This window comes from Lepidochelys kempii, chromosome 11 (genome assembly GCF_965140265.1).
Source record: "Lepidochelys kempii isolate rLepKem1 chromosome 11, rLepKem1.hap2, whole genome shotgun sequence".
NCBI classification, from domain to species: domain Eukaryota; kingdom Metazoa; phylum Chordata; order Testudines; family Cheloniidae; genus Lepidochelys; species Lepidochelys kempii.
Window position 1 is genome coordinate 78,180,650 of NC_133266.1, and position 71,477 is coordinate 78,252,126.

The following is a 71,477-nucleotide window of genomic DNA, read 5'->3' on the forward strand; positions in this document are numbered from 1 at the left end:
CACTGCCCTCCTGTGTAAAGCATTTGGAGAGCGACTGAAGAACAGAGCTAGTCGTAGGATAGTACTTGGCCTCAGGCGGGGGAGATGGGGTTTGCAGAGCACCAGTGTGACCGCGGTACCTGCCTTTTCACGGGGAGACCAGCTGCACCCTGGGCCCCACGGCAGTGCGTGTGCACAAGGCCTTGCCAGGCTAGTTATACAGAGCTCGGGAACAGGCCCTGCAGCGCAGCCGGGGAGGCAGCTCCCAGCACCGAGCGACACTGACGCAGGCAACGAGGTGGAAATCGAGAGCACCCCAGGGAGGGAGAAGGAAGCCCCCTTTGCTAAGTGTCCCCTCTGATACGCTGGAGCTGGGGAGGGGCAATGCTGCAGGGGACAGCGAGGCCACGAGCTGGAGGAGACGCACCCGAGCTAGGGCCCCACAGCCGTGTGAACAGGGGGAAGGGCGGGCGCCTTGGGTACATTGCTACGGTCTCAGCAGGATTGTACTCAGAGCACCCAGCCCCTCCCGCTGCTCTCACCGGGGCAGATAAGCTCTGCCTCCAGCATAGGGGTTTCCACACTGTGGGCCACAGAACAGCTCCTAGCTATCCCCTCCCTGCACCCTGAGCTACCCCCGGCCTGCACACAGCCCCTAGCTACTCCCTTCCTGCGCCCTGAGCTACCCCCAGCCTGCACACAGCCCCTAGCTACTCCCTTCCTGCGCCCTGAGCTACCCCCGGCCTGCACACAGCCCCTAGCTACTCCCTTCCTGCGCCCTGAGCTACCCCCGGCCTGCACACAGCCCCTAGCTACTCCCTTCCTGCGCCCTGAGCTACCCCCGGCCTGCACACAGCCCCTAGCTACTCCCTCCCTGCACCCTGAGCTACCCCCGGCCTGCACACAGCCCCTAGCTACTCCCTCCCTGCACCGTAAGCTGGCTGAAAGGCTGAAAATTGAAGATGAAGGTTGAGTCTTGCTAACATATGTCCCCAGCTGGAAAAAAAGTGCAAGGAGAAGCAGGCACACCTGTGCCATTAGGAAGACTCCTGGTCTGTAAGTTATCTGATGAGGTTCAATAAGGATAAGTGCAGGGTCCTGCACTTAGGACGGAAGAACCCAATGCACAGCTACAGACTAGGGACCGAATGGCTAGGCAGCAGTTCTGCAGAGAAGGACTTAGAGGTGACAGTGGACGAGAAGCTGGATATGAGTCAACAGTGTGCCCTTGTTGCCAAGAAGGCCAATGGCATTTTGGGATGTATAAATAGGGGCATAGCCAGCAGATCAAGGGACGTGATCGTTCCCCTCTATTCGACATTGGTGAGGCCTCATCTGGAGTACTGTGTCCAGTTTTGGGACCACACTACAAGAAGGATGTGGATAAATTGGGGAGAATCCAGCGAAGGGCAACAAAAATTATTAGGGGTCTGGAACACATGAGTTATGAGGAGAGGCTGAGGGAACTGGGATTGTTTAGTCTGCAGAAGAGAAGAATGAGGGGGGATTTGATAGCTGCTTTCAACTACCTGAAAGGGGGTTCCAAAGAGGATGGTTCTAGACTATTCTCAGTGGTAGAAGAGGACAGAACAAGGAGTAATGGTCTCAAGTTGCAGCGGGGGAGGTTTAGGTTGGATATTAGGAAAAACTTTTTCACTAGGAGGGTGGTGAAACACTGGAATGCATTACCCAGGGAGGTGGTAGAATCTCCTTCCTTAGAAGTTTTTAAGGTCAGGCTTGACAAAGCCCTGGCTGGGATGATTTAATTGGGGATTGGTCCTGCTTTGAGCAGGGGGTAGGACTAGATGACCTCCTGAGGTCCTTTCCAACCTTGATATTCTATGATTTTATATTTTTATTTACAATATTTGACCTAATTGGTAGAGAGGTGAGCTGGGTCTTTACTTACACACCGTAACATTCAGATTTTACAGTAAAAAAAAATAGAAAACACAATATTGTGTGCTAAGTTGGCCAACTATTTTGTTTTAAAATCAAAAGAACACAATGTGTAATTATTCAACAGTTGTGTTACCATTGTTGTGTTGCTTATTGTTCCATTGTATACTGAAGTGCGTTTTCCTTGTGTGAACACCACATTTTACTCTCCACGGGGTTTAAAGCGTAGCTTTACTGAACCGGTTTGGTTTCCGAGACCCTGGGCCATTTCTTTGACTGAGTGCTGCTCGGGATGTCCAGCTGAGATCACAAGGGAAAGGAACCAAGCACATCGTTTCTAGTGTTATCGTTTATATGGATGCAGTAATTAAAATTAACGGGTCTCCTCAGGAAGCGTTTCTAGTGGGCGGCAGCACCCATGGCAGTTGCACAGGTGGGCCCCGGGGAAAGAGGTTTGGGAACCCCAGGGTCAGGGCACGATCTCCATCTCAGCAAGCGCTGGCATCTCCTCCAGCTTGAAGGGCAGACACCTGCTCGAGGTCACACGGGTAGGCCCCACCCCACAGCAGCCTGCCCTGCGCGACACAGCCTTGTGACACAAGGGAGCCGGGAAGAGGGGTCCCTTCAAGCCAGGCCCCAGCCGTACAGCATGTTTGACTATAAGCCAGCCAGTGCCCACACACTCGCTGCCCCTCCAAGCCCACACGTAGGCACGGAGCCAGAATCACTGTGCAGAGTCCTCATGGACCACGACACAGCGCCAGGGCCTGCCAGGCTCCCTTAAAGAGCCTTGTAGCCAAGCAAATCCTCACTGAGGCTGCAGGCCTGCCATGGGGCGTGGGCAGGGCCAAGGCTCAGAAAGAGGGGGACCCTGACAGAACCCCATCCCGCTTCCCTCCAGCCAGGATCTCCTCTTCGCTGTGCAAGGACCTGGGCTGCAGCTTGCCGGCAAGGCTGCTGCCGGGGTGCAGGCGTGCAAAGCGCCCCAGGGCCCAGATGGGGAAGACGTTGCGGTAGGAGGTGTAGCTGATTGCACAGGACTTGTTGAACACTCCAGAGATGTTCTCCTGCGAGAGGAGAGAGACAGAAAGAGGCAGGATTGGCAGGGTGCTCACGAGCAAGGGGAAGTCCCACAAGCCCTTTGCACTCTCACAGGGTCTGTCGCAGGTACTGTGCCATGTTATGACTGATGCACCCATGTTTCCCACATGTCCCGGCACACGGATACATTCCCTGCTTTCCTGCTCACTCCTGCGGAGGCAGGACTCACCGCACACACCCAGGGCCAGGCTCCCCACCCCACTCCGGTGGCCCCTAGGGGCCAGACACTGGCCAGCAGTGCCTAGGTGGGGATTGCCCTGCCTGGCACAGAGCCAGCATTAACAGGCTCTTGCAGCCTCCAGCATGTGGCGTGGTCGTGGCACGGATGGAGCGTGCTGCTGGATGGGATTGCGGCCAGCCCCATGTACTAAAACAGTCCTTGGGCTGCTCTAACGTGTGCTGGGGCCGGCCCCAGAATCAGGCAGTCAGACCTCCCCACCTCCCAGGGCTTCCCTGCAGCCCTTTGCCCATCCACTCCTACCCCCTTAGCACACGGTGCCCGCATCTCCCCATACACCTCCAGCCACTGAACAACAGGGGTCAGCAGATGAGCCGAGCAGCGCCCTGCCCTGTTCCTGGTTCCAGCTGGATCCAGGGCTCCGCTAATCGAGGGCACGGGGCCCTGGGAAGGGTCAGGTAGAGTCACACAAAGCCACGCGGCCTGAGCGAAGGGAGAATACCCCAGAGATATATAGAAGAAGCCTCGTCCTGCCCACAGTCCTTGCACCCAGGGTGCCCTGCGGTATGGTGAGCCACTGGGATGCAAAACGGATCCACATCCACGGATTTTACAGGCTACTTCCATGTGCACAAAGCAGCAAACCCCGCAATGGCCCCAGCTCCACATGACACGGAGGGCGAGTGCTGGCAGGGGAAGGCAGGGCACACAGGGTTGGCTTGGGGCGCTCCTTAGTTTGCCAGCGTGAACAGCGGGGAGATGACAGGCAGCTGGCAAAGCGGAGCCCAGGGGCAGCGTGGTAGGGAGAGGAGGGAGGTCAGCCAGAGACCCTGCCTCATCTGGGTCACTCCCACTGCCGAGGGCATCTGCTCCCACAGCATTTCGCTGCTTTGCAGCCTTGGGCTGCTTTGGGCTCTGTATGGTGCCTGGATCCCCAAGCAACCACGACAGCAAAAGCCCCCTCACCTCATGGCCTCAGCCCGAAGCCTGCACTGATCAGAAGCAGGGCCCACCCAGAGTGTATCCCGGCACCCCCACCTCTCTGTGAGATCTACGGCTCATTACTGCAGCTAGGGATGGACCAACATGCTCTAAACAGCTCCAGCTGGTTCATCATGCCGCAGCTCCCTGCTCTGCCCCACAGGTCACCCCAGTACCTGCTCCCTGCCCTGGCTCCCCTCTCACAGAGTCCAGGGCGAGGGCTCCAGCTGCTGTTTAAACCTACTCCACCAGGGAGATCGTCCCTTCTCCTGAGACCCATGACTTCTCCTGACAACTGCATTCCACCAGCTCACCCAGACAGGGAGGCTTTTCAATACATGAGACAGACCTCTCCCTGGAGCTGGCCTGGACTGTGGAACTCACTGCCACATGACAGAAGAGACCACAGGCCGGAACGAAATGCAAAGCTCAGCGATTCCACGGAGCCATCCTCAACCAGCGATTCCCCCTCACTGACAGCTCCCAGCAAAACCCTTTGAGTCGTCAGCCTGCTTCTCCCACAGCTGGGAGGGACGAGAGGGAGAAGGCTGGCTGGCTGAAATGTCTGCAGTGATAGGGGCTGGACACATTAGAGAAAGCAAAGAGGAGCTGCATACCTGAGGCCAGTCACCATTGGGCAGCTGCTTGTCAATCAAAACCTTGATCCCCTTCTCCAGCACCCCAACATCTGGGTATCTGCAAAGCGAAGGGGCCGAGGTCAGTGGGGCTGACTCCGAATAGCATGCTAGCCCCCGACCCCTAGCGCACGCGGCCACAGCCGGAGCTGTCCTCTCTCCCTCCCCAGCACCGCAGCGGGAACAGGAAAGCTCTTCTCCTCTCCCCACTAGCCCCCAGCACTCACACGATGGCCACACCCCCCACCTCTGTGTCATTCACAGGCCGGCAGGGTGGGCACCAAAGGCCCCAGACAACCAAGCAGGTGAGGAAGCACCAGGCATTAAAGCCAGGCCTGCGACAACAGCCACATCCGGCCGTGCCAAGGCTGGGGTGGCAGCTCTGGGCTGCGCTGCTGCCTGGCAGAGCCCGGACGCTTGCTGTGGGGAAGCCGGTGGCGTGACGACGGCACCAAGAGCCAGCCCGTGGATCGGAGCGGTCACTGGCTAACCCCTCTTGGCGCGGGCGCCTCCCGATCGCTCGGGCGTGTGTTCTGGGCTAGCCCAGGCCAGGACACCGCAGAGCACAGCAGAGGGCAGGCATGGCGCGAATGAAGGCTTCCACGCCAGCGCCCCGATGCCAAGGTCCTTGGCAGGGCCGTGCTCTGTGAATGCAGGTGAAGAGGACGATGTTCTGCCGTGAGAAGCGGCATCGGTGCTCCTACCTGACGGCCATGAGCCCCAGCAGGGCCCAGCAGGTGTTGTGGATCTGGGAGGTGGGGCTCTGCACGTATCTGCGCTGCTCGCAGGACTCAAAGTCCTCTCCCCAGCCACCGTCCTCCATCTGCTTGGAGACCAGGAACTGGCAGGCCTGGCTCACCTCCCTGCATGCGGCTCTGAAGGGACAAGGCAGAGCAGTGGGAGTCACTGGGGGCAAAGGGCCTAAGCCAGGGCGGCCTCGTGGGGCTTTGGGGGAAGGGGCTGGTGGGGCAGGAGACAGTGTGAAGCTGGGCCAGTCAGGCTCTAGCAGGAGCCTGGGGCTCAGAGATAAGCCCTGGCCCTGGCGGTGGGAGCAGCAGCCTAGGGCCAGGCGAGCTCCTCTGGCGAGTGCACAAAGCTGGCTGTGAACACCAGAGCCCCCAGCTGCGTGCGGCCAACAAGCTGGAGCGAGGGGACCACGGGCTGGGGACAAGGCCCCAAGGGGCTGTGACTGTCAGTGAGTGGGGGACAGGAGGGCTACAGGACAGGTCAGAGGAGCCCGGCAGGGAAGGCTGCTCTGGGTTTGAAAAAGCTCCTCTCCCAGCAGAGTGATGCAGCACCCCCCATGCTCCAGGCCGTGCCCTGCAGGCCCCGGGCAGCCAGGGAGCCACACTCAGAGCCGTGCCGGACTCCCACACTCACCCGTTCTCGTAGGTGTGCTGCAGACAGGCCAAGGCCTCCAGTCCGAACCAGGTGCCGTAGGTAAAGCACACGCCCCAGCTCCTGGCGGGAGGAGAGCGCCGGCGTCAGGCAGCGCAGAACACTCTGCGGCTCTGAACACCACCGGCCCCCCGCACCACAGACAGGCATGGGAAGTCCCCCTCCCTCCCTGCCACAGACCACGGGGAGGGCCCTGTCACCTCCGTCTGTCCCCTCAGGCTACACTAGAGCCGTCGTGCACACACGGGCCAGGAGTCGCAAGCCCATCCCACGTCGCCGCATGTCTGGCTTGTCTCTAGTCCGCAAGCGAAGGGGGCTAGTCGCTCACCGTACAGCACCCAGCGCCTCACGCTCCGGTCTGCGGCGGCACCCTAGACACGACCGTAACAGGCTGGACTGCCGTGGGCTCCCTGAGCCAGCCCCCCACACCCCGTCCCCCAGACCCTGCCACGCCCGGAGGGAAAGGGGAGAGAGGGCTGCCCAAGAGTGCGGACACCAGCCCCTCTCCCCTCACCCCAGCCGCCTCCTGCCCCAAGCAGCGGGGCGTTTGCTGCACCAGAGGTGCCCGTGGCCACTCACCCTTCCCACGAGCCGTCAGCTCTCTGCACCCTGCAGCAGTACGCCAGGCCCTCGCGCAGCGTCTCTCTAGACAGGGGGAGAGGGGGTTCCTTAGTGTGCACCGTCTGCCCCCCTGCCTGCCCGACCCAGGGGCTCCTTGGGAGCTCACATCCCCTCTGAGAAGCGGGGGCCTGGCTCCTATTAAAAGGATCACCCGAGGGCCTTAAGCTGCAAGCGGGACTGAGCTTCCAAAGCCCCTGGGGGCTCAGATGGAGACAGGCCCTCCACCCCGGGACGTTTGCTAGTGGCCTCCCAGCTGGTCTGCAGATGAAACACATCCTGGCCTCACACAGGAAGCAGACGTACTCAGGCGGGCTGTTCTGAAAGGGTAGCTAGGAAAGGAGGGTGCCCCCCGCTGCCCCAGGGCAGGGCTGTCCCAGGGGGTGCACCCAACCAGCAGCACCCGCTGGGACAGCAGCTGCCGTGTTCGGTTACCGGGTTCGTTCCCGGAGCCGTGTGCGGCAGGGTCTGCCCTGCGGGTCAGAGCACACAGGCAGAGCCCGCACCAGGTTCATCCCAGCAGGCCCCACTTACTGATCTCCCCAGGGTGCAAGCTTTGAACTGACACTTCGGTGCTCCCTCGCCCCGTTACCTGACCTCCTGGGCCCGGTGCTCAGGGAAGGCCCCGTGGAAGTGCTTCAGTGCCTGAATGACGGCCGACGTGCACTCCACGTAGCAGTAGTCTATCATGATATCACCTGCCGGACAGAAGAAGCAGCAGTGAGCATCCCCATCACACAGGGACTCGTGGCCAGCAAGCAGCTCGAGGACAATGCCAGGCGCTGACAGGGGCCCTGCCTCCCCGGTGCACTCCCATCCAAGGGGCTGTCTCTGGGGATGGGCACTGGCTGTGTGACTGGGCCGAGACCCCCCCCCGAGCCTGCCTTGGGCAGCACTCCCAGCAGACCTGCCACTGCCTCCCCTCACGGTGCGAGCAACAGTAGCTGGAGAGAGGCACATCGCGCCTACCCTTACCGAACACCTCCGAGGGGTTCAGGAGCTCCAGCAGCCGGCCCCCCCGCTTGGTTTCGTACGTCGCGAAGCCTCCATCAGGATTCCTCATGCTCAACAACTGCCCGGACATGGAAGGGAAGAGACTGACAATCCAAACCAGCCTTGGTCACTCCCTGCTACAAACCAACCCCCTCCCCACAACCCCCACAATCCCTCTCCAGAACCCTAGATCCCAAGGCCAGAAGGGCTGGCCTGACCTTCATAGCACAGGCCAGAGACCTGCCCCAAAGTAAGTCTTTTCCAATGACAGCAGATCCTCTAAAAACAGGCAATCTTGATTTTAAAATGGCCAGTGATGGCGAATTGACCACAACCCTGGAGTTGATCCAAATTTTAAATACCCTCTCTTTCCAGTCTCAATTTGTCTGGCTTCAGCTTCCAGCCATTGGATCATGATAGACCTTTCTGTGCTAGACCAAACAGCCCATTATTAAATATTTGTTTCCCATGTAGGTACTTCTAGACTGGACTCAAGTCACCCCTTAACCTTCACGTTGTGAAACTAAACAGTGATAGACTCAAGGAGGTCAATCAATGGGACAGGTCTTCTAATCCTTTAATAATTCTCGTGGCTCTTCTCTGACCCCCCCCAGTTTATCAACATCCTTCTTGGATTACGGACATCAGAACTGGGCACGGGATTCCAGCAATGGTCACACCGGTGCCAAATACAGAGATAAAATAACTTCTCTCCTCCTACTTGAGATTCCCCTGATTATGGATCCCAGGATCCCATTAGCTCTCTTGGCACTGGGAACTCCTGTTCAACTGATTCTTCAGCAGGCCCCCCAAATCTTTTTCAGAGTCCCTGCTTCCCAGGATACAGTCCCCCATCCTGTAAGTAGGGCCTGTACTCTTTGTTCCTAGATGTATACATTTACATTGAGCCATATTAAAATGCAGTTTGCTTCCACCCAGCTTACCAAGTGATCCATATCGCTCTGAATCAGTAACCTGTTCTCTTCATTATTCACCACTCCCCCAATCTATGTGTTATCTGCAAATTTTATCAGTGATGATTTTAATCCTCAAGCGATTAAAAAAATATTAATCACGATTAAACTGCACGATTAAAAAAGTTAATCATGTTTAATCGAGCAATTAATTGTGCTGTTATACAATAATAGAATAGAATTTATTTAAACATTTTTGATGTTTTCTACATTTTCAAATATGTTGATTTCAAGTACAACACAGAATACAAAGTGTACAGCGTTCACTTTATATTTCTTTTTTATTACAAATATTTGCACTGTAAAAAACGAGAGTATTTTTCAATTCACCTCATACAAGCACTGTAGTGCAATCTCTTTATCATGAAAGTGCAACTTACAAATGTAGAATTATGTACAAAAAAATTGATTTCAAAAATAAAAATGTAAAACTTTAGGGCCTACAAGTCCACTCAGTCCTATTTCTTATTCAGCCAATCGCTCTGACAAACAAGTTTGGTTACAATTTGCAAGAGATAATGTTGCCCGTTTCTTATTTTCGTCATCTGAAAGAAAGAACAGGCATTTGCATGGCACTGTTGTAGCTGGCATTGCAAGATATTTACATGCCAGATGCACTAAAGATACATATGTCCCTTCATGCTTCAACCACCATTCCAGAGGATATGTCCATGCTGACAACGGATTCTGCTCAATAACGATCCAAAGCAGAGCGGACCAACACATGTTCATTTTCATAATTGAGTCAGACGCCACCAGCAGAAGGTTGATTTCTCTTTTGGTGGTTTGGGTTCTGTAGTTTCCACATCAGAGTGTTGCTCTTTTAAGACTTCTGAAAGCATGCTCCACACCTCGTCCCTCTAAGATTTTGGAAGGCACTTCAGATTCTTAAACCTTGGGTGGAGTGCTGTAGCTATGTTTAGAAATCTCACACTGGTACCTTCTTTGCATTTTGTGAAATCTGCAGCGAGTGTTCTTAACATGAACATGTGCTGGATCGTCATCCAAGACTGCCATAACATGAACTATATGGCAGAATGGGGGTAAAACACAGAGCAGGAGACATACAACTCTCCCCCAAAGAGTTCAGTCACAAATTTAATTAACGCATTCTTTTTTTAATGAGCATCATCAGCATGGAAGAATGTCCTCTGGAATGGTGGCCGAAGCATGAAGCATATCTGGCACGTCATTATCTTGCAATGCCGGCTACAAAAGTGCCATGTGAACACTTTCAGGTGACATTGTAAATAAGAAGCAGGCAGCATTATCTCCCATCAATGTAAACAAACTTGATTCTCTCTATTGTTCAACGGCACAATTAATACTGCAATTAATTTTTTTAAATCACGATTAATTTTTTTTAGTTACTCGTGTGGATTAATCACAGTTAACTGACAACCCTAATAAAAATATTAAACAGCAAGGGCCAGGAAACTGATCCCTGCAACACACCTCTAGAAACACACTGCTTGATGCCGATCCCCTGTTTACCATTATATTTGGAAACCCATCAGTTAGCCAGTTTTTAATCCATTTAATGTTTGCCATGTTAATTTTGTATCGTTCTAGTTTTTTCACCAAATTTTGTGTGGTACCACATCAAACATTTTACAAAAGTCTAAGTCTTACATCAACACTATTACCTTTATCAACCAAACTGGACAGGATCTATTTTCCATAAATAATTTTTGATTATTCTAATTTTATTCTCAATGGTGACTGGCATTAATTATATCACCCTCCTTTAATTTTTTATTAATGGAGTTCCTTAGCCGCTCCATTATCTTGCCAGGGACTGATGTCACACTGACCGGCCTATAATTAACTCAAATATTTTATTTACCCTTTTCAAATACTGGCACAACATTAGTTTTCTTTCAGTCTTTTGGAATGTCCTCAATGTTCCAAGGCTTATTGAAAAATCAACATTTACAGTCCAGTGAGCTTCTCAGCCAGCTCTTTTAAAAACTCTTGGATTCAAGTTATCTGGACCTGCTGATTTTAAAATGTCTAACTTTAGTTGCTCCTGTAACACCCTCCAGAGATACTAGTGGAATGTAAAGATCATCATCATATGATAACGACTACACCTTTTGGCTTTTCCCCAAATACAGATAAAAAATATTTATTGAACACTTCTGCTTTGTTTTGCATTATTACTGATCATTCTATCATTTTCATCTAGTAATGGACCAATACCATTGTCAGGATTCTTTTGTTCTTAATATCTTAAAAAACTCCCTCTTATTGTCCTTAACTCTGCAGGCCATAGATTTCTTCTTGTGCCTCTTTGTTTCCCTCATCCATTTTCTACAATTCTTAGCTTCCGGTTTCAACTTCCCTTTTCTTTCATTTGTTATACATTGTTTTCTTATTTTTATAGGTGCCTTCACTTCCCCTCTTATCCAGGTCTTTCGTTATCCATTACCGCCTTCTTCCTTGATTGTGGGATTGTAGCTTTTGGGCATCAAATTGTTCTTAAACAATTCCCAGTTACCATCCACATTTTCTCTGATTAAATTCTTCCTCCCAGCTGATTTTGGTCACAATTGTTTAGCTTTGTGAGATTGGTCCTTTTAAAGTACCAAGTATATATGCCTCTAGTCTGGACTTTATTCTGTTTGCACATTACTCATGTGATCAAGTTATGATCACTTGTACCTAAGCTACCATTAATATTTAGTTGTGTGATCAGTTTCTCTTTATCTGTCAAGACAAGGTCCAATATGGAATTCTTGCGTGTCTTTTTGAGTCAGGAAACGGTCAAGGAGATTTTGAAATCCCAAGGATGTTTTGCTACTGGCTGCATGAGCCCTCCAGCGTGGGTCACTCTGACTGAAGTTCCCCACGATCACACAGCTTTTCCCCCTACACACTGTAGATAGGTGCGTAAGGGTCCGGTCATCCTGGCCCCTCGTGGGATTTGGGGTCTGTCTGCCAGAACATTGATCTATTAGCATTCGAGATCATTGGCTTCTGAGTTATCGGTGACTCAGGACAGGTGATGCCATTTTTTATGTCGATGCCACTTCCCCTCCCCTTCTGCCCACTGGATCCTTGCTAAATAGGCCGTATTTAACATTACAATTAACGTTAACGATTTTAACATTCCAGTCGTGAGACTTGTCCCAGCCGGTTTCAGTAATGCCAGCTAGATCACATTTATGCTCATAGATGAGCAATTCCCATTCCTCTTGTTTGCCACCCGGGCCCTGAGCATTGGTGCATAGGCAATTCAAGAATTTTTTTCTCTTCATGTTCTTTGGCTCCTTGATTTTATTCTCAACATCTCAATTTTGTGCTAAATGAGGCCTCATTTCTTCCTTCTTTTTTCCCTTCCCTTTTGCTAGGAGCTGCCCAGAGCCAGAGGCACTTTTATCCTCCCCACGGAATAGCTGCCTGGTCTCCAAGGTCCTGGAGCCAGCTCGGGATGCTCGCGTCTGCTCCCCAAGACCTGGGCGAATGAGCTCTCTGCCCAGGGCGTCTGTGCTGTGAGCCGCCTGCCAGCCCGGGGAAAGGCACTGTGCTGTCACTCCACGCACCCCCGCAGGGACTGAGAACAGCTCTGCGCTCTCTCCCGCACCCAGGGCAACCTGGTCGTGGCCTGTCAGGCTGCACGCGCTGCTCCCCTCTCAGGACTCGGGAGCGACACCCGTTGGCAGCGAGAGGCCCTGCACTAACAGCCCTGCCGGGGCTCCTCCTGGGGTTCATGCCAGCCAGGCCCAGCTCACATCCAGATGTGATCCCAGGCTCAGACCCAGCAGGTCGTATGTCCAGCCACAGGACGCCGGAGGCCACAGGGGGAGAACATCCCTCACCCAGAAGCCATTTTGTTTTAAGCTGTTCCGAGAGACGTGGCGCAGACTCGGAGGGTCTCCCTCCCCACTGGGTCTCCGCCACCTCTTACCACATTCACAGCATCAAAGAGGCGCCCCGTGGGGACGTGCTCTGCTATGAAGGGACACGTCTCCTGCAGCAGCATCACCGACTTCAGCCCCTCCGCAGTGCAGTCAGCCACGATCCAGCCGCAGTCACGGGTGCTGAAGGGGAATCCGCCCTGGGGAGTCAGGCACCAGCACTCAGCCCCAGGAGCACGGAGAGCGAGGGCAACTCCCCCGCCACGCTCTGCCCTGCCCAAGGGAAGGTGGAGCCCCCTCATGCAACCCCACATTACAGCTCCGCTTGTGCACGTGAACTGGGGAGAGAACGCTCACAACCACCCCCCCCACCCCCCCGAGTCCAGCAGGAGGCTGGGGAATCCCTCCTTAACAGCAAGGTGGCACCAGGAGTTACTGCAATAGCTTTCACGCTGGAGGCTGGGACCAAACCTAGGTCTGGGCCCCGAGCAGAGTGCCAGCAACAGGTGAAGTCCAGCCCGTGCCGTGGACAGGCGTCCCACAGACAGTCAGTCACTGAGCAGCTGGGCGCAACGGGAGCCCCTGGGGAGGCTGCCGCGGAGGAGTCTGGGGGCAGGAGCTCGTGCTGTGTCTGGCTGCCCTTTGCCTGTTATATGGGACCCTCAATTTCCCAGGTGAGGCAGCCTCCCTCACCAAAAAATACCGCACTGGAGAAAACAACGCTGCCCAGCCCCAGCCACAAACAGGCCTTAGTGGGATTGTGCCGCATCTCCTTCCATGGCAACTGGCCTGGCGGCCACCCCTGGGCCCACACCCTATCGGCCTGGGCTCACAGAGCCCCTCCTCTGCGATGTGATGTGTATCAGCCAAGCCCCGCCCGTATATACGGACTCCAGGCCACCTGCTGTTCTGCTTCATATGCCACGGGCACCGCCAGGTAAACGCCAGCTCGTGCCCTTCTTCCAAGCAGGCAGACCGTGTGCGCGGTGGCCCAGCCTAACTGCCAGCCCCTCGGCACCTGGGATCACAGTCACAGCCGCAGACTCCTCCGGACACCAGAGAGTCCGGCCAGAGCCTCGCTCTGATGCTATCACAGGATAGCTCCGCTTTGAGTCTAACAGAGCTAGGGGCAGCCGGACACATGAGGAACGAACATGGAACGACAGGGGAGAATCATCCCAGGGAAATCCAGGCCTGTGGCAAGCTGTACCTTGCTCATCTGGCGATAGTATTTCTGGTAGTCGGGCGGGTTATCCGGAATCTGCAGGAGATACAAGGAGCACCGGTGAGGAGGAACGGCAGGAGGTCCCATACGCCCCACTGCAAAGGGCAGAGGTCCCACAGCTATGGCAATGGCCATGGGATCAAGGCCAGCCGCGCCCGCAGAGTACTCCTGTTTGCGCTGCCAGTCTGATCGCCTGGGACTGGTGCTTGTCCGTGCCACGTCTCCCTGGATCGGCCCAGGGCCAAGGCTGGCCCTAGACTCTAGCGCTGGGGGGGATGAGCAGAAGGGACTTCCACTGCTGACCTATTGCAGTATGCCCCGGTGCTGCCCTGGCACGCCTGTGTCAGCACACATGGCACCTGGAGCTCTCCCCCCAGCCCGGCTGCAGAGGGCCCTGTGCGTCCACTCGTTTTCAGTGCTTCACCCCCCCTCAGTCCGCACCAAGCTTCCCATGAAGCTGCCCTGCCACGCAGGGCCCAGCACCAGGGACAGGGCAGCCTGAGAGCCGTCGGCTGCGGGGGTCTGACCCCGGCCAGGCAGCCCTGCTTAGAACAGGCCTGGACGATGCAGCGGTGAGAACACCAGCGGAGGTTCACTAGCGCCTGGGGAGCAGCCCCAGGAAACGGGACCAGTGCAGGGATGTCACAGGAAGCTCAGGGCCAGCCAGGCCCGTGTGCCAGCTGTGTCCAAGAGCAGGCGGGTCTCCCTCCCTGAGAGAGACAAAGCACACTGCCGTGCCCTGCAGCACTTCCCACCCGGGCTCCAGGGCTGGGTGGGGAACAGCTCACTGCGAGAACCCTCACTGGAGCTGCAGGGGGACAGAAGCAGGGCTCTGGAAACAGGACCTAGAGAGAAACCGGCTAGGTCAGCCCCTACAGAAAAGCCCCATGGAATGTAAGAAGGAGGAAACCTACAGATCCAGCGACATTTGACAGGGGCGCACAGAAAGGACTCTGCAAACTAGTGCATTTCATAGACAACAAAAGCCCCTGAGCTGCGCAAGCCTGTGGGACACACAGCATTCGCCTCCCTGCCACGCTCCTTTAAAATGCCCCGGGACTCTGACCCCCAGCCCCAAATGGAGTTAAGCACCTCAATACCTTTGAGACTCTGGGCCTCTCTCCCTACCGTGGTCTGGTACCAAACCCCTTCCCTCCGTATCTCCCAGGACGGCCAGTGGCGCTGGGTGCCGAAAGCCAGCTAACGAAACTGTAAACCCTGTGTGTTCAAACGCAAGGCCAAAAAAACACAAGTCCTGCTCACTCCACAGGGGGGCAGCACAGCTCCGGAATTCGAGAACTGTAACGTAAGGCTTGCGTCCTTCCAACAGCACCAGCGTGCCTTTCACAGTGAAACCTGGGGGAGCTGCACCCCCCACCGACCCCTAGCTCCCACGCCTACAGCGCACGGAGGGGATGATCCGCAGGGCTGGATGCCGGGAAGCTGTGCAGCAGCTCCGTGCACGGGAGGACACTGCAGCCTTACCGAAGTCAATGCTGACTCCCCACATCTGTGACCCCAACTCAGTGCTCACCTGGGTGATTTTGAGGAACTCATGGGCCTGCCTCAGACAAGAAGCGAATGCCGGGTCATTCTGAGCGCCAGCCTAGACAAGGAGGCAGACACACAAAATTAAGAGACGTCACTGCTCAGTTCTGTGATCAGCTTAGCTCTTCGGGAAAAACAAATGAGAAGAGATCTCCTGGAATCCGTGCCCGGCACAGTCACTCCCTGGTAAGAGTCAAACACAGCACTCTGGCCAGCCAGGGACTCCGGGGCACCAGAGTTTCACCCAGCAGATCTGCACTAGGGTGGCTCAGCTGGCACAGGTGAGGAACAGGAACTCTCAGGCTCCGAGCGACTGGCAGAGCAGCAATGCAGTGCCCGACGCTGGAGCTACGCCAAGCAACACACCTCCATCGCTCGCTCGGAGCGGCCAGACCCCAGTCTCTATATTCCAACACCGCTGCTGGCTCCGAGCCGCGCTGGGCTCTGGGCGGGTTGTACACAGCTGGTGCGATGTGGCCCATCTTCGTAGCAGTGCCCCACAGAGAACACACTGCGCGTGCAGGGAAGAGGTGACAGGAACTCCCCTTGATCCCTGCCCATATGCACGTCAAGGCCTACCCACCAGTGCCGTGGGGCCACATGCCTGCACCTGACGGGGGTTAGGACAGTATTTTCAGGGGCCACATGCCTATGGAACAGCTATAGCGGCTTCTCCCTGCAGCTGGCCGAGTGCAGGTTCCCAAGCGGCGAGACAGTGCTGCTCATCTCTGGGTGTTTACTACCGGGACACGTGCAGAGCCCCATGACATTCTAGCCGTCCTCCAATGACACCTCGCACCCAGCGTTCAAAGGCCAGTCCGCCTGCAAACCTGCCCACACCTGCCTTCGTACGCAGGTGCGTCCACCTGACGCTATGGGGCACTAGCTGTTCCGCACCCTTAGCGTGCGTTCGGAGCTCTTTGGGATCGCAAGCCTGCAGGTCTCTCTCTAACGGCTGTGCTCTGGCTGCACCACCGGTTACCGCAGGGGTGGCCAACCAGAGCCTGAGAAGGAGCCAGAATTTACCAATGTACATTGCCAAGGAGCCCCAGTAATACGTCAGCAGCTCCAACCCCCACACTCCCAGCACCTCCCACCCACCAGCAGCCCTGCTGATCAGCGCCTTCCCCTCCCCCCCGATCAGCTGTTTCGTGCCATGCAGGAGGCTCTGGGAGGGAAGGGGAAGGAGCGAGGGCACGGCAGGCTCAAGGGAGGGGGCAGGAAGGGGTGGAATGGGGACAAGTCCTGGAGCAGAGCCAGGGGTTGAGCAGTGAGCAACCCCCAGCACGTTGGAAAGCTGGTGCTGGGCCCCGGAGTCGGTGCCTGTACAAGGAGCCACATATTAACTTCTGAAGAGCCGCATATGGCTCCGGAGCCCCAGGTTGGCCACCCCTGGGTTACCGGCTCAGTGCAGGGAGCTCAGGGTGACATTCTCTGGCCTGTGCTATGCAGGGGGTCAGACTCGATGATCGTAACAGTTCAGTCTGGTCTTGACACCGGAGGCTGTAGAAACCTCTCTCTAGTGTTACTGTTGAGTGTAAACTGTAGGAGCTGGGCCCCCAGGAGCCATGGCACTGAGGAAAGTGCAGGATGGTGCCTGTCTGAGACCCACGCCCCTTGTGGGGCGGCCAGCAGGCTGGCACAACCAGCAAACGTTACCTCCAGGAAGGCTTGGACGGCAAACGCTGTGTCCCAGAGCTGGGATCCGTTGGTGCCCTGGAACAGAAGAGCGTGCACTGAGAAGCAGCTTTTCCATCCGCCCCAGGCTTCCCACCCACCCCTACAGGACACGATGAGCAAGTGCGGCCACGCTGCCTGCAGGCTGCCATCACGCTGTACCCATGGGCCCCGCAGAGAGAGAAGGCTGTAGGGCACGCTGGCTGGGTACCGGCACGCTGCACCAATGGGCCTCGTGCACAGGGAGGGCTGCAGCCTAAGGAAACCCACTGGGGCAGAAACGGGCAGCAGGAGCAGGGTTATGGGGTTTTTTGGTTTGGGGGATGGGAGTTAGAATTTCCCTCCAAAGCTATTTTAGGGTCTGATCCTGCAAGTCCCGCATGGACCCAGTGCAGGATGGCTCCAGGCACCTCACCCAATCCAGTGCCGGTGTATACAGCACCCTAGGCTGCACGCTGCATCCCACACACAGCGACTGGAAACAAGAGAGAGCCCACAGCAGCAGGGAGAGCGCGAGCCGTAGGCACGGGCGAGAGGGTCTCTGAGCTGAGATGTGAAGCGAGGCAGAGCCAGGAAGGCTGGCCCAGAGGGAAGGAGCTGCAGGGAACACAGCTCTCGCATGGTAGAGGAGGCCGGAGGGAAGGGGAGAGAGGCTGCAGCAAGCCTACAGAGGGGTTCAGAATGAGGTCAGTTTGGCCATGGATCCCAAACCCAGCGGGGAGTGCGAGCAGGGGACTGGGATGGGCCGACAGGGCTCCAGGCACATGGGGGGCTTGGGCAGCAGCCTGTGGGTCCCGCTGGATTCTGCAGGGCTGGGCCGTGGGGCAGCCCGAGAGAGGGCAGTTGCGGTAGTCAAGCCCAGAGGAGCTGGGAGGTGGTCTCGGTGGACCACTGCACGACTAGACCACCTGCATGGCGGATCTGTGAGTGCTCTGTCAGCCGGGACCAGGCCACGACACCAGGAACAGTCCCTGTTTGCACAGGCAGACAGCAGTGCGAGCGGCTGGCCGGGGGCAAGGGGAGCTGTGGGGCAGGGTAGAAAGGAGGTGGCAGAGCTGTGTCTGGGGGATTCGCCACTGCCCCAGGAGAAGCAGATTTGCCTGGGAGACACTGAGCTGCAGGAAGTGGGACAGAGAAGCAGGCCTGCGTGGCCAGGGCGTGGGGGAGCAGCACGCAGCCCCTTTCCTTGCTGGACACTCAGCTGAGGCCCAGCAGCCGTTAGTGCTCTGTTCTAGCCCCCAGCACGGGCAGGAGTGGGGCTGCCCGCTAACGTGGGGGCCAGAACCGCACAAGCAGAGACAGGACAGGACAGGACAGTACTCCTCCCCTAGGCTCCACCTCAAGAGCAATAAATGTGTGGCAGGGGCGGAAAGCCAGAGCAAAGGGGCTGGGCACGGGATGACGGGTGCCGAACAACCCCCAGAGGTGCAGGGGAAGCAGCTGCCTGAAAGCAAGGACACGTACTGCTCCCGATACCTATCCCTTCTACCCTCAGCCAGGAGGAGGAGCAGGACAGGAGAGGCGGCTGCCGCGAGCCACACAGCTGGACCAGGGCTGGCCCTGTGACTATCCACAGCCTGGCAGGAAAGGGAGACATTGCAGGGGTGGCAGATCCCCTGAGGCAGAGCAGCCTGGCGAGACCCCCTTTGCAGTACACGCTCAGTCCCCGGGTGAGGGATCCCTGCCCAGCCCTGCAAGCCGTCTCAGCAGCAGCGAGAGCGCGCCCAGCGTCCCTGCGTTCGCTGCCAGGGCCACAGCGCCGTACCTGCATCTTCAGGCCGTCGAGCCCCAGCCTGCATGGAGAGAGAGCACATCATTGCAGCAGCCTGGGGAGCGCGGTGCCGTCCCCAACCTCCCGCAGCCACCCGGCGTCCGACAACACTGCTGTCGGGGCATGGAGTACTCGGCTTCAGTGGCCGTCTTTCAGCGGATTCCCCAGGGGCCCTGGCCCGCCCCTTCCCAGCCCTCTGGCCCCCACCTGACTGGGAGAACTGGAGCGAGTGGGACTTGCTAATGAGAAGCCAGTGTCTGGAGCTGGCTGCTGATCAGCGTGGGACCCCCCTGTTCGCATGCTGCCTGCAGAGAGCCCCCTGCTCCTGGGGCCTAGGCAGCGGGGTAGCCCTGGGAGCAGAGTGGGGTCCCGCATGGCAGGGCTGGGCAGCGGGTTCCCTGCTAGGGCCTGCGGACTCCCGCGCGGGACAGCGGGGCTCTCTCTAGTGGAGCCCTGCACGGTCTTCGGGGCTGGGGAGGTGCATGGCCCTGGCCTTACCAGAGGTAATCAGGGATCCTGGAGACATGCTCCTGGAAGGCTGGAGAGCTCTCCCCCTCCACGTACCAGCGAACCAGCATGTTAATGGTCTTGGAAATCTGCCGAGAGAGAAGGCGTCACTCCTCTGCAGAGCACAGCCGACCTGACCTTGTGGCCAGCCACAGGAGCAAACTCCAGGCTGGGGACTGTCTGCAGGTGAGCGAGCAGGTCTACATGGGGCTCTGGCCACAGAATGGACCCCTTGGCATCCCCATGTCTGTTCCCCATCACAGCGCAGGAGATCACTCTCCAGCCAGGGCCTTCCACCAGCTGACTCCACACCCCGCAGCTGTTCCCAGAAGACTCCGCAGAGGGGGACAGCTGGCATGCCCTGCCTCCACTGCCACTGGACAACAACCAGGCGGCTGCTCATGCCCCTAGTCATCTCCTGGGAACTCTCCTGTGTGCAGCGCCCAGCACAACAGGCCCTGAGCCCGCCTGGATTGCTGCTTGCTATGGTTACATGCCAGGGCATCTGTGCAGAGCCGGGGAGTCCCAGGCCGGTCTCTCCCATGCCTGGGCAGGAATCGGAGTCAGCTCTGTTTATTCGTTGGGAGCGGTAATGAGCAGCCTACCGGGCCAATGCTGATGGCCTTGGTGAATCTGTCATCAGCCTTGATGTGGTCGTACAGCTCCGCGATGGCTCGCTGCCTCAGCCGAGCGCTGTGGTGGGCTTCGTATACGTTCAGGATGGCTGAGACGGGAATGAGAGAGGCACAATAAGGAAACTCTTACCAGCTGCATGATCCCAACTCCTGTGCAAGCAGGGCCTGGCCCCGAGCCCCAGAGAGCTCCCCCCACCCCTTCCCTGGCTAGCCAAGGCTCTGGGGGGAGCAGGGCACAAGCCCCAGGGACACAGCCCCAGAACGCTCCACACCTGGACTAAACCCTGGGTGTTTCACTGCTGCTCAGCCCGAGGCAGGGCCAGAGGGAAGGGGGAAGCTGCTGAAGGGGGGACAGAACCTGAGGAATTCACTCAGTCCCCCAGCCCACGGCCCGCACGGGACTCGGAGCCTCTGCAGTGTTTGGCATTGTTCTACGAGCCCTGATTCGGCACCAATGGCACCAGATACTCAGGATGGCCCTGGGTTCAGCCTCCTCCAGCGGCAATCAGCACAGAGCCCTGCGCCTCTTCTACCTGCTGGGCCCAGGCGGCTGCTGCCGGCTCGTGGCCGACGCAAGCAGCCAGTGCAGCACACAGATTGTTCTCATGCCCGCTGGGCAGGGCAGTAACTGAGGCGCTATGCTGAAGCCAGGCAGACACTGCTTTGTCAGGCACAGGCATTCCCTCCCGGCTTAGTAATTTACTGTCTTGCCAGCTTCTGCCCCTGGCCACTCTGAGATCCCACTGGCAGGGCAAGGCTGACGGGAAGCTTGGGGGCTGCACTGGGGTCGGATGCAAGGCTATGGGGCAGCTCTCAACTCCGTCAGTGACCCATGGCTGTGGGGACAGAAAACAACCTGCACATCCGCTATCCCTCGCCCTGCCCTGGCCAGGCCCAGCCAGTGCCCCACTCACCATTGGCGAGCGTGAGAAGCCAGCTGTGCGGGGTGTAGAGATCGCAGGCTGCCACGTTATTCCTCTGGGCCGGCCAGTCAATGCTGGAGTAGTCCTGGACGTACAGCTCCTGGCGGGGAGCAGGCAGGAGATTAGCCAGCCAGTCACTAGCGCGCCATGGGAGCAGACCCATGAGACGGCTGCAATTGTCAGCATGGCGGCATTAGCAGCCGGGGGAGTTCAGCATGGAGTGCGTAGGGCAGCACCAGGGAAGGAGGACAGCGCTGCCTGGCCCGCTCTGCGGGCTCCACACCGGCCACCAGGAAAGGTCCCACGTGGGAGCTGCTCCCAGCACCCTTTGCTAAAGAGACTTAACAAGAGCAGAAAGCACCTTCAGATGTGGGGGGCCTCCAGGGCCCACATAGCCCAGAACAGGGGGAGCATGTTGGAGCATGCTCAGGCAGTAGGGAGGGCTAACACTTCAACTTAATTCTGGCTGGAGGCCTGTGTGCAGGACTCCACCCCCCTCCAATTCACAGCAGGTCTCCCACAGCCCCATGGGCAGGAAGACGACGGCCCCCTAAGGCATAACTCCCCTTCAGGCCTAGGGGTGTCAGGTGCCCAGCCTGAGACACCAAGTCTGATTTGCAGAGGGCAGAGCTCAGTTCTGTCAAATCAGACCCCTCCCGGGGGGCCAACAGCACCTTCCAAAATATCACTCTTCCCTTTGGAAAGTGCAGGCCTTAGGCATTGTGAACGAGTGTGTGGTAAGTACCGTGCCATGGCATTCACAGGGAAAGTCTGCTCCCTGCACAACCCCAGACACTCTGCCCTTGGCTTTCCTTCCTACCTTGTCCTCCCAGCTCTCTCCTTCCTTCCCCAAAGCCCACCCCAATTCCTGCCCCATAGGGCTCCCTCCATCCCTCCCCTCCCATCAGCCAAGGTTATCAGCAATGGAAGAGCATTAATGCGGTGCCTTATATTGGCTATTTGAGGAGAGCACTCCCGGCCCCCCGTGACTGTCCTGGCCACTGATTATCAGAAATAAGACTGGCAGGTGACTGGATCACAGGGCAGAAGAACCTTCACAGGCAGAATATACCAGCTACCGAAGGGCAGAGAAAGGCAGAACAAGAACCAGTGGCTAAAGCCATAAGGCCAGAACAGTGAACAACAAGGATGATCAACCACCGGAATGAGCTGCCAAGGGAACTGGCAGACTCTCCATCTTCCAACTGGCTGCTTTTCTGGATGGCACACTGTACTGAAGCCAGACATCGCTGGGCTCAGTCTGAAGTAACCGGGTGACATTCTCTGGCCTGTATTATACAGGAGCCTGACGAGATGATCTACCAGTCCCTTAACGTGATGATTCGGCCTCCAGGCTGTCATGCAGACAGCAGGGCATCGGTTCCATGCAGCTCCTGTTTGGAAGGTTACTACCACACATATGATGGCAGAGCCTTTCCGTCTGCTAACGAGAGCTGGGATGCTGCACAGAAGTAACACACCAGTGGCCACATACTGACATCAAGGGGCCCAACCCAGCATGGGCCAGTCGTACCTCAGCCCTAAACTAAAGGGAAAGCATGGAAGGGCCACGTGGCTCAGTCAAGCAACAACCCCCTGAAGGAGCAGAAATGCAGCCCACACGACGCCAACATACAGAAGCATCAGCCGTGACAGGGAAGGTGTAAGGAGGCTCAGAGGGAACCGGAATGGCCAGCAGCAAATAGGAACTTCTGTAACTCTCGGAGAACCAGAAGCTGGCGAGAGTCGCTGGCCCTGTTAGAGCAGCAGGGAGTGAGCGGAACAATCAGAGAGGACGAGACGCTGAGGGGCAGGGTTGCCAAAGTCTTTGCCACAGAGAACGAGGGGAGATTCCCACCCCAGAGCTCCTCTTTGGAAACAGAGACGAGGCAGCATGAGGAACGGAGGTGTCAGACACGGGGCTGCTGGGACATGGCGCAGGGCCATCGTGGTTAGTGCCCAGGCAGAGGGGAAGACCCAGAAGCTCTGGTGGGATGGGGGAACAAAGGGTCGACGTGGGGATCACATCACATCACAACGAGCCCACAGGGATCTCCAACAAAGCACCACCAGGTGCTCAGGGCCTGCGATTCAGGTCCAATGAGGAGATTCGGGTCCATGCGACTAGACACAGCTGGGCCATGGCAGGAAGGGTCTCCAGGCCACCGTTACCCAGGGTGAGGAGCGGGGTGGGTGCTCAGGGAGTTCGTTTACCTGTCTGAGGCTCTGGACAAGCTCATCCTCCCCGGCAGTCAGGCGCGTGGCGTAGCAGTAGCTCATCGGCAGGTACACCTGACGGCAATGGCACCAGAGCGTGGAGGGGTGGGCTGGCATCCAGGTCGGGAGCAGCCTGCCACACCACAGAGGAACGCTGTCGCAGGGTGCGGGCTGGGGAGTGGAGGGTCGCAGGGACACGGGCACAGCTAAGGACAGGGCTATGGGGCAGTCAGAGGGGTAATGTGCCCAGGAGACCCTCGGGGGGCCAGGATAGCCGCTGCCTCAGCGTCAGAGCAGCCCTACAGGACAATGCGCAGACCCCAGGCAATCACTGCTCCATGCTCCTAGGGTGCGGGGGAGCTGGGAGAGAAGCCGGAGACCTTGTTTGGAGCCAGGAGACTGTCTCCTCCAGCAACGCAGCGAGGCTGTTATCCTGGGCGGGGCCCTCTGCCAACAGGCTGCATCTGATTCCCTGCGGTTCGTGTTAAAGGGTCCAGAGGGAGGCGCAGGGGAATAAACAGCCTCTCCTACAGGGAACATTACAGGGAAACTGCCGCTATTTTCCCTGTAATCAGCCAAATGGCTGAACTCCCTCACCTCACACTGCCCCCTGCTCCTGGCCCCATGGCCAGCTCGGGCACCAGCTGTCCCTGGGCGCTGGGAGAGTCTGCGGCACTCCCAGTTCCAGGACGGGGACAGCCATGGCATGCCAAATGGGGAGGAACCATGTCAGGACCCAGCACAGGCTCAGCCCCAGGAGGAAGGGATTTGAGGCGAGCGCAACGTGTGGGTCTGGAGGCTGGCAGAGAGGGCAGGAAGGCCGGAGCTCGAGCTTGGATGGGGGAGGGAAGGTCATCAACAGAACATCCCTCCTGAATCAGTCCACGCCCCAGCGTATCCCCTCTGCTCCAGGTCCTGGCAGGAATGGTGGCTGGTTTCTGTGCCTGAAGCCTGCTGGCCCAGGCTGAGCAGGAGAATGGGGGACTGGTGCAGGCCGGAGATTGCTCTCAGGGTCCCTGGTGTTCAGCGTTGGGCTCTCTGCTAGGTGCTGCTGTGAGGGGACGGGGCTGCGGCTTGGGACTGAAAATCAATACACTCTGCAGATACAGAATAGCACCTACCACAGCTCAGGGAGCAGCGTGTTCATTCCCTCCCAGCTGTAAACATTCAAGACGGCCAGCCAAAACTTCCCCCAGGACGGAATTCCCACAGCACCACCTGGAGAGAGACAGACACAGATCTGGGCTCTGATGGCAGCTACAGGGCCTGGGGACACGGACCTCACCATGTGACAGGGCATGAACAGAGGCTCCTGAATCCTGGTTTGGTCGTGCGGCAGGCAGGGGCCCTGGACAGCTGCAGGCACACAAAGGGCACTGCACACCGACAGACAGCCATTCAGAAACGACATGTGGGAAAGGCACGTTTTCTGTGCAAGGTGCAGCTGGCGAGACCACTGAGCGTCGTGTCACGGAGCCACCTAGCGAAGCTAAGCCACGTGAGGGGTGCTGGAGGTGGCGATTTAACCCACAACTGACTGCTGAGAGATGGACCGGATGTTTGCAGAGATGGACCGGCCTCCCAAACGGAAGTGTTTGCAACCGGTGAAGGAGCTGAGGTTTCACCATCACCCCAGAAGGTGAGCACTGGAGAAGCTAGGGGCGGCAGGGCAGAAACTGATGTGTGAACTGCACATGCTGCCATGCAGCCGAGGACAAGCCATTGCAAAGGCTCACGCCACTCTGGGAACATGTCCCCTCGCCTACCACTCACCCCTTCGAAGCTGGGCAAGTCCTTCTAAACATAGTCCTTCTATGGCTGCTGGGGCGAGAGGACAGGATATCAGAGAGCTCCAGCCACGTGCTGACCTTTGCTGTGGAGGTTGATCCGAGCCCTCACGAGGTCAGGGTCATCTGGCCCAACTCCCAGGATCCTCAGGGACGTGTAGTTGAGTGCTGTGCCAAACACTGTCGATTTGTCTTCCACATGCCTGCCACATACAGAGAGTGGGGAAGTCAGACGTGGCTGAGAGCTTGTGCCATCAACCGAGACTGGTTTTACTGGGGCAAACCTAAGCAGGGGATTAAAGCTAACTGGGCAAACTAACCGAAAAGCAACCACTCTGGGCCATGCTGCTGGGAAAAGGGAAGGAAATGCTCCCGGTCCCTCACGCTAGACGTCTCCCCATAGTGAAGAAGGGCTCTGGCCACGCCACATGCTGGCCTCCACGGCACTGCAGCACCAGCAGTCTCGCACTCAGCAGAGCTCCGAGCCATCTCCCACATGTAAGGGAGCACCAGGCCAAGCTTGGGATGCTGCGGCGGGGGCGGGAGCTTCAGAAGCACTCAGCCATGGCCTAGCCTGTCCCCGCTGAAGCCATGGGCAAACGCTCTCGTCAAGCCAAGGGGGAGCAGAGCGACACCAACGCCACGTACTTTGAAACCCCCACCGTCGCATTGCTGGAAATGCCGATGAAGTGGGGCTTGATTTGATAATGAAATCAGAGTGTTTTTCTCCCAGGGGCCAGCTTGAGGGCTGGTGGGATTTCAGTGATTTTGTTTAATCGGTTGAAGGTGAGACACACTGAAAATGAGCCAGTTTTGAACATTCTCCCTCATTTCCTAATGCTCCTCCGGGTCCCTCTCTCCTTCGCTGGAATAGGGAAACCTGCCTAGACAGTGGCGGAGAGCTGGCCGTGCAAGCGTACGTTTCTACCATGATTTCTTCCCCTTTCACCAAGGCCTCTGATCACAGATCCTCCTCCTAGAGACGGGAAAGAATTCTTCTCCGGTGAAGCCAAGACAGAATGCACGTAACAAGGGTACAGCCACAATGCCTCTGCAGGCCGGCCCCCGACACCACCCCAGCGAAGTTCCCGGCAGTCCATCCCTGCCTGCTGGAAGGCTCCCCTCGCCCTTGTTTCTGTGTCCCCCTTCCCCGAGTGTATTTAATGACCCAGCCAGCCCACCCCACTAACACACCTTGAGCCACTACAGCTGCTCTGCACGCCCCCAGGAGTGCCATGACGCGGGGCGGGCTAGTGACGGGCAGCACAAAGCAGGTGCAGCAGGACCTAATGCCTGGCAACCATGTCTCAGATATAAGGCTGTATTGGAGCATATTAACAACACGCGAGGCAGACATCTCAGGAATGGAACTGGCTTTTGTGCTTGCGAGGGGCTTCTGAGATTTCCATACCATTTTCACCGGCTGTTTAGTACAGGGACAGACAGATAGGAACCATTCCTCTGGTCAACCGGGTCTGGAACACACAACCGGCCCAATGCAGCTAGAAGAAGAAGAAGAAAGGAGCTTCTCTGCTACTCACAAGCCCCAGCCTCCGTCAGGGAGCTGCACCGAGCGCAGGTAACGCACCATCTCCCTCCTGTACCCTTCTGGCAGTGGGATCTTGGCAACGTGGCAAGTGATCAGGAAACCTGTTGGACAAAACAGTCCGCCCTTTAGGACAAACTACCCCCCGATTTCAGCCACTGGCACAGTCTAGTTGGTTCAGAGAAGCATTCAGAGTAACAGGCGTGTTAGTCTGTATTCGCAAAAAGAAAAGGAGGACTTGTGGCACCTTAGAGACTAACCAATTTATTAGAGCATAAGCTTTCGTGAGCTACAGCTCACTTCATTTGAGCTTATGCTCAAATAAATTGGTTAGTCTCTAAAGTGCCACACGTACGCCTTTTCTTTTTTCAGAGAAGCATGTGTCCTCTTCATGGTCAGCACAGGACACGAGAAATCACTGTAGCTAGGAGTCCCAAGTAAGCACTGCACTTATAGCTAACAGGGCGCAGCTACAGCCCAAGGCTAAATGACTCCAAGGTCATCGTCTGCTGGAACCCAAAAGTGTCATCAGGGCCATCCAGACAGCATGCACGTCAGCCTGTAACAACCACATGACCTTCCCTAGCAACCCCGGTTTCAGCCCCCACGGTGGAACAGGCTGTTGGGGTCAGAACTGCACCAACGGACCCCCCCACAACACACACACATTCAGCAAAACCAGACAGGGGATTTAACTAGCTAGGTAGTTCTTGGTGCTTCACAACAGACGCCAGCTCATTATTAAAGACACGTTCATTGGGGATTAACTGTAGTGCAATGCAGCCGGGGCATTTCCTAGGTCACTGGCTGGGGAAATGGTTGACCACTAAAGGTTTACTGCCCAGTGTGCTGGGGAATAACAAGATGCTGCCCTGCCCAGGCCTACGACAGCGTCTGACCCTGAATCATCCCCCAGACAGCTAAGCAAAGAGCCACGGACCCCACAGACCCTGGCCACACTGCCGGATCCTGCTTGGCACCCGCTATCCCAACCCTAGGCAGGTAACTCTGTAGGGAAGTGCTGACGCTCAGAGCACACAGCGCAGCCCTTTCATCCACCATACCTGGCAGCAGGAAGAGGGGGCCCCCATAGTCACCGGCCCAGTGCCCATCCTCCGCCTGCAGGCCAGAGTAAAACTTCATCCCATTCAGCGCCGCTTCCTGGGCTGTGCAGGCCTGGGGCAAGGCCTTGAAGAACTTACTCTGCAAAGAAAGGAAGAGGAGCGGGAACAGACACAAATTAAAAGAGCAATGCTCCAGCTCGCGCACAAGGAATGGCCAGCGGCCAAGACACCAGCAGGCTCCCAGCACCGCACTAGCTGGTGCAGGAAGGGCAGGGGAGGAATCATGTGCCTTATGTTAGGGAATATGGCGGCACCGCAGGCCCATGGGTAATCCAGGTACGTGTACCTCCCCCATGGCCTGCACTGCACTGGCCTTTCACACAATGCTTAGTAGCAACGCCAGCAACCGGACACCAAATCCAGCACCAAGCGACTGTGCGGCACCTGCGTAGGGACGAAGAGGGCATGGGAGGGGAGCAGAGGAGGAGCGTGGATACAAGTAGGGCGCTTGCTGCCTTGAAGCATTTTCTGAGTCATTCAGTGCATTATCCGCAGAGAGGACCAGGCCTGCCTAGCCCAGCATGGGTCAGCAGGCAGGGACAGAGCAGGGCAAACAGTCTCCCCCCAATATTTTCAGGGGCCAGATTCCAGGGCTCCAGGCATGGAGGAGCCAGAGGATTCCGGTCCCAGGTGTGTAAGATACCCTCTTGCAGGTGGCTGTGACCCCTCCCCTCTTCCCCAGTAACCAATACAACCAGGTTGGCGTGGGGTGCGCACGCTGCCCCTGATGCCGGCATTACCTGTGCCTGCCCTGTAGAATTAGCACGCACGTGAGTCCAAGACAGTCACGGAAAAGAAGCCTTGCTTCAGAGACAACAGCTCAGCATTTGGGGGCAGGAGACAATGGCAGAAATAGGGGAATTACAGCCAGCCACAAGAGCATAGGGATCAGGTGGGTGCCCCCTTCCCAGCCTTGGCAAGCGCTGCGCGTGAAGATCAGCCACCCACCGTGTCCAAGCCGAGGCAGTGAGCCTCCAGCCCGCTCTGCTCTCGCTCAGGTTCCTCGCCAGCCTCCAGATAGCGCCATCTCTGCCGCCCCTCTTCATTGCTCAGTCGCCAGCGGGCGAGGTCACTGGCAGGCTCTGTTTTATACGGGCCGCCCCTTCTCCGCAAACACCTGGAGAGACCACAGGGGACCAGACAAACCCCGGGCGGGTCACCAAGCGCTGCTGGCTCCGAGCATCAGGCGGCCAGTGCCCTGGGCCGCGCAGTAGACAGGAGAAGCCAGAGAGCTCCGCACTCGGCCCCGCGCTGGCTGCCATCGCTTACGTTTTGCAAAACAACAAGAATGAAGGGGCAAGCACCTGACAGGCCCTCCACCGGGCCCGCACAGGGGGCCACTTCTGACAGCGCTCCCCCTTCCTGGCACCTTCCCGCCCCACACCGCCCGCCTGTCCTCGCAGCAAGTTCATGGGGAGCCTCCCATCGGCCCTGGGGACCGGTCACTGCAAAGGGGTGGCGGCTCTCTCACCTCCCGCCGTGCTGCGAGGGGTGGGGCAGCTCACGGCTTTAAAAGGTCTCTGAACTCCTCGGAGCCCCGGCCCCGGCCGCACTGCATGGGGGGGGGGGGGCCCTGCACTGCACGGACCAGTGAGTGCGGGCACCGCGCTGTGCAGCGTGACACCCAGCCGTACAGCGCCGAGCACAGGGCTGGGGCCGACTGCCCGCTGCGGGAGCCGCCGGAACAGAAGCAGGCTACAACTGGGCTGCAGCAACAGCACCGCCCGGGGTCACACAGAGACGCGCACTCACACACACACACTCGCAGAGATACGGGCCCCGCGCGCGCGCGCGCACACTCACGTCTCGCGCCCCATCTCGCGGCCGCCCCGCAGCCTCTGCCGGCCCAGGCCCCCGGCGCGCGGCTCCCCGGCTCGGCAGACGTGGGCCCACGCGGCGCCGGCCAATCGCGGCGGGCCCCGCCCCCGCCCGAGCCGGGCCCGGCCGGGCCCGCAGCGCTAGCCCCGCCCCCCGGCCGCGGCCCCGCCCGGCCACCGCTTCGCCGGCCCCGCCCCCCGCCCGGCCACCGCTTCGCCGGCCCCGCCCCCCGCCCGGCCACCGCTTCGCCCGGCCACCGCTTCGCCCGGCCGCTGCCCGAGAAACGCCCCGCGCTCGACCCCACGAGCCTGCCCCCAGGGGGCGCCCGCGCCGGCGGCTCCCCCCCGGCCCCGCCCCTCGACCCCCCGACACTGTTACCCGCCCCCACGGCCCCCCCGGACACAGGGTCACCCCCCCCGGGACACTGCTACCCGCCCCCACGGCCCCCCCCGGACACAGGGTCACCCCCCCCGGACACTGCTACCCGCCCCCACGGCCCCCCCCGGACACAGGGTCACCCCCCCCGGACACTGCTACCCGCCCCCACGGACCCCCCGGACACAGGGTCACCCCCCCCGGACACTGCTACCCGCCCCCACGGACCCCCCGGACACAGGGTCACCCCCCCCGGACACTGCTACCCGCCCCCACGGACCCCCCCGGACACAGGGTCACCCCCCCCGGACACTGCTACCCGCCCCCACGGACCCCCCCGGACACAGGGTCACCCCCCCCGGACACTGCTACCCGCCCCCACGGACCCCCCCGGACACAGGGTCACCCCCCCCGGACACTGCTACCCGCCCCCACGGACCCCCCCGGACACAGGGTCACCCCCCCCGGACACTGCTACCCGCCCCCCCCACGGACCCCCCACTCTGAGATAGCGCGTCCGGACACTGCTACCCGCCCCCACGGACCCCCCCGGACACAGGGTCACCCCCCCCGGACACTGCTACCCGCCCCCACGGACCCCCCCGGACACAGGGTCACCCCCCCCGGACACTGCTACCCGCCCCCACGGACCCCCCGGACACAGGGTCACCCCCCCCGGACACTGCTACCCCGCCCCCACGGACCCCCCCCGGACACAGGGTCACCCCCCCCGGACACTGCTACCCGCCCCCACGGACCCCCCCGGACACAGGGTCACCCCCCCCGGACACTGCTACCCGCCCCCACGGACCCCCCCGGACACAGGGTCACCCCCCCCGGACACTGCTACCCGCCCCACGGCCCCCCCGGACACAGGGTCACCCCCCCGGACACTGCTACCCGCCCCCACGGACCCCCCCGGACACAGGGTCACCCCCCCCGGACACTGCTACCCGCCCCCACGGACCCCCCCGGACACAGGGTCAGACCCCCCCGACACTGCTACCCGCCCCCACGGACCCCCCCGGACACAGGGTCACCCCCCCCGGACACTGCTACCCGCCCCCACGGACCCCCCCGGACACAGGGTCACCCCCCCCGGACACTGCTACCCGCCCCCACGGACCCCCCCGGACACAGGGTCACCCCCCCCGGACACTGCTACCCGCCCCCACGGACCCCCCCGGACACAGGGTCACCCCCCCGGACACTGCTACCCGCCCCCACGGACCCCCCCCGGACACAGGGTCACCCCCCCCGGACACTGCTACCCGCCCCCACGGACCCCCCCCGGACACAGGGTCACCCCCCCCCGGACACTGCTACCCGCCCCCACGGACCCCCCCCCGGACACAGGGTCACCCCCCCCCGGACACTGCTACCCGCCCCCACGGACCCCCCCCGGACACAGGGTCACCCCCCCCCGGACACTGCTACCCGCCCCCACGGACCCCCCCGGACACAGGGTCACCCCCCCGGACACTGCTACCCGCCCCCACGGACCCCCCCCGGACACAGGGTCAACCCCCCGGACACTGGTACCCGCCCCCCACGGCCCCCCCGGACACAGGGTCAACCCCCCGGACACTGCTACCCGCCCCCCACGGCCCCCCCCGGACACCAGGGTCACCCCCCCCGGACACTGCTACCCCGCCCCCACGGCCCCCCCCGGACACAGGGTCACCCCCCCCCCGGACACTGCTACCCGCCCCCACGGACCCCCCGGACACAGGGTCAGACACCCCCCCCCGGACACTGCTACCCGCCCCCACGGCCCCCCCCGGACACAGGGTCACCCCCCCCGGACACTGCTACCCGCCCCCCACGGCCCCCCCCCGGACACAGGGTCACCCCCCCCCGGACACTGCTACCCGCCCCCCACGGCCCCCCCCCGGACACAGGGTCACCCCCCCCGGACACTGCTACCCGCCCCCACGGACCCCCCGGACACAGGGTCAGACACCCCCCCCGGACACTGCTACCCGCCCCCACGGCCCCCCCCGGACACAGGGTCAGACCCCCGGACACTGCTACCCGCCCCCCACGGCCCCCCCCCGGAAACAGGGTCACCCCCCCCGGACACTGCTACCCCGCCCCCACGGACCCGGACACTGCTACCCGCCCCCACGGCCCCCCCCGGACACAGGGTCACCCCCCCCGGACACTGCTACCCGCCCCCACGGACCCCCCGGACACAGGGTCAGACACCCCCCCCCGGACACTGCTACCCGCCCCCACGGCCCCCCCCGGACACAGGGTCAGACCCCCCGGACACTGCTACCCCGCCCCCACGGCCCCCCCCGGAACAGGGTCACCCCCCCGGACACTGCTACCCGCCCCCACGGACCCCCCCGGACACAGGGTCACCCCCCCCGGACACTGCTACCCGCCCCCACGGACCCCCCCGGACACAGGGTCACCCCCCCCGGACACTGCTACCCGCCCCCACGACCCCCCCCGGACACAGGGTCACCCCCCCCGGACACTGCTACCCGCCCCCACGGACCCCCCACGGACACAGGGTCAGACCCCCCCGGACACTGCTACCGCCCCACCCCACGGACCCCCCCGGACACAGGGTGAGACCCCCCCCGACACTGCTACCCGCCCCCACGGACCCCCCCGGACACAGGGTCACCCCCCCCGGACACTGCTACCCGCCCCCACGGCCCCCCCACGGACACAGGGTCACACCCCCGGACACTGCTACCCGCCCCCACGGACCCCCCCGGACACAGGGTCACCCCCCCCGGACACTGCTACCTGCCCCCACGGACCCCCCCCGGACACAGGGTCAGACCCCCCCGGACACTGCTACCCGCCCCCACGGACCCCCCCGGACACAGGGTGAGACCCCCCCCGGACACTGCTACCCGCCCCCACAGACACCCCCCCCCGGACACAGGGTCACCCCCCCCGGACACTGCTACCCGCCCCCACGGACCCCCCGGACACAGGGTCAGACACCCCCCCCCGGACACTGCTACCCCGCCCCCACGGACCCCACGGACACAGGGTCAGACACCCCCGGACCACTGCTACCCGCCCCCCACAGACACCCCCCCCCGGACACTGCTACCCGCCCCCACGGACCCCCCCCGGACACAGGGTCACCCCCCCGGACACTGCTACCCGCCTCCACGGACCCCCCCCGGACACAGGGTCACCCCCCCCGGACACTGCTACCCGCCCCCACGGACCCCCCCCGGACACAGGGTCAGACACCCCCCCCCGGACACTGCTACCCACCCCCACGGACCCCCCCGGACACAGGGTCACCCCCCCCGACACTGCTACCCGCCCCCACGGACCCGCCGGACACAGGGTCAGACACCCCCCCCCGGACACTGCTACCCGCCCCCACGACCCCCCCCGGACACAGGGTCACCCCCCCCGGACACTGCTACCCGCCTCCACGGACCCCCCCCGGACACAGGGTCACCCCCCCCCCGACACTGCTACCCGCCCCCACGGACCCCCCCCGGACACAGGGTCACCCCCCCGGGACACTGCTACCCGCCCCCACAGACACCCCCCCCCGGACACAGGGTCAGACACCCCCCCCCCGGACACTGCTACCCGCCCCCACAGACACCCCCCCCGGACACAGGGTCACCCCCCCCGGACACTGCTACCCGCCCCCACGGACCCCCCCCGGACACAGGGTCACCCCCCCCGGACACTGCTACCCGCCCCCACGGACCCCCCCGGACACAGGGTCACCCCCCCCGGACACTGCTACCCGCCCCCACGGACCCCCCGGACACAGGGTCAGACACCCCCCCCCCGGACACTGCTACCCGCCCCCACGGACCCCCCGGACACAGGGTCAGACACCCCGGACACTGCTACCCGCCCCCACAGACACCCCCCCCCGGACACTGCTACCCGCCCCCACGGACCCCCCCCGGACACAGGGTCACCCCCCCCGGACACTGCTACCCGCCCCCACGGCCCCCCCCCGGACACAGGGTCACCCCCCCCGGACACTGCTACCCGCCCCACAGACCCCCCCCCGGACACAGGGTCACCCCCCCCGGACACTGCTACCCGCCCCCACGAACCCCCCCCGGACACAGGGTCAGACCCCCCCCGACACTGCTACCCGCCCCCACGGCCCCCCCGGACACAGGGTCAGACACACCCCCCCCGGACACTGCTACCCGCCCCCACGGACCCCCCCGGACACAGGGTCACCCCCCCCCGGACACTGCTACCCGCCCCCACAGACACCCCCCCCCCCGGACACAGGGTCAGACACCCCCCCCCGGACACTGCTAACCCGCCCCCACAGACACCCCCCCCGGACACAGGGTCACCCCCCCCGGACACTGCTACCCGCCCCCACGGACCCCCCCACGGACACAGGGTCACCCCCCCCGGACACTGCTACCCGCCCCCACGGACCCCCCCGGACACAGGGTCACCCCCCCCGGACACTGCTACCCGCCCCCACGGACCCCCCCCGGACACAGGGTCACCCCCCCCCGGACACTGCTACCCGCCCCCACGGACCCCCCCGGACACAGGGTCACCCCCCCCGGACACTGCTACCCGCCCCCACGGACCCCCCCCCGGACACAGGGTCACCCCCCCCGGACACTGCTACCCGCCCCCACGGACCCCCCCGGACACAGGGTCAGACCCCCCCGGACACTGCTACCCGCCCCCACGGACCCCCCCGGACACAGGGTCACCCCCCCGGACACTGCTACCCGCCTCCACGGACCCCCCCCGGACACAGGGTCACCCCCCCGGACACTGCTACCCGCCCCCACGGACCCCCCCGGACACAGGGTCAGACCCCCCCCGACACTGCTACCCGCCCCCACGGACCCCCCCGGACACAGGGTCCACCCCCCCCGGACACTGCTACCGCCCCCACGGACCCCCCCCCGACACAGGGGTCAGACCCCCCCGGACACTGCTACCCACCCCACGGACCCCCCCCGGACACAGGGTCACCCCCCCCGGACACTGCTACCCGCCCCCACGGACCCCCCCGGACACAGGGTCAGACCCCCCCGGACACTGCTACCCCGCCCCCACGGACCCCCCCCGACACAGGGTCAGACCCCCCCGGACACTGCTACCCGCCCCCACGGACCCCCCCCGGACACAGGGTCACCCCCCCGGACACTGCTACCGCCCCCACGGACCCCCCCGGACACAGGGTCACCCCCCCCGGACACTGCTACCCGCCCCCACGGACCCCCCCGGGACACAGGGTCACCCCCCCCGGACACTGCTACCCGCCCCCACGGACCCCCCCGGACACAGGGTCACCCCCCCCCGGACACTGCTACCCCGCCCCCACGCGACCCCCCCCCGGACACAGGGTCACCCCCCCCGGACACTGCTACCCGCCCCCACGGACCCCCCCCGGACACAGGGGTCACCCCCCCCGGACACTGCTACCCGCCCCCACGGACCCCCCCCGGACACAGGGTCACCCCCCCCGGACACTGCTACCCGCCCCCACGGACCCCCCCCGGACACAGGGTCACCCCCCCCGGACACTGCTACCCCGCCCCCACGGACCCCCCCCGGACACAGGGTCACCCCCCCCCGGACACTGCTACCCGCCCCCACGGACCCCCCCGGACACAGGGTCACCCCCCCCCGGACACTGCTACCCGCCCCCACGGACCCCCCCGGACACAGGGTCACCCCCCCCGGACACTGCTACCCGCCCCCACGGACCCCCCCGGACACAGGGTCAACCCCCCCGGACACTGCTACCCCGCCCCCACGGACCCCCCCCGGACACAGGGTCAACCCCCCGGACACTGGTACCCGCCCCCACGGCCCCCCCCGGACACAGGGTCAACCCCCCGGACACTGCTACCCGCCCCCACGGCCCCCCCCGGACACAGGGTCACCCCCCCCCGGACACTGCTACCCGCCCCCACGGACCCCCCGGACACAGGGTCAGACACCCCCCCCCGGACACTGCTACCCGCCCCCCACGGCCCCCCCCGGACACAGGGTCACCCCCCCGGACACTGCTACCCGCCCCCACGGCCCCCCCCGGACACAGGGTCACCCCCCCCGGACACTGCTACCCGCCCCCACGGCCCCCCCCGGACACAGGGTCACCCCCCCCCGGGACCACTGCTACCCGCCCCCACGGACCCCCCGGACACAGGGTCAGACACCCCCCCCGGACACTGCTACCGCCCCCACGGCCCCCCCCGGACACAGGGTCAGACCCCCCGGACACTGCTACCCGCCCCCACGGCCCCCCCCGGAAACAGGGTCACCCCCCCCGGACACTGCTACCCCGCCCCCACGGACCCGGACACTGCTACCCGCCCCCACGGCCCCCCCCGGACACAGGGTCACCCCCCCCGGACCACTGCTACCCGCCCCCACGGACCCCCCGGACACAGGGTCAGACACCCCCCCCCGGACACTGCTACCCGCCCCCACGGCCCCCCCCCGGACACAGGGTCAGACCCCCCGGACACTGCTACCCCGCCCCCACGGCCCCCCCCGGAAACAGGGTCACCCCCCCCGCGACACTGCTACCCGCCCCCACGGACCCCCCCGGACACAGGGTCACCCCCCCCGGACACTGCTACCCGCCCCCACGGACCCCCCCGGACACAGGGTCACCCCCCCCGGACACTGCTACCCCGCCCCCACGGACCCCCCCCGGACACAGGGTCACCCCCCCCGGACACTGCTACCCGCCCCCACGGACCCCCCACGGACACAGGGTCAGACCCCCCGGACACTGATACCCGCCCCCACGGACCCCCCCGGACACAGGGTGAGACCCCCCCCGGACACTGCTACCCGCCCCCATGGACCCCCCCGGACACAGGGTCACCCCCCCCGGACACTGCTACCCGCCCCCACGGCCCCCCACGGACACAGGGTCAGACCCCCCGGACACTGCTACCCGCCCCCACGGACCCCCCCGGACACAGGGTCACCCCCCCGGACACTGCTACCTGCCCCCACGGACCCCCCCCGGACACAGGGTCAGACCCCCCCGGACACTGCTACCCGCCCCCACGGACCCCCCCGGACACAGGGTGAGACCCCCCCCGGACACTGCTACCCGCCCCCACAGACACCCCCCCCCGGACACAGGGTCACCCCCCCCGGACACTGCTACCCGCCCCCACGGACCCCCCCGGACACAGGGTCAGACACCCCCCCCGGACACTGCTACCCGCCCCCACGGACCCCACGGACACAGGGTCAGACACCCCCGGACACTGCTACCCGCCCCCACAGACACCCCCCCCCGGACACTGCTACCCGCCCCCACGGACCCCCCCGGACACAGGGTCACCCCCCCCGGACACTGCTACCCGCCTCCACGGACCCCCCCCGGACACAGGGTCACCCCCCCGGACACTGCTACCCGCCCCACGGACCCCCCCCCGGACACAGGGTCAGACACCCCCCCCCGGACACTGCTACCCACCCCCACGGACCCCCCGGACACAGGGTCACCCCCCCCGGACACTGCTACCCGCCCCCACGGACCCGCCGGACACAGGGTCAGACACCCCCCCCCGGACACTGCTACCCGCCCCCACGGACCCCCCCCGGACACAGGGTCACCCCCCCGGACACTGCTACCCGCCTCCACGGACCCCCCCCGGACACAGGGTCACCCCCCCCCGGACACTGCTACCCGCCCCCACGGACCCCCCCCGGACACAGGGTCACCCCCCCGGACACTGCTACCCGCCCCCACAGACACCCCCCCCCGGACACAGGGTCAGACACCCCCCCCCGGACACTGCTACCCGCCCCCACAGACACCCCCCCCGGACACAGGGTCACCCCCCCCGGACACTGCTACCCGCCCCCACGGACCCCCCCCGGACACAGGGTCACCCCCCCCGGACACTGCTACCCGCCCCCCACGGACCCCCCCGGACACAGGGTCACCCCCCCCGGACACTGCTACCCGCCCCCACGGACCCCCCGGACACAGGGTCAGACACCCCCCCCCGGACACTGCTACCCGCCCCCACGGACCCCCCGACACAGGGTCAGACACCCCCGGACACTGCTACCCGCCCCCACAGGACACCCCCCCCCGGACACTGCTACCCGCCCCCACGGACCCCCCCGGACACAGGGTCACCCCCCCCGGACACTGCTACCCGCCCCCCCACGGCCCCCCCCCGGACACAGGGTCACCCCCCCCGGACACTGCTACCCGCCCCCACAGACCCCCCCCGGACACAGGGTCACCCCCCCCGGACACTGCTACCCGCCCCCACGAACCCCCCCCGGACACAGGGTCAGACCCCCCCCGACACTGCTACCCGCCCCCACGGCCCCCCCCGGACACAGGGTCAGACACACCCCCCCCGGACACTGCTACCCGCCCCCACGGACCCCCCCGGACACAGGGTCACCCCCCCCGGACACTGCTACCCGCCCCCACAGACACCCCCCCCCGGACACAGGGTCAGACACCCCCCCCCGGACACTGCTACCCGCCCCCACAGACACCCCCCCCCGGACACAGGGTCACCCCCCCCGGACACTGCTACCCGCCCCCTACGGACCCCCCCAACGGACACAGGGTCACCCCCCCCGGACACTGCTACCCGCCCCCACGGACCCCCCCGGACACAGGGTCACCCCCCCGGACACTGCTACCCGCCCCCACGGACCCCCCCCGGACACAGGGGTCACCCCCCCGGACACTGCTACCCGCCCCCACGGCCCCCCCGGACACAGGTCACCCCCCCCGGACACTGCTACCCGCCCCCACGGACCCCCCCCGGACACAGGGTCACCCCCCCCGGACACTGCTACCCGCCCCCACGGACCCCCCCGGACACAGGGTCAGACCCCCCCCGGACACTGCTACCCGCCCCCACGGACCCCCCCCGGACACAGGGTCACCCCCCCCGGACACTGCTACCCGCCTCCACGGACCCCCCCCGGACACAGGGTCACCCCCCCGGACACTGCTACCCGCCCCCAGCGGACCCCCCACGGACACAGGGTCAGACCCCCCCGGACACTGCTACCCGCCCCCATGGACCCCCCGGACACAGGGTGAGACCCCCCCCGGACACTGCTACCCGCCCCCACAGACACCCCCCCCGGACACAGGGTCACCCCCCCCGGACACTGCTACCCGCCCCCACAGACACCCCCCCCGGACACAGGGTCAGACCCCCCCCGGACACTGCTACCCGCCCCCACAGACACCCCCCCCGGACACAGGGTCACCCCCCCGGACACTGCTACCCGCCCCCACGGACCCCCCCCGGACACAGGGTCACCCCCCCCCGGACACTGCTACCCACCCCCCCGGACCCCCGGACACAGGGTCACCCCCCCCGGACACTGCTACCCGCCCCCACAGACACCCCCCCCCCGGACACAGGGTGAGACCCCCCGGACACTGCTACCCGCCCCCACAGACACCCCCCCCGGACACAGGGTCAGACACCCCCCCCCGGACACTGCTACCCGCCCCCACAGACACCCCCCCCGGACACAGGGTCACCCCCCCGGACACTGCTACCCGCCCCCACGGACACCCCCGGACACAGGGTCAGACCCCCCCCGACACTGCTACCCGCCCCCACGGCCCCCCCGGACACAGGGTGAGACCCCCCCGGACACTGCTACCGCCCCCACGGACCCCCCGGACACAGGGTCAGACACCCCCCCCCGGACACTGCTACCCGCCCCCACAGACACCCCCCCCGGACACAGGGTCACCCCCCCCGGACACTGCTACCCGCCCCCACGGACCCCCCGGACACAGGGTCAGACCCCCCCCGACACTGCTACCCGCCCCCACGGCCCCCCCCGGACACAGGGTGAGACCCCCCCCGGACACTGCTACCCGCCCCCACGGACCCCCCCGGACACAGGGTCACCCCCCCCGGACACTGCTACCCGCCCCCACAGACACCCCCCCCGGACACAGGGTGAGACCCCCCCCCGGACACTGCTACCCGCCCCCACGGCCCCCCCCGGACACAGGGTCACCCCCCCCGGACACTGCTACCCGCCCCCACGGACCCCCCCCGGACACAGGGTGACCCCCCCCCGGACACTGCTACCCGCCCCCCGGACCCTCCGGACACAGGGTCAGACACCCCCCAACACTGCTACCCGCCCCCACGGACCCCCCGGACACAGGGTCACCCCCCCCGGACACTGCTACCCGCCCCCAAGGACCCCCCCTGGACACAGGGTCAGACACCCCCCCCGACACTGCTACCCGCCCCCGCAACCCCCCCCGGACACAGGGTCAGACCCCCCCGGACACTGCTACCCGCCCCCCGCAGACCCCCACCCCGAACACAGGGTCAGACCCCCCCCGGACACTGGTACCTGCCCACGCAGACCCCACCCCCCAAACACAGGGTCAGACACCCCCCCCCCGGACACTGCTACCCGCCCCCGCAACCCCCCCTGAACACAGGGTGAGACCCCCCCCGGACACTGCTACCCCCGCCCCGCAGACCCCCCCCGAACACAGGGTCACCCCCCCCGGACACTGCTACCCGCCCCCAAGACCCCCCCCGAACACAGGGTCAGACCCCCCCGACACTGCTACCCCGTCCCCACGGACCCCCCGAACACAGGGTCAGACCCCCCCGACACTGCTACCCGCCCCCGCAGACCCCCCCAACAAAGGGTCACCCACCCGACACTGCTACCCGCCCCCGCAGACCCCCCCAACACAAGGGTCACCCCCCCGGACACTGCTACCCGCCCCCGCAGACCCCCACCCCGAACACAGGGTCAGACTCCCCCCCTAGACACTGCTACCCGCCCCCGCAACCCCCCCCCGAACACAGTGTCAGACCCCCCCCAACCCGGACCGCTACCTGCCCCCACAGACCCCCCCCCGGGACACAGGGTCAGAACCCCTCCACCTGGGACACTGCTACCCGCCCCTGCAGACACCCCCCCCGGACACAGCTACCCGCCCCCGCAGACCCTCCCAAAACACAGGCTCAGACCCCCCCCACCCGGGACACTGCTACCTGCCCCCGCAGACCCCCCCCCCAACACAGGGTCAGACCCCCCCCCCACCCGGGACACTGCTACCTGCCCCCGCAGACCCCCCCCAACACAGGGTCAGACCCCCCCCCACCCGGGACACTGCTACCCACACCCGCAGACCCCCCCCGGGACACAGGGTCAGAACCCCTCCACCTGGGACACTGCTACCCGCCCCTGCAGACCCCCCCCCCGGACCACAGCTACCCGCCCCCGCAGACCCTCCCCAAAACACAGGCTCAGACCCCCCCACCCGGGACACTGCTACCTGCCCCCGCAGACCCCCCCCCCGGGACACTGCAACCCGCCCCCGCAGACCCCCCCCCGGACACTGCTACCTGCACCTGCAGACCCCCCCCGAACACAGGGTCAGACCCCCCAACCCGGGACACTGCTACTCGCCCCCGCAGACACCCCCCCCCGGACACTGCTACCCGCATCCGCAGACCCCCCCAAACACAGGGTGAGACCCCCCCCGGACACTGCTACCCACCCCCGCAGACCCCCCCAAACACAGGGTGAGACCCCCCTGCGGACACTGCTACCCGCCCCCGCAGGACCCCCCAAACACAGGGTGAGACCCCCCCCAGACACTGCTACCTGCCCCCGCAGACCCCCCCCGAACACAGGGTCAGACCCCCCCCCGGACACTGCTACCTGCCCCCGCAAACCCCCCCCAAACACAGGGTCACACCCCCTCGGACACTGCTACCTGCCCCCGCAGACCCCCCCAAACACAGGGTCAGACCCCCCCCAGACACTGCTACCTGCCCCCGCAGACCCCCCCCGAACACAGGGTCAGACCCCCCCCCCCGGACACTGCTACCTGCCCCCGCAAACCCCCCCCAAACACAGGGTCACACCCCCCTCGGACACTGCTACCTGCCCCCGCAGACCCCCCCAAACACAGGGTCAGACCCCCCCCGGACACTGCTACCTGCCCCCGCAACCCCCCCCGAACACTGGGTCAGACCCCCCCCCCCGGACACTGCTACCTGCCCCCGCAACCCCCCTCCGAACACAGGCCAGACCCCCCTCCTGGACACTGGTACCTGCCCACGCAGACCCCCCCCCGGACACTGCTACCTGCCCCCGCAGACCCCCCCCGGACAAAGAGTCAGCCCCCACCCGGGACACTGCTACCCCGCCCCCGCAGACCCCGCCCCCGAACACAGGGTCAGACACCCCCCCCCCCGGACACTGGTACCTGCCCACGCAGACCCCACCGAACACAGGGTCAGCCCCCCCCCCCCCCCCGGACACTGCTACCTGCACCCGCAAACCCCTGCCCCGAACACAGGGTCAGACCCCTCCCTGACATCTCCCCCCCCCCCCCCCCCCGAACACTTTCTTGAGGACTCGAACCCCAGACGCAGGGTTTGTTGTCTGACCGGAGAGAGACAGGCGACCCAGCAAGGTCCGAACACAAAGCTCTTTACTGAAGCGTGCACACAATAATAGAGAGCAGCCCATCTCCAGAGAGAACCAGCTGCCTCTGAGTAAAACTCATAGGTTTTTATAGACAGTCCCGTCACGTCACAGATTTATTCATAAAGCAGCCCACCCCTCCCCTATATTAGTTCAAATCCTCTTTCTCTATATGCATGCACATCTACCCCCCTTATTGTAGATAACTTTAGCAACTCGTAGTGCTTCACTAACCGTCTTATCGGTGTGGTGTCAACCAGGAGATGAGGAGTTAAAACAGACATAACACCAGAGCAGGAGTGGAAAACCAGCGCCTCCATATCTCAACAAACTGTTCCCAGCACATCTGGTACAAAAATGCAGGCCTCCCCTTTTTCTCACTCTTTGTAACTTAAACCAATATTCCTTCATTCTACTTTTAGAGACTTTCCCAGCAACGTTTTTTAGCCTGACTTTGGTTCAGTTGGCATAACTGCCTTTTATTTAGCTTTTTTTACCTAACAACTTTTACATTCACCCACAAACCCCTGGCCCAAACACATGGTCAGACTCCTCCCTGGCATCCCCCCTCTTCCCCCCTGGATACTTTTACCTTAATGCACAGACCCCCTGGCCCAAACACATGGTCAGACTCCGCCCTGGCATCCTCCCCCCCGCCCAGACACTTTTACCTTCACCCGCAAACCCCTGGCCCAAACCCATGGTCAGACACCTCCCTGGCATCCCTCCTCCCCCCGGACACTTTTACCTTCACCCGCAAACCCCTGGCCCAAACCGTGGGCACTAGGATGGCTCCCCAATACACCAGCCTCTTCGTGAGCCGCCTTGAGAGGAAAGTCCGGACAAATGCACCCCGAAACCAACGATCGCCTGAGTGTGATGGGATCCCCAGGGTGTAGACTGGGAGGGTGGGCGTGCTAGGCCTCCTTAACTCACGGCTCTGGTCGTCTCTCACAATGCTTACTGGTGACCAGCAGCAAACCCCTCCCGCTGCTGTTCCCGCTCAGTACAGCCCCAGGTGGAGCCCCACACCCAGCCAGATTGCCCGAATGCTTCCGCAGGCACTCATAAATCACACAGAGCAAGGCACCAGCCAAATCCCCCTTGTTCCTGGCCTTGTGCAGCCAGAACTCTGAGATAGCGGCACTGCTCAAGACCCTATCATGAGCAATGAAAGTTTATTAATTGGTTCACCACTTCATCAAAGGAAAGTGGACATACACCAGCCTTTGTAACCTGAGCAGATTTACCAAACCTTTCAGTCAAACTCACTGGTCAGGATAAATATTAGAATAAGCCTATTGATTACAAAAGATGGATTTTACGTGATAGGCAAGGAGTCAAAGTAGTTACCAAAGGAAAATAAAAGATAACCACGCAGTCTAAATTCTCAGCCTTATTAGACCAGGCAATATCGGAACTAAGCAGTTTTTCTCCCCCCACCGGATACTGCAGGTTGGTTACAGTCTTTCATACTCAGGCTCTCCCTGTTAGCCTGGGGACGCATCTCCTCAACTCCAGCATCATATGCACCAACTTCCCCTCTTTCCCGTGGGTGCTCGACCCCCTCCAGCCCTGGCCCCGCCCACACTCCATCCTTTCCATGAGGCCCTGCCCCTGCTCCGCCTCTTCCACCCCTGCCCCTGCTCCACCTCTTCCACTCCTGCCCCAGCCCCATTCCAACCCTTTCCCCAAAGTCCCTGCCCCAACTCTGCCTCCTCCCTGCCCCTATTCCAACTCCTTCCCCTAATCCCGGGCCCCGCCACTTCCCCACCTCCTCTCCTGAGCACGCCATGTTCCTGCTCCTCCCCCTCCCTCCTGGAGTGTGCTAACGCTGCCAAACAGCTGTTTGGCGGCGGCCGGGCAGGAAGCGCTGGGAGGTAGGCGGAGGAGCGGGGACATGGCGCGCTCAGGGAGGAGGAGGTGGGGTGGGGGGTGAGGGGAGCTCGGCTGACAGTGGGTGCAGAGCACCCACTAATTTCTCCCCATGGGTGCTCCAGCCCCGGACTTAGCGCCTATGTCCAGCGTTCTCGTTGACTTCAGCATGGGTGAGGGAGGAGAAAGGACAAACCATGCAGTCTCTATCCCCTATTTTATTTCCTCAGTCATGTGCTTGGAGAACACAAGTCCAGGTATGTCTGATGGGCATTGCTGAAAAACCAGGCAAGGCTAAGCAATTCCCCTGGTGTGGCCTTGTGCAAGTGAGTCATTGAATTGTAACTCCCTCACTAGACAATGGCTGTTGATGATTGTTCAGCACTCACCTGGGTGTTTGTTACCTCCCTTGTTGTTGTGTCTGGGGAATTAATATCTGGGCGATTCCCCGACTCACCATCAGAAATGTACCAGCTGTCTGGTGCAAAAGCCTCTTCTTACTCTCGGTACTCCCAGCCATATGGTAAAGAGGAGCCCTGCCAGTGAGCCCTGCTGGGAATCTGGATAAAAGCCACCAAGCCAGTTACTGAGTTTTCATAAGGAAATCCATCTGTGCCCATGGTGCTCAGAGGGGCCACACTGAGAATGCTTATTCAGGGCAAACTGCAAGGAATAGGGCAGACAATCCCCACAAGTGGCCGTTTATTCTATACTTAGATTCATCAAGCCAGTAACAAAACAGTGTCTGTAATACCACACTGATTACCGAAAAGCCAAAATGCAGTCCCCTTTAAGCAATCCAGCCTTTGGCTCCCATCCAAGCAGCCAAATCTAGTATAGTGAGAGATTACCAACAATCTTGTTCACTGTACTTAAAGTTCCATCAATCCAAGGGACCAGATACATTGCCCACCAGGTCAAGGAATATTTCAGATCTCATCCAAATACATGCTTACAGCTAATCCTTATTAACTAAATCTAAGATTTATTAATAAAAAGAAAAAAGAAAGAAGAGTGTTGCTATGGTTAAAAGATCAATATACATACATATATGAGTAAAGTTCTTAGATCAGTTTCATAGCAGCTATGGTGAGGCTGCTGATTTGTAAAAGTCTTTCTGGAATCAATTAAAAAAGTTGTAGTCCAATAGGCAGTCCGTGTGCAGAGTTTGTTACAAATGGTTTGTTGTCAAACTGGGAGGATGTCTCAAGTGGGGTCCCAGAGAACTCAGTCCTGGGTGCGGTACTATTCAATATTTTCATTAATGACTTGGACAATGGGGTGGAGAAAATGCTTATAAAATTTGTGGATGACACCAGGCAGGGAGGGTTGCAAGTTCTTTGGAGAACAGGATTGGAATACAAAAAGACTTGGATAAATTAGAGAATTGGTCTGAAATCAACAAAATGAATTTCAATAAGGGCACGTGCAAGTATTACACTTCGGAAGGAAAAAAATCAAACGGACAACTACAAAATGGGGGATAGTAATACTGCAGAAAAAGATCCGGGGGGCATAGTGGATTAAAAGCTGAACACGAGCCAACAAGGTGATGCAGTTACAAAAAAGGCTAATATAATTCTGGGAGGTGGTAACAAAAGTGTCATATCTAAGACGTGGGAGGTAATTGTTCTGCTCTACTCGACACTGGTGAGGCCTCAGCTGGAGTATTGTGTCTAGTTTTGAGTGCCACATATTGGGAAAGATGTGGAGAAACTGAAGAGCGTCCAGAGGAGAGCAACAAAAATTATAAAAGGTTTAGAAAATGTGACCTATGAGGAAATGTTTAAAAAAACAGGGCATATTTAGCTTTGAGAAAAGAAGACTGAGAGGACCTGATAGTCCTCAAATATCTTAAGGGCTGTTATAAATAGGACAGTGATCAATAGTTCTCCATGTCCACCAAAAGGACGACAAGAAGTAATCTATTCAATGTGCAGCAAGGGTGATTTAGTTTAGATATTAGGAAAAACTTTCTAACTATAAGGACAGTTAAGCACTGAAATAGGTACCTGAGGGAGGTTGTGGCATTCCCATTTTTTAAGAACAGGTTAGACAAACACCTGCCAGGGATAGTCTAGGTTTACTTGGTCCTGCTGCCTCAGCACAGGGTAATGGACTAAATGATCTTGAGATCCCTTCCAGCGCTATGTTTCTGTGATTCTGTGATCTCACTGGATTTGGCTGGAACTCCTGCTACAGCAAGCAGAACCCCTGCTCTGTGCTTCACAGAAGAGGTGATTTGAGGATTTTTGCTAACTACTAACTCCTGTTGCATTTGTGGTAGAGGAGCTTCCCGATGTCCTTTCCGTGCTCTGGTTTGTACTGACATCGACTGATGCTTTAAAGTTGCCGTATTTGATCTTGTGGTCAAGACTAAAGAAATAAACCCCTTTTACAGGAACTCAAATGTCCGTAAAGAAAAGGAATAGTTCTGAGGAAACTATCTGGAGAATTAAGGCTAAGAAAGGTGTTCTGGACACAGACTTCTTTCATGGTAACTTATCTTAAATGATGACAGGTTTCAGAGGGGCGGCCGTGTTAATCTGTATCTGCAAAAAAACGAGGAGTCCTTGTGGCACCTACTGTATTTTCCATGGCATGCATCTGATGAAGTGGGTTTAGCCCACAAAAGCTTATGCCCAAATAAATTTGTTAGTCTCTAAGGTGCCACAAGGACTCCTCATTCTTTTTATCTTAAATGGAAGTTTGTTGATAGAAAATTATAACCACAAAGTGTCAGGAGATTGTGTTTTTATTTTAAAAAAGAAATATTGACTAACGAGCATACTTAGCAGATTGCACCCCAAATCTACATAAAAAGAATGTTATTTAGGTTGCAAAGGAAAGAACTTGACAGTTAGGAAAGGCCAGTATAAAAAGGTACGTGGCCCCCACTTAAATGCAGCTGGGCTCAGCTCTCCTGTTCCAGTCCGGGTGCACCCTACTTTGGTGTAATGAGAAGGGTGGGGCTGCCCCTGGAGTTATAAATGAGAGATCACAATCCTGAGAGGGAAGTTCCAAAGTCCTGTGAGAACTCAGGGCTGTGGACCCTAGCAGCGCTCCATCGGCGTGGCTGCTCCAATGCCTCGGTGCCACTGAAGCGCATCTGGGGAAGATGCTCTATGCCGACAAGAGAGCTCTCTCTGCTGAGGTCGCTGTAACTTACATCGCTCAGGGGGGTGGCTTCTTCACACCCCGGAGTGGTGTAAGTAATATTGACTTAAGCGGTAGTGTAGACCTGCCCTGGGAGGGAGAGTTGAGAGCCCAGAGCAGAAAGGAAGAGAACCCGGAGAGCAACGGGAGCTCGGAGGCAGAGCAGAGCTGGGCGCAGAGAGCTTTCAGGGGGGCTGTCCCTGAAGGGGGGAGCAGTCAGTTCCCCAACGAGCAGTGGAGCCGGAAAAGGCTGGTGAAAGCTGCAGGCAGGCAGGCAGGGGTCACCTACAAACTTCCCCAGGTCAGAAAGCCACAGCTAGAGAGGGCTGAAGGCTGAGAACAGCAGAGGGAGATGCCTGCTGGCTCCCTGAGCTGGAGACCTGAACTCAGAGGGCCGCTGAAGGCTGGGGAGTGATAGAGGGGTGAGTCGACTGATATCTCCAGGCAAGAGCCGGAGCCCTGCCTGGCAGGGAAACAGGGTGGAGAAACACCCAAGCTAGAGGTGTGGTGAGAGACACTGGAGCCATACCTGGAAGCTAGGGTGTGGGGAGAGCAGCCAGAGCTGTACCGGGGTGCTGGGGCAGGTAGAGATATTAGAGCTGGACTTGGTGCTGGACTGTTGGGACGAATGTACTGTTTGGACTGCACTGGGGGGATTCTGATAAGAAGGAAACCGTGCAAAAAGGGCTATTGATATACTTTGAAGGCTGCACTGAGTTTATTTGAGGAATCAAGATGGAAACTGAGGTGGTGGGCCACTTGCAGGGCTGCCCTCGGGACACATGTTTACAGCCAGATTTACACTAGCCCACGTAACCTTAATTCTGCTCCTTTGTGCATCCAGTCTGTGCACCAAATGAGGCAGGGGTCCTGTGGGTAAGATAAGATGTGATCATGTAATTAAAGACCATACCATAATGCATGCGCACAAGGGTGAGAAATTAAGGTTGAATGGAAAACTGCAGATCTGGCATTTCCCAACTTCTGAGTGTTTGACTTTGCAACCTAAATAACATTCTTTGAACAGTTTACATTGTGTGTGTGTAATTTCCTAGCTATTTTTTTTTTCAGAATGTAAAAACTAAACTAAAAGTCTATTAAATACAATTGTTAACACACACAGAGCATCATCATTGGGGTTTGAACCTTCAGTGCTGCAGGACACTGGTACTATGCAAGCTACAGGGAAAGCTGGCAGCAGGAGAAGGCTGTTTTTCCAAAGTGGTGGGTGGATTGCTGGGTCTGGAGATGGTTGGGGGGAAACCAACTTCAGCCCAGCCAGGCTCTCTCTCTCGTTTTGCTTTTGTGTGCTACATCAAGAAGCTCTCCTCTATCAGAAATCTTCTCCCTGCATCTGTACTTGTAGAGTGTGATCAAGTCACCTCTCAACCTTCTCTTCAACCAGTTTAATAGACTGAGCTCCTTTAGTCTCGCATTGGAAGACATGTTTTTCAGACCTCAGATCAGTCTTGTGGCTCAACTCTGAACCTTCTCCAATTTTTCATCATCCCTTTTAAAGTGTGGACTCTTAAATGGTCTCAGTGATGCCTTATTCAGAGGTAATAGCACCTCCCTACTCCTGTTTCATACTTCTGTTTATATTTCCAAGGCCTGCGTTAACCATTTTTGTCCCAGCATTATCGCACTGATAGCTCGTTCACTTGGTTTCCTCCATGACCCCTAGTTACTCTTCAGTAAGTCCAGGACACAGTGCCACATCCTGTAATTGTGTCCTACATTCTTTCTTTGTTCCTAGATGTACAACCTTACATTTGGCTGTGTTAAATGCATGTATATGATTGTGTCCAGATTACCAAGGCTGAAAGTAGAAATCAGCTAAATTAACACTAGAAATAAGATATAAATTTGTGTTAGTGAAGGAAATTAACCACTGGAACAGCTCACCTAGGGATGTAGTAAATTCAACATCACATGGAGTCTTTAAAACAAGATTGGCTATCTCTTTCTAGCTCAGTCACGGGTTACTGGGCTTGACACAGGAAACACTGGGTGACATTCTATGGCCAGAACATCTTGGGCCAAAGGTTTTTTTGCCAGTGAGTTGTCTCACATCCAGAGTGTGTCTCTATCAAACACATGGATAACAGGTTCTTTCACTCTTTGAATCATTACCAGCACTTTGGTCTCCAGTGTCCCTCTGACTTCACCACTCAGCTGGGGAGATAGGAGTGTAGAGGCAGAACTGATTGTCAGCCTAGAAGTGGGAGGATAGGTCTCCTGTTCTCGGCAGTGCCTTGCATTAGCCAACAAAGAGAAAGAAGAAGAGCTGACAGGCTCCGAAAGGCACCTAATCTAGTCCTCATTAGCCAGAAGACCTGTGGCCACAACTCAAGGCATTTGCAGGTAGTTTGTAAAGCAGAGAAAGAATGAGGAATTCTTCAAGGTTCAGAGCTCTGAAGAACCTCCCCTCCACAAAGGCAATGTGCCAGTGAAATGGGTTATTGAGCAGAGATAGCATTGCTGTGAAACAGACATGTTTACAGAGGACACTGTACATGGAGCTTAGAATTCAATTATATTCAGCAGGAAGAGAAGGACAGACTGACAAGAAAAATCAACCCAGGAATGGAAAATTTAACATACTAAAAAGAGATAAACCAATCCAGCACCATAATGCCTTGGGCTCACAGATCGGAGGGGAAATACTGCTGAGAGCCCCAGCGCAGTATTTTGATGTGGGTTTTTGTTTTTTTGTTTGTAACATCTACATCATGTACCTGAGGCCAGTCACCATTGGGCGGCTGCTTCTCAATCAAAGCCTTGATCCCCTTTTCCAGCACCCCAACACTTGCAAGGCACAGGATGGAGAGGTCAGCAGGCACAGGATGGAGAGGTCATCAGTTCTCATGCATGATACAGAGCTGTGGAGAACTGCAGGGGTGAGTTCCCTGTTCCTCCATTACCCTCCTCTGGAAAATGAGCCTATGCCCATCCCTGCTGCACCAAAGTGGCATTTTGGTGGAGAACTTCAAAGAAGAGAAATTGTAACTGATCTTGGAGTGCCCTTTCCTCTCTGAAAGGAGGGCTGGCCAGTTGGTGCTGAAAATAGTCTAGTAGCCCGGGCGTTTTCCCTGTCTGACAGAGAACAATGAATCATTTTCAAAACAATGACAATTGCTTAACAATTTCACAACCCCTGCTCCTGTAAAGTGCTTCAACCATGATCCAAATGTCCAGCTTGCCCATGCGTGTGGTGCAGTGTGACCCCACTGATGAGACAGAGGGACACAGAAAGATGAGGGACTTGTAACAATTTTAATCTCAAGGAGGGTGGCGGTCATTTCCCCAGACATTTATCTGAGCCCATCCCGCCCAGCTTTGAGAAACACCTGAGAACACTTCTTTGGCAAAGGTGATGAACCTGACTAATATCAGCTCCTTCATTTCCCTTCTTCCTATGCAGTTTGCACTCTGGGATTGGCTTGAAGGATGGGTGTTGAAAATTATATTAGTTCCTTACTGCAGTCTATATTGTATTGTATTTGTTGTAGATCCTTGTACAGCACCTTGCGTGGTCGGGGGGCTTCATAAATAAAACTGTTAATCATATTATGAAGACGCAAATGTGCTAGAGACCATTAGTTATTCTGCACCAGTTATTACTTTGTTCTACTGACCATTCAGTGACGACACCAAGGGTTATGTCTCCACCGAGGTTCGTTGCCTGTCTGATAGTGCAATCAGAGCATCAGGCACATAGCTTAAGAATTGGGCTGAGCTCCTAGCCCACTGAAGTCAATGGCAAAACACCATTGTTTTATGTTCTGCCATTGAGAAGCGGCATCGGTGCTCCTACCTGACGGCCATGAGCCCCAGCAGGGCCCAGCAGATGTTGTGGATCTGGGAGGTGGGGCTCTGCACGTATCTGCGCTGCTCGCAGGACTCAAAGTCCTCTCCCCAGCCACCGTCCTCCATCTGCTTGGAGACCAGGAACTGGCAGGCCTGGCTCACCTCCCTGCATGCAGCTCTGAAGGGACAAGGCAGAGAAATGGGAAGATATTGGACATGATAGAACAACACTGACTTGTATTAAAGAGCTTTTCTTGACTTCCTCTAGTACAGTGAGAAGACCAATAAGAAAGGCCACAAGTAAAGTCTACACAAGAGAGCCCAGTGTGTTTGCCCTCTGTAATGAGCTGCAGTCACCATGACAGCAAAATGTCACATGGAAAAGAAAGACATGGCAGCTGCCGGTTACAGGCATCCTATAAGCATTCTCCTTTCTCAGAGACAAGTGCCCTCATTTGGACAAGCTAACCAGCTCCTGGGAAATTTTTAAAGCACAGGTCTATTATTGCACAATCCTCCGTCAATATAACAGCCCGACTACAAGAATTTCTTGATTTAGAGCCTTGAAACACACCCTACTCTGTGAGAAATCCAACTTCTACATCCTTGCTAAAGAACATGCTAACATTGCTCAATACGGCACAGAGAGAATCACGTCATATCCTAGGGGCCCTCCAGTGCAGACTCCTGGAGCTGCCAGACTGGGTCAGATCCAGGAACCGTTATATGTTCCACATAATTAAATAACTCAATAAAAGTGAAAAGAATAGCTCGTAGCCCCATGAGTACAGGAGCCAGGATATGCAATATGCGAGATAAAAGGAAAGGCATCACATATGAGTTATTTGATCACACGCCAAAACACACATGGAAACTTCTCCCGTAATCAGCGATCAAGCAATACAATTCATCTGATGAGGCAGCATGAGGAGAACTAAGGGGCCAGTGAAACTCAGACACAGTTTGTCATGTGCTCAAGTTCCAGATCCTACACCCACACCGTATTTACTGACTACAAAGGAGGTATTGGGGTCTCCCTCCAACACAGGATTTAAATTTACAAGCCAAGACAATTGCTTAAGAGGAATTCTCCATTTTTCTGCTCTCTGCCAGGTTGACTAGCCCCACACCTTGTTTCTCTAGACTCACACAAAGCAGATAAGTCCCTCTATGACTAGGACTTCTAAGTGACCCGCCAAACTTGTTCACTTAGGCCCAGATCCTCAGACCTATTCAGGTGCCTAACTCCCACTGATTTCAAAGGGAGTTAGGTGCCTAAATACCTTTGTGGATCTTAGCAACTTGAACATAGATACAGGATGGTGCTGTGTGTTAAAACTGTACAAGAAGGTAACTTCCCATGCTCATGGCCCCATTGCTTTCTGTCCTCTTCCGTTGCTTCCCGTCCAGGCTGTGCACTCAGATAGCGCCAGACCCTTCCCAGCTGTTCTGTAGGGAGTTAAGAGCAATGGCTCGGCTCTGCTCTTTGGGTCTCGGAGTGCAGTGGTTCTGCGGCTTGCCTTCAATGCCCTGTTCCAAGACCCTTCCTATGACAGGTTGTGGGGGCGTCCAGCCATGTTGGTTCCACTGATCAGGTTGCCAGATAAGAGAGGGAGTAGCGCCCCACCCAACTCGTGGGAATCAGATGGCAGCTCCTATCAGTGCCATGTACCCCAGCATGTCCCGTAGATGGCAGTGCTGCATTGCAAATCGTCCGCAGGGGGCAGGCGAGTCCCAAGCACATTCATTGTACTTGGGAAGAATTCCTTTGACCTTCCCTTACGTCAAAGCTTACAGAAATAATTTAAGTTGTGAGTGTGAGTGAGGTGTGTTCTCACCTGCACCATGTGGTCACTTTACATTCTCCAGGCGTGCGGTACCTCTCAATAACACCTGGGAGCCTGGCCCCATGGACAGAGCTGGCTCTGCCTCCCAGCGGCCAGGCAGGCGGAAGTGACAGATTGGCGAGCCCTGGGGGATGGAGGAGATCCAGAAGGCAGGCTGATCCAGTGCACTACACAGGGGGCTGACAGCAAGGAACTCGGGTCAGCCCTGACCTTGGATTCTAACCGTGGCATTAATCAAGTCAGTTCACCTCAGTGCTCTCATTTGTAACGTGGAGCTAGCAGCACCTAGCTCACAGGGGCTCTGTGCCATGGAATGAGCTGCTGCTGTATAAATGTTACGCTTCACTGCAACGCACACAAAGCAGCCACCTCCTCCCGGGACATGCAATTTGCCAGTTGCTCCAAGAGCCACTGCTGCTTCCTCTCTGCCCCCAGCGCAGCACTTAGAGCAACCACTAGGAAGCAGCCCCTCCATTGGGTGGGAAAGGATGGATCCCAGCTCCCCCCTCTGCGGGCACTGCTCTGTGCTCCCATAAACTGCACATCTGGATGCTTGTTGTCAGTGCGGATTTACACTTTCCTGACTCTCTGCGTATCAGTTCTTCCTTGGGAAATCTGTTTGGTCCTGACAGTCAGTCTGATGGCCCCCAACACCCATTATACTTGGAATTTACTACAGTACCACATAACTGCATAACATTACGCACCCTTCCCATGAGCCATCGGTTCTTTGCACCTTCTGACAGTATTCCAGGCCCTTCTGGAGCGTCCCACTAGACAAAGGAATGTAAGTATTTTCTTTACAGTTGCAAATATCCAATCAGGCCAGGTTTATTTTGGTATCTAAATCCAGATCTGGGTGTCTGACTTTAGGCACTTGGATTTGAATATTTTGGCCCGAACAAGTAGACAGAGTGTGTGTAAGAACATCAGCAGGTCCTGCCTTGGCTCACCAGGCCCTGCCTTGGCTCACCAGGCCCTGTGGACAATGTCCTTTGTGACACACTGTCTTCTCAGGACAAAACTTGACACTTGAGAGGCCACCTCTCTCCCACGTGGTGCTGCAGAAGGTTCAGGCCCTGGGAGTTTTGAGCAGACATATCCTCCAGGTAAAATTGGGGTGGGCCCATGTTAGGGTGTTCTCCCATTTTTAGCCGGAAGGTTTGCCAGCTCCAAACTCTCAGAGACTACATCTGCTGCAGTATCACATGGGAGAGAGGCAGCCTCTCAGGTAGACAGAGTCCAAAGCAGGTCAGGTTTATTAGGGCAAACTAGCACCTTGAATTTCACTTGGAAATCAGTTGGCAGCCAGTGCAAGACACAGGACCTGATGTCAAGTGCAAGAACAAGGGCAACATAGGAAGTAAAAAGAAAAGGAGTACTTGTGGCACCTTAGAGACTAACCAATTTATTTGAGCATGAGCTTTCATGAGCTACAGCTCACTTTATCGGATGCATACCGTGGAAACTGCAGCAGACTTTATATATACACAGAGAATATGAAACAATACCTCCTCCCACCCCACTGTCCTGCCAGTAATAGCTTATCTAAAGTGATCATCAGGTTGGGCCATTTCCAGCACAAATCCAGGTTTTCTCACCCTCCACCCCCCCCCACAAATTCACTCTCCTGCTGGTGATAGCCCATCCAAAGTGACAACTCTTTACACAATGTGCATGATAATCAAGTTGGGCTATTTCCTGCACAAATCCAGGTTTTCTCACATCCCCCCCACCCCCATACACACACAAACTCACTCTCCTGCTGGTAATAGCTCATCCAAACTGACCACTCTCCAAGTTTAAATCCAAGTTAAACCAGAACATCGGGGGGGGGGGTAGGAAAAACAAGAGGAAATAGGCTACCTTGCATAATGACTTAGCCACTCTCAGTCTCTATTTAAGCCTAAATTAATAGTATCCAATTTGCAAATGAATTCCAATTCAGCAGTTTCTCGCTGGAGTCTGGATTTGAAGGTTTTTTGTTTTAAGATAGCGACCTTCATGTCTGTGATTGCGTGACCAGTGGAGTGGAAATCTATCAACTGCATGAAAAAACTTGTACAGATACAGACAGACATCATCTTCCTTTCCAAATGCAAACAGATGGATATCGTACCAAAAGGACTGAAGGTAAAAAATCCATTACAATCTACATACCACACAGACTATGCTGACAGCTTGTGCCCCACGCTCTCAAAGAAACTGCGGAACCACCTGATCAACATCCTCTACAGCAAACAGGGAAAGATTAAGAATGAGCTCTCAAAAATGGATACTCTCATAAAAAACCAACCTTCCACACAAACTTCCTCGTGGCTGGATTTTACTAAAACTAGACAAGCCATTTACAAGGCACACTTTGCTTCTCTACAAAAGAAAAAGGACACTAAACTTTCTAAACTACTACATGCTACAAGGGGCCACAGCAATGGTTCCCTCAACCCACCTAGCAATATTGTTAACCTATCCAACTATACTCTCAGCCCAGCAGAAGCAGCTGTTCTATCTCGGGGCCTCTCCTTCTGCCCCTCCACCCCCACGAACATGATACAGTTCTGTGGTGACCTAGAATCCTATTTTCGACGTCTCCGACTCAAGGAATATTTCCAAAATACCTCTGAACAACATACTAATCCACAGAGGTCTCCCTACCAACACTACAAAAAGAAGGATTCTAGGTGGACTCCTCCTGAAGGTCGAAACAGCAGACTGGACTTCTACATAGAGTGCTTCCGCCGACGTGCACGGGCTGAAATTGTGGAAAAGCAGCATCACTCGCCCCATAACCTCAGCCATGCGGAACGCAATGCCATCCACAGCCTCAGAAACAACTCTGACATCATAATCAAAAAGGCTGACAAAGGAGGTGCTGTTGTCATCATGAATAGGTCGGAATATGAACAAGAGGCTGCTCGGCAGCTCTCCAACACAAGTTTCTACAAGCCATTACCCTCTGATCCCACTGAGAGTTACCAAAAGCAACTACAGCATTTGCTCAAGAAACTTCCTGAAAAAGCACAAGATCAAATCCGCACAGACACACCCCTGGAACCCCGAACTGGGATATTCTATCTACTACCCAAGATCCATAAACCTGGAAATCCTGGGCGCCCCATCATCTCAGGCATTGTCACCCTGACAGCAGGATTGTCTGGCTATGTAGACTCCCTCCTCAGGCCCTACGCTACCAGCACTCCCAGCTACCTTCGAGACACCACTGACTTCCTGAGGAAACTTCAATCCATCGGTGATCTTCCTGATAACACCATCCTGGCCACTATGGATGTAGAAGCCCTCTACACCAACATTCCACACAAAGATGGACTACAAGCCGTCAGGAACACTATCCCCGATAATGTCACGGCTAACCTGGTGGCTGAACTTTGTGACTTTGTCCTTACCCATAACTATTTCACATTTCAGAGTAACAGCCGTGTTAGTCTGTATTCGCAAAAAGAAAAGGAGTACTTGTGGCACCTTAGAGACTAACCAATTTATTTGAGCATGAGCTTTCGTGAGCTACAGCTCACTTCATCGGATGCATGCCGTGGAAACTGCAGCAGACTTTATATATACACAGAGAATATGAAAAAATACCTCCTCCCACCCCACTGTCCAGCTGGTAATAGCTTATCTAAAGTGATCATCAGGTGGGCCATTTCCAGCACAAATCCAGGTTTTCTCACCCTCCACTCCCCGAAGTCTTCTCTGTTTGGCTGGTTTGGTTTGCCTTGGTGTGCAAAAGAACCCCAGCCTTGGGCTGTAACTGCCCTGCTTTAAGCAATTTGTCCTGAATTGACACTCTCATTTGGGTCCCACCAAAGCCAGCATCGTTACACCTTCCCATTGGCTCTTTTGGTCAGGTGCCCACTTCCTTTTCTTTACCTGGGGGACTTTTTAACCCTTAACAGGTAAAGCAAGCAGAGAACAGCTACCAAGAGGGATTTTACAGATAACTGGTTGGCTGGGTGTCCATAAAAGGGCGCTACCCCCCTACCTCATTTATCAAAAGACCTGATACAAGATGTTATCCATCTAGAGCTGGCCTGCACAGAGACCCCTTGTCCCTTCATGCGGTCCACATATGACACAAGCAGGCGAGGCGAAGCACAAAACAGTTCTGTCCTGTTCAGATAAAAGGCTAGACCCCATGTAATGTCTAACATATGGAGACGAAGCTCCTCCAGAAAGGAATATGGCTTAAAGAAGAACACAGGCAAATATACCATCTGGTTCAAATGAAACTGAGAGACCACTTCGGATAAGAACTTTGGGTGTGGCCGAAGCATTATCTTGTCTTTGGAGAACTGAATGTAATGAGGCCCGGCCATCAGGGCCTGCAACTCACCCACCCTCCTTGCCCCCACTCACTGTTTTCTGAGACAGGAGGGGCAGTGGACAGGATGCAAGAGGCTCAGATGGAGGCCTCATTAGAGGCACTAAGACAGTGGGACTGGCTCTCTGATCAGAGGATGCAGGCAGAGAAGTCCTTTCAGAAATCTCTTCACCATGGTGTTGGAAAAAACTGGATAGGAGGATGAAATGCTGATACTGTTGCCAAGTGAACTTGGAGAACTGAGGGCCAAGATCAGTTTCTGAAGGTGTATTAGGTACTCTAAGATGTCCTGGATGTAAGCCTCCACCGGATGGGTCCCACAGGCCAAGGACCACACTGAAAACCTCTTCCACTAAGTTGGTCATCCTAGTGGACAACTTCCTATTGTTAAGTAGGGCCTGTTGGACTGTCTCCAAGCAACACTCTTCTTCTTCATTTAGCCATGCAGCAGCCATGCCATAAGGTGCAGGGAGCTGATGACCGATGCAGCATGAGGCCATGGTCCTGTGTGAGGAGGTCGGGATGGAGAGGAACTGGTATGGGAGGCTGAACTGACAGAGCAAGGGGTTCTGAGAACCAGCACTGTCTTGGCAACACTGGAGTGATCATGATGAGCCTGGCTTGATCCACCTTGTGCTTGGTGATGACCTGAAGAATGATTGGGATAGGAGGAAAGGCATACAGCAGAGTCGACTGCCAGCTGCAGAGGAAGATGGCAGAAAGGGAGCCTGGGCTGAATCCCCCAAGAACAGAATAGATGATACTTCCTGTTTTCCTTCATCGCAAATGGGTCTATCATGGGGATGCCAAACGTTGCAAAGATGTTCCAAAGGACAACTTGCCTTCAGGGACAGCTCGTGGCTCAGGGAGAAGATCCTGCTGAGATGGTCGGCAAGACGATTCTGCACGCCTGGTAAGTGGACAGCTGCCAGGATGATGTCCTCTTCAATACAGAACTGCCACAGGTGGATCACCTCTAATCTGGAGTGGCCTCCCCATTGTTTGTTCACATAGTACATCGTGGTGGTATTGTTGGTGAGTATGTGAACTGCTGAATGCCTGATACAGTCCCAGAAGGCACAACATGCATTGTGGATGGCCCAAAGGTCCAGCACATTGATATGGAGTGAGGCTTCCTGTTCCAACCACAGGCCCTGCACTTCAGTGAGTCCAGATGCGTCCCCCAAACCAGAAGAGAGGTCTCGATGACCACTGTCTTGGTTGGAGGGGGCCGAATGAAGGAGTCTCCTTGACACACGTTGAGCGGGGACGTCCATAGGTACCAGGAGTTGAGGACTAAAGGTGGGAGGTGCACCCATTTGTCCAGGGAGTGCAGGGCAGGGCCATAACCATCCCAAGCAACATGTGAAGGGGGCAAAGGTGCAGGCTGATGAACTGGACCCCCTATGTACAATCGGACAGGCTCAGGCACACTGAGACAGTTTTGGAGGGCTGAGACTGCAGACTGAGGAAAAGCTGTTGAACTGCCTTGAAGCGGTAGGAATGCTCTTGACTTCATGGAATCTTAAAGTGCCTCAAGTAACTCGATTTTCTGAGCAGGAGCCAAGGTTGACTTTTTGGTGTTTAAAATGATTCCCAGATGGTTGAGCAAATGCAATGTAGTGTTGACATGGGCAAGAACCTCCTCTTTGGAGCCACCCTTCAGCAACTAGTCATTGAGATACCGAAAGGTGTGGATTCCTTTCCTCCTGAGATATGACCACTGCCATGCATTTGGTGAAAACTCAGGGGGCTGAAGAAAGGCCAATAGAGGACAGCCAATAGAGCGACCAAACAGAACCTCATGAATTTGTTGAGGCCATGAACGTTGAGGATGGGTCTCATCCCGCCCTAGGATTTTGGTATCAGGAAGTACCAGGAGTAAAAGCTGTGACCCCAGTATTCTGGCAAGACTTCCTCCACCACTTCCAATGTCAACAGAGAGCTGACCTGCTCTATGAGCAGTGTCTCGTGAGAGGGGTTCCTGAAGAGGGACGGGTAGAGAGGATGCGGAGGAGGCATGGAGAGAAATTGGATGGAGTAGCCTGATCTGAGAGTGTCTAGGACCCAGCTGTTGCAGATGTTTGAGACCCAGGCATTGTAAAAATGGATCTGCCTGTCCCCAAAGGAATGAAGGTACAACTGGAATGGCGCTCTGGACCAAGATATCAAAATGGGACCTTAGCAGGCACCAGAAGAGGGCAAGAGGATCAGCCAAGTCCCGAACTTGAGTGTTTCCTTTTCCTGGGATAGTCTCGGGGGAAAGGGCTGCACGAAGGGATGCTGTGGCCTATTCTGCTGTTGTTGCTGTGCTCCATAGTGGCATCTCTGCCTTGGCAGCGTGTACACCCAGAAGGATCTTAAGGTAACCCAGAAATCCTTAAAGTATTCCTTAAAGGAACGCAGGGTGTCATCCATCTTATCTAAAAACAAGGGCTGGTTAGCAAGGACATCCAAAGTGATCCCCGAGTTTTGCAGCCAGAAAGCTTTCCTCATAGTAATTGCAGAGGCCATCATCCTGGCCAAAGTGTCCGTAATGTCCAGGGCAGACTACAGTGATGTCTTGGCCACAAAGCAGCCCTTGGCAACGGTGGCACTCTGTGCCCCAAAGCAGCACCCGGGAACCCCCATATCCACCCTGGCATATGGCATATTTCATACAAAGTGTGATGCTGCGTGGAATATGGGAGAACATTTATAATATTTTTGATACCAATGTTATAAAACTGCAACAAGTCTGACCAGATATGCCAGGTGAGGTATCGGCAGAAATGTTATAATTTGCCCAGTATGATAGTTTTGTTTATATGTTTGTATCACCTTTGTATTATGAGTTATAGATATGTGGGGTATATCTGTAATTCCAAACGTGTGCTCTGTTTCTGGGTGACAACCCTACACAGATTGGCATCAGCACTGCCTAGCCTGTTGGATGGCCCATCAGGGGTCATCAGCTGTACGATGAATCAATTGAAAGGAATTGGGGGATACACCTTATGAGTCAGCAAGACATGTGGTATGCCTGTGAATAGAGAACTCTAAGGGTTTTCCATGCCATGTGCTGGGCGGCTTGTGTTTGGGACAAAGGAAGTACAAGCCACATGGCAAAAGGTGTAAAATGGCAGCTGCATCTTCTTGTTTTGTCTTCAGTCCTGCTTCTTACCTCTAGAGTAACTCTTCTACAAACTGAAGTTCTAAACAAAGGATTGAATGACCCATCCAAGCTGTGGATGTGTCCAGAGGGACTTTCAAGCCAGCAAACTCACCAACACTGCGAGGAACCTGATATATGGAGTTTGAAATCTTTGTATGTATGTGACTGCTTTACCATTTAACAACTCTCTTCTTGTTCTTGCTTTTGTCTTTCTAATAAAGCCTTTAGTTTTAGACACTAAAGGACTATCTGGCAGCGTGGTATTTTGAGTAAAATCCAACCTGTTATTGACCTGACAATGTGGCTGGCCTTTTGGGGTTCAGGAGAACATTTGGTATAGCGAGCAAAATTAATTATACAGCAAACAGGAACAATCACAGAACCAGACAGAAATTATACAGACAAACAATAGCAAAGTGGGAACTATAATGACAAAACAATACAGAAGTGAGGATTTCACATCCTAGCTATTGATAAGTGAGTTCTTGCCAGACAGGATGCTATCAAACAAAGTTTCCTTTTATATTTTCTAGGCACTTCCCTTTCTCTGGAGGTGACAGGCATTATCAGGACAGGATTGTATTCCTAACAGCCCAATAGCACCTTATTTCAATGTGACTAGGTTGGAATGTGAGGATGTGACCGGTCGCTTCCCAGCTTATGGCTGCCTCTGCTGCTTAGCCAAAGGCCTTAGCCAAAGCACAGGGCCTCAAACTGTCACAGTAAGAGAAGGCCCTATACCACTGCCCACAGGTCCCTTCCCGAGGGAAGGGAGGGCCTGCTTCGGATACCTCCCTGGCAGAGTGTATTCCCCTCCCTCTCACACGAACTCAGTCTGTTTGTGTTAATTCCCTGGTTTGGTTTAGGGACTGCCCCAGCAGGGGAGAGACTTGGCGGCCCTGACGTGGCCGCAGGGCCAAGGCCCGGGAGCAGGCAGCTGCCTCCCTGAGAGAGAGAACGGCCACACCTGGCCACGAGGAGGCGCCCAGTGGTGAGCTGACCCCCTTCACTCCACCTTGCTACAGACCGTGAGCAACAGCGGGGTGGGAAGTGGCCCAGCAAGGGCAGCCTTAAGGGGCTCCTGGGTGTCAGACCTTTGATAGCCCTCACAGGGCCCTGGGCTGGAGCCTGCTGGAGTGGGAGGGCCCTGCCTCCCTTACCAACCCCCCGCCTCCGCACTTCCAAGGGACAACCCCCCTGGCCACTAGGCAACGCTCCCCACGAGTGAAGGCCATCACATCAGGACCTTGCAGGAAATTGCCATCTGCCACAGGCAGTGAGAGGAGGGATAGGCCTCACTTCACTCAGACACAGGCTGCGATCCTGCCCCTCCCACGCCCTGCCAGCTCGGCCTCCTTTCGCAGCAGAGAGTTCAGCCCTCTTGTTATCCTCTGGTAAGACCAAGCAAAAGTTCAGAAAAAAGACACAGGACTTTTCAGAGCCTGTGAAGGGGGAAGTGCAGTGACTAGGGCGGGTGCGGGGAGTCAGGACACCTGGGTCCTATCCCTGTCTCGGGGACGGGTATCTGTCGCCTATGGCCAGAGCAGGAGTCTGGACTGTAACGCCCTCGGGAGCTGGTGGCCCCCGACGTCCTGCTCGGAGCCTGGAGGGGACGGCGGCCAGTCCCAGCCCCGCCCGGCTCCGGGAACACGCGGGGAGCTACCTCCACAGCCAATCAGAAGCCGGCGCTCGGAGACGGGGTTGGTTTACATTCGGTGGTCGGCTGTTGGTGGCGTGGTGCAGGGCGAGATGTGTCACACCCTGGGTGCTCCCCATCCAATGTCCCATTGCCATGCAGAGGGAAGCTTGGAACCTAGGGGTGCTTCCGGGTGCTGAAGGGCCTCAGCCCAGCCGAGACCATCGACCTGGAGGCTGAGGACGATCCCAGGTCACGCTACCAAGAGCCAGCCGAACTGTCCTTTGGACTCCAGGGCAGGGAGCCTTAGCACCACGCTGCCTGCTCAGGGGGGAGCCCTTGTAAGAAACCTCACGTTTACCTGTGAGTTTTAGGCTGGCTGATGAGTACATCACTCTTCCCAGAGCAGGTTCCCAACCCCCATTCTCCCTGGGCTGGGGCTGGGGGGGAGCCGGGGGCGCGGGGGGTTGGGCCCGTTGTGAATGTTGGGGGTGGAGGGTTTAAGGTATTGTTGATGGTTTAATATTCGAGTTACTCCTGTTCTTTCCTTAGCCCCAGGCCTTTCGTCCCTCTACCCAGTAAAGCTCCCCCTCTGGTATTGTTACTGGGACGTTGGGATAGTTATTTTCTCCCTTGTGCACTGGACTACACCCCTAGTGTATTATATGGTACTAAACACTTCCCCGGGGCACAGCAGCCCTTGTGACCCAGCTGCTAGGAGGGGCCCCCTGGGGTGGAGTCAGCAGGTGCCAAGAGAAGGACCCAGGTTCCATCCCCCTGAGGGAAGAAGCTCCACTGAGCAGCCAGGAGAAGGCTTGATCCAGGCCCCAGGGCAGGGGTTGCAGGGCTTTGTCTTCTCTTTCTGACTCTCCTATTGCCCTGCTGTGGGACCCTGGGCAGGTCACGTCTCGTCTCTGTACCTCAGTTTCCCCATCTGTCCGGTGATGGTGTAGACACGTCTCAAACTCCTGGAAGTAGTGAGTCCTGATCAGATCATGAGTGTTGAATCCTGTGAGCTAACAAGGCGGTGGGAGGGTTGTTTGGGCAGAAATCCTTGCTGATCTGCTGGGCACCATCCGAGGCCAATAACAACACGTCTTTGGGGATGTCTGAAGAGCAGCTTTCCCTGGATAAATCTCACAGCTCTTTACAAGAGCAATCCCCATAGTGCAGATGGGCTCAGAGAGGGGAGAAACTTGCCCAAGGTTCCACATGTGACTCATGAAACCAGCCAGTCACAGTCTCCACTCACCACCTAGAGCACCTCCTCCTGGCCTCTCTGGGGATTGGCTCTTTCCATGTCTGACACCCCCTTCTGCTGCTTGTTCACATGCCCTGCCATCCCCTCTCTCTGTGGCTCAGCATGCTCTGTCTTCGTGGGTTGGCCCTTCAGCCAGGCCGCTATGGGCCTCCCCTTCTGGGGTAGCAAGAACAGCCTTCACCTCCACTGCCGGCTCCGTGCCACTTGCCCAGCGGCTTGTAGGGGAACTGAAGCCTGCCCACCTCTCCAGGTTCCAGCCCAGGGACCCTACAACCAACAGCTACTGTTTATACTGTACCAAACTTTGTACTAGTTCCCTGGGTTGCTCCTACTTCACTTCCACCAGGCTCTTTCTCCACCCTCCTCTGTGTAAACCCTTCCCTCAGGATCAGCACCCCCCGAGCTTCTATTCTCCCCCTGATTTCCTCCTTTCCCTCTGTAAGGCTAAAGAGCGACTGCAGGGTCCACATTACAGACCCTTCTGTTCTCAGCTTCCTAGTTGCCTACCAACTCAGCCTGTTCCTGTCCAGAGGAGCAGCCGTGTTAGTCTGTTTTCGCAAAAAGAAAAGGAGGACTAGTGGCACCTTAGAGACTAACCAATTTATTTGAGCATAAGCTTTCGTGAACTACAGATTACCCAAGAATCATGCGGTTGCCAATCCCTTAGTATCTAATATCTAAAGGTTTATTTATAAGAGAAAAGAAAGAGGAGAGAGTTAAAATGGTCAAAGGAATCAAATACACACACTCACTGCAAAGTTCTTGGATCAAGTTTGTATCAGTGATGGAATAAACTGCTGGCTTATAATGTCTCTGGTAACATTCAAAAGATTGGAAGGTCATTGGTTGTAATGCTCTTGTTAATGTAAGTCCATAATCCAGAGATCAGAGCAGGAAAGAGGCAAAACAGAGATGCTTCCAGAGTTTTTTATAGTTTCTCCCATGTGGAGGGAAACTCATTGTCCCAAGCAAAGCCCCCAGCACAGTTTGTGGAAAAGTACAGGCACAAGATGGAGTCCAATGTCACATGAACTGGTCACATGCCCTTGAATGCTTTGATGAGTCAGGGGAGGGGCCATTACCCATGTTCTGGTTCAAACGTCCACAGGAAAGTCTATTGTGGGGGGACAACCTTCTTCTATGGCCCATTGTATATGTTAATATACATGTTAACCCCCCCCACACACACACACAGGGTCAGTGTTCTGGCCCCTGCTGCTGGCCTGAGAGTTCCCATCCCTTGGCAGTAGGACCTGCTCTTCTTTTCACAGACGTCATCTGCCCAGTGTCTGCACCCACCCTGCTGCCCGGGCAGTGTGAAACCCCAGGGCAGTACCCCTCCAGTCTGCGCTGGGCGAGGAGATCAAGGAGAAGGCAGGGGGCAGGCAGTGACCTGGAACATCTGTCTCCGTTGCTGCAGCGAGTGAGTGCCATGCAGCGTTTCCTTATCAGCCTCTCCTTTCTGTCCGAGCAGGGGCAGAAATGGGGGAGAATCTTCCCCAATGAGAGATTGATTTCTAAGCACAGCCCCCTGGAGCCCCTCACTCGGGGCCTGGGCAGCACGTTCCCTGCACGTTCTCCAGAGCCAGCTCCAGTGTGTTTAGAAACACCCCAGCAATGGGCCCCCAGCCCTTCCCTTGTAGGAGACTGTTCCCCAGGCTGGAAGTCTCTGGGGGGGCCAGACCCTGGGAAGTGCTGAGCACCCACACCCCCCACTGAAATCAATGGGAACCCAGGCACTCCACTCCCCACAACTGGGACCTTCTGAATCTGAGCCAGGGAAGTTTCCCAGGGGAAGCCCAGACTCTTGGGTTCTCTTCCTTCTCAGGCCAGGGAGGTAGTGTGGCCTGGGGCTGCAGGAGGGAGCTGTTTGGCCAAACTAACTGCAGGTCTCAATCCCTGACCCCACTGCTGGGAATGGGTGAGACTCCCCTGGTGTCCCTGTGCCAGGTCGGGAGCAGCCTGTCCTATCAGCTCCTGCCAGTGCGTGCAGAGCACAGACCAGGTGCCCCTTGATGGGCGTGGGGTGAAAGGGAGTCTCCCGAGCTGGGGTGCAGACGGGCCCATTGCCCCAGACTCACAGCTACCCCTGCTCGGTTCCAGGATGGACGTGCTAAGGAGGATGCAGAGGAGGACGGCGCTGCAGGTGGCCCCGGAGCCCACTGGAGGCAGCTGCCAGCAGCCCCAGGCAGAAAGGGCCCCCTCAGTCTCTGCCGGGAGGGAAGCAGCCACCAGCCAGCCCAGGACAGGGACACATTTGGCCTTCCTGACCAGGAGGAGACCAGCAGGCACTGAGCGGGGAGAGGCTGCATCCGCTCTGAGAGGGAGGTGCCCCAAGTTCTGTCCGGGCAGGCGAGACCCAGCCCACGACAGGAGCCAGGCAACGCAGCTCTGGGTTTGCTTTTGCTGCAAGGCCAGCCCCCAGGAGTCCAGCCCTGTGGCCCAGCAGGAGGCATCTCCCGGCCTGCTTCCTGGCGACCTCGCTGCCTCCCCAGGGCAGGAGATGGGGGATCCCTGCCCCAGCACCAGCAGCTCGGCCTGCTCCCAAGGGGAGAGCAGACGTTTCCTGGGGGGTCCCTGGAGCACGGAGGCCGAGTGCTCCTCCACTGCAGGTGAGGAGACCCCCTGGGCACGGGGAGGAGTAAGGAGCCATTTACACCCAGTGCCATGTTGCTCTGTCAGTCACTGGGGGATCCCAGCCTGGGCACCAGAACTGGGGGGGGCATGGCCCCCACACTCTAAAAGTGGGAGCCCTGTGCCCGCCCATTTTTTAACATGGGCATAGTTTGGGGGGTAGGGGGCTGCATAGTTAGTTAGTGTCATACAGGTGCTCCAGGAACCCGCCCAGGGACCTGCTGCAGCTGGGGGAGGGGTGCCCCAACTTAGCCCAGCTCCCAACCTGCCGTGGCCAGGGGACGGACGGCCCGAAACCAGCCCCAACCCAGATCTGCTGTGGCGAGGGAGCCCCTACCCCTCCCAAAACCAGCCGTGACCAGGGTGGCTCGGACCTGCCGTGGCATCTGGACCTGCCGTGGCTGGGGCACCCCTACCCCAGCCCAAACCCAGCCCCAGCCTGGACATGCTAGGGAAGGGGGGATGCCTATCCTGTGGCCCCAGCCCTGGAGCTGCCGCAGTGGGGAGAGGCGCCTCTCCCCCGCAGCCCAGGTACTGCTGCGGGGAGAGAGAGCTGGGGGAAGTCCTCTCTCCCTGCCGTAGCCCCACCCCAGAGCCCACACCTCCAGCTGGAGCCTTCACCCCCTGCACCCAACCCCCTATCCCAGCCCTGAGCCCCTCATCTCCAGCCCCACCCCAGCGCCCACACCCCCAGCTGGAGCCCTCACACCCCTGCACCCCAACCCTCTGCTCCAGTCCTGAGCTCCCTACCACACTCCGAACCCCTTGGCCTCACCACATGAATTTAGTTATGTGCACCAATATGAAGGTGATGTGTCACACCTCGCCTCCATATTGGTGCACATAACAAAATTCATTCCGCACACGGGTGGGAAAAATTAGAGGGAAGACTGCTCATGGCACTGGCTCCTCCAGTTCTACATGGTTCCAGTGCTCCTGGATTCCAGCCAAGGGGTTTAGCCTGAGCTTCGTGAGCCCAGCGATGCCAGCAGGAGTCACACAGCAGCCCCCTGCAACAGGGCATGGGGAGAGCTGCTGGCAATTGGGTCCCTGAGGCTCTGGGGGTGGGCTCCTCCAAGGGAGGAGAGGGCAGTTCAGGGCTTTCTCTGCCATGAGGCCCTGGGGCTGAGGGGGTCAGTGTGGGGCCCTCTCTGCCATTGGGCCCTTACATGGCAGTTGGAAGCATTAACACTATTTTCCCTCAGGGCTCCTGTTCTTCCTCTTCCCCCCCATAGCAGCAGCAGGAGTCACCCTCTGCCCTTCTCTCCCCGATGCAGACTATCTCAGTGACCTGTCAGAGGCGAACTGGCCATGGAGGAGGAGGAGAAGGAACCAACCAAGAAGGAGGAGAAGGAACCAGCCACGGAGGAGGAGGAGAAGGAACCAGCCACAGGGGAGGAGAAGGAACCAGCCACAGAGGAGGATAATGAGGAGGACTCAGCCACAGAATAGGAGGAGAATAATGATGAGGACCCAGCCACAGAGGAGGTTATAGCCAAATATTTAATTTACTAGAGGACTTATGGTTGTAGTTATACACAATCATCTAAGGGGTGATGAATAGGTTCAAGTAGGACAGGATCATAGGCCTATAAGGTTGATAAGCATTTAGGAGGGATGAGTGTATTCAGTATATAAGCCAAGTAAGGCTGTAAAGCAGGGCCTACAGGCTGAGGCCTGTAAGATTTCAGCTTCATCACACTAGTCCTGAGGAGGGTTGACATAAGTCGGCGACCCAGAAATAATCCTGTACCAGTAAAGTCACAAGATTACTGTAAAGAATGTTCCAGTGGATGATGTTCAGGACAATATACCACAATGCACCCATCTAAACCGCAAGACACCTGATTGTAACATCATGAAAAATTCTGCAGTAACTACAGGTTACCATGGGGACTTGTTTACCTAGATGCATAATGAGAAGAAGGGGATCTAAGGGAATAGCCAATGAGATATGGGGCACCCAGAATTACTGTAGTGTGGAAGCATGGATAAGGAAAAAGGAGTTGGAACCCTTATGCACATGCATGAGCCATAGTGGGTGTAAGCTTGACTCAGAATAAAAGGTGTTGGCCAGCCTGTGTGTGGAGGGAAGAAATGCACAGGAAATGCCAGGATGTCAAACCATGGGTTGTAACGACAGCAATGATGAGGAGAATAATGACTGATGTTTCAGGGTCCCCTAGCAAGAGATGGGAGATGTGAGTGAGGCTGGTGATAGGGCTAAACACTTTGCACTATCTTTCTATCTGCTATTGAGTACGTGTGGGATTGTTTATCTGCTTAGTGAATTTGTTAATAAAGCAAAATTGTTTCTTGTGTGTTCTAGGGTCTCTTAATACTAATAATATTCCCAGTGCTGTAGCCCTCAGGAGACCAAATCTTTAACCAATGCTAGCTAAGAGATTAATCAGTGATCAGTACACTGATCCATAAATAAGGCTACAGATTAGGGTCCCATCTCGGGTGCCATGGGTCATTTTACCGACCTGTTACAAAGGTAGAAGGATTTATGTAAAGTGTATGTGTGAAATAAATAGACCTTTAAGAAAGTCCACTAAAAATCTGTTTGCCTTAATAATTAGAAGGGTAATAAGTTAGAGTCAAGTATATTAAGGCATAAATTGTCTCTATGCCTATAAATTGTAGTTTTTGTGTAATCTTTTGGTCAGGACTAATGGAATAGTAAAAGTTACTAAAGCTCTTCAGACAGCAGTCAATATGTTGCTGTACATAGAAGGGGAAGTAACTTTGGGGAAATTTATCTGCGAGAAGAGAGCAGACTAAGCAAACAGGTTGAACTTAAATGTGGCTGAATAAAATTAAAATTAGCGTCCCAGAAGCCCATGTTAAAATTGTTATTTTAAATTGTCTTTGTCATATGGCACATCTAATATGGTCATTTAAAATAGTATAAGTTAGATAGTTTAGGGGTTTTTTTAAGAAGGCTATGTCTGATGTAAATGTAAAAGGTGACTTAGTAAATAGAGGTAGGGAAAAACTGATCCTACTTCTTGCAGATGACACTAAACTAGGAGGAGAGGTAGATACACTGGAGGGTAGGGATAGGATACAGGGGGACCTAGACAAATTAGAGGATTGGGCCAAAAGAAATCTGATGAGGTTCAACACAGACAAGTGCAGAGTCCTGCACTTAGGGTGGAAGAATCCCATGCACTGCTACAGACTAGGGACCAAGTGGCTAGGCAGCAGTTCTGCGGAAAAGGACCTAGGGGTTACAGTGGACAAGAAGCTGGATATGAGTCAACAGTGTGCCCTTGTTGACAAGAAGGCTAACAGCATTTTGGGCTATATAAGTAGGGGCATTGCCAGCAGATCGAGGAACATGATCATTCCCTTCTATTCAGCATTGGTGAGGCCTCATCTGGAGTACTGTGTCCAGTTTTGGGCCCCACACTACAAGAAGGAAAAATTGGAAAGAGTCCAGCAGAGGGCAACAAAAATGATTAGGGGGCTGGAGCACATGATTTATGAGGAGAGGCTGAGGGAACTGGGATTGTTTAGTCTGCAGAAGAGAAGAATGAGGGGGGATTTGATATGTGCTTTCAACTACGTGAATGGGGGCTCCAAAGAGGATGGATCTAGACCAGAGGTGGGCAAACTACGGCCCTCGGGCCACATCCGGCCTGTGGGACAGTCCTGCCCGGCCCCTGAGCTCCTGGCCCGGGAGGCTAGCCCCTGGCCCCTCCCCTCCTGTTTCCCCTTCCCCGCAGCCACACTGCCATGTGGGCAGCACTCTAGGCGGCGGGGCTGCCCACTCATGCAGGGCAGTGCGGCAGCATGTCTGGCTCTGGCTGGGCAGCACGGCAGCCAGACATGCTGCTCTGAGTGGCATGATAAGGGAGCTGGGGCCAGGGGTTGGATAAGGGGCAGAGGGTCCCAGGGGGCAGTCAGTGGACAGGGAGCAGAGGGCGGTTGGAGGTGGTGGAGGTTGGGGGCGGACAGGGAACAGGGGGCGGTTGAATAGGGCAGAGGTTCGGGGGGGGCAGTTAGGGGACGGGGAGGGGGGGGATTAAATAGGGGGTGGAGTCCCAGGGGGTGGTTAGGGGGACAAGGAGCGGGGGGTGGGAGGAGGGGTTGGATGGGTTGGAGGTTCTGAGGGGAGCAGTCAGGTGGTGGGAAGTGGGAGGGGGTGGATAGGGGGCAGGGGCCAGGCTGTTTGGGGAGGCACAGCCTTCCCTACCTGGCCCTCCATCCAGTTTTGCACCCCGATGTGGCCCTCAGGCCAGAAAGTTTGCCCACCCCTGATCTAGACTGTTCTCAGTGGTACCAGATGATAGAACGAGAAGTAATGGTCTCAAGTTGCAGTGGGGGAGCTTTAGGTTGGATATTAGGAAACACTATTTCACTAGGAGGGTGGTGAAGCACTGGAATGGGTTCCCTAGGGAGGTGGTGGAATCGCCTTCCTGAGAGGTTTTTAAGGTCAGGCTTGACAAAGCCCTGGCTGGGATGATTTAGTTCGGGATTGGTCCTGCTTTGAGCAGGGGGTTGGACTAGATGAGCTCCTGAGGTCCCTTCCAACCCCGATATGATCCGGCTCACTACCCCTCTAACCTGTGAAGTATGGCGGGGAAAGAGTGAAGAAAACAAAGGTAAAAGCCTGGGGTAAAATTGAAATATTAAGTACATGTATTCTTGTATTGCTGCAAGTTTGCATTATTTTTGTTGTTAAAAAAAAATTGGGTTGTTGACCAAAAAGAACGTATTCTTCAATTGAACCAATCAGTTATTGCCTGTTATCATCCCAAAGAAAGGTATCGAGTCCGTTACAGTTCCGGACACACCCACCATGGGCATGGTAAAGGAAATCAGCAATCTTTCTGTTTTACACGGGAATCGTTCTTCTAAGGAAGTATTAAAACCTCTAACAAAACAAATGTAGCAGCCTCTGCTATTCACAAATAACGATTATTAGTATTAATTCTTAATAAAAGTGTTTACACGTCTTCCTTATAAAGTGTTTATAATTCCCTCGGTAAAATAAAGCATTTGTTAATTTTTTTAATCATTTGTTTTGTTTTCTTCTTTTTTAGGATGTAAATATTCAGGATAGACACCTTCGGCACCCAACTAAACTGTTTACATCTTAATTTTGCTTGTTAAAATAAGTTACTCTAACTAAAATGCAGTTGTTAATTCAAACAGGGTTTGTTTTTTGTTTGTTCATTTGGTTTTTAGGTATCATCCTGTTTAAAAATGAACAAATTTCCAATGCCCGTCTGCCTTATTGATCAATCTTGGTGGTAACTAAGTATTAAGCAATTAATAATTTTAACCCTTAGGTTTCCTGGACCTGCCCTAAACAGCAATGTTTAGAGGTCTGTTTTATGTATTTAACTCTTTGTTCTCTGATGTTTTGTTTTATGTTTCAACACAATTATATTGAAATTATTTTGTCTTTATTTGTCCCTTAGTTATGTTTTAGGCCATGTGACTGTTGTGGGTTTTCAATTTACGGGGGTTATTTTATTTTTGTTGTTGCAACAAAAACATTTTTTGCACAAAGGTATAAAAAAGCTAATTAATAAAACATT

The 71,477-nt window shown here is 57.5% G+C and overlaps 1 protein-coding gene across 1 annotated transcript; it reads right to left on the minus strand.

The window, feature by feature from the left end:
• Positions 1-2,212: 2,212 nt before the first annotated feature.
• LSS (lanosterol synthase) lies at positions 2,213-29,462 on the minus strand. Its single transcript, XM_073306931.1, has 22 exons — positions 29,380-29,462; positions 28,525-28,693; positions 27,517-27,655; positions 26,448-26,556; positions 24,988-25,109; positions 24,241-24,337; positions 23,117-23,252; positions 20,894-21,002; positions 19,950-20,068; positions 19,336-19,433; positions 18,832-18,859; positions 17,049-17,105; positions 15,376-15,447; positions 13,827-13,877; positions 12,667-12,816; positions 7,765-7,861; positions 7,382-7,487; positions 6,751-6,816; positions 6,154-6,234; positions 5,478-5,648; positions 4,756-4,834; positions 2,213-2,945 (listed from the first exon to the last, which is right to left on the minus strand). The coding sequence occupies exons 1-22, from the start codon at positions 29,391-29,393 to the stop codon at positions 2,733-2,735; spliced, it is 2,283 nt and encodes a 760-aa protein (XP_073163032.1). The 5' UTR covers positions 29,394-29,462; the 3' UTR covers positions 2,213-2,732.
• Positions 29,463-71,477: the final 42,015 nt, after the last annotated feature.

What these genes read in the sequence shown, in the direction of transcription:
- LSS (XM_073306931.1), bottom strand. An exon ending in ACTGCCTCGGCTTGGACACG is followed by an intron (nt 27,656 to 28,524) that starts GTGGGTGGCTGA and finishes CTTTCTTTGCAG; the next exon opens with AGTAAGTTCTTCAAGGCCTT. An exon ending in CCCCCTCTTCCTGCTGCCAG is followed by an intron (nt 26,557 to 27,516) that starts GTATGGTGGATG and finishes TTTGTCCAACAG; the next exon opens with GTTTCCTGATCACTTGCCAC.